This window comes from Lepidochelys kempii, chromosome 21 (genome assembly GCF_965140265.1).
Source record: "Lepidochelys kempii isolate rLepKem1 chromosome 21, rLepKem1.hap2, whole genome shotgun sequence".
Classification (NCBI taxonomy): Eukaryota; Metazoa; Chordata; order Testudines; family Cheloniidae; genus Lepidochelys; species Lepidochelys kempii.
Window position 1 is genome coordinate 16,238,123 of NC_133276.1, and position 69,604 is coordinate 16,307,726.

The 69,604-nt window shown below is 48.2% G+C and overlaps 1 protein-coding gene across 1 annotated transcript; it reads right to left on the minus strand.

The window, feature by feature from the left end:
* Positions 1-4,629: 4,629 nt before the first annotated feature.
* Positions 4,630-59,583, minus strand: IGFN1 (immunoglobulin like and fibronectin type III domain containing 1). Its single transcript, XM_073320422.1, has 26 exons — positions 59,556-59,583; positions 58,795-58,990; positions 56,707-56,943; positions 56,358-56,514; positions 55,182-55,221; positions 52,185-52,307; positions 47,033-47,172; positions 46,385-46,484; positions 44,601-44,648; positions 43,604-43,649; positions 42,889-43,063; positions 42,191-42,304; positions 38,987-39,158; positions 37,680-37,952; positions 30,507-30,631; positions 27,537-27,678; positions 25,852-26,148; positions 23,401-23,700; positions 21,520-21,693; positions 20,458-20,586; positions 19,671-19,973; positions 16,064-16,152; positions 14,784-14,979; positions 13,769-14,068; positions 12,489-12,815; positions 4,630-4,705 (listed from the first exon to the last, which is right to left on the minus strand). The coding sequence occupies exons 1-26, from the start codon at positions 59,581-59,583 to the stop codon at positions 4,692-4,694; spliced, it is 4,245 nt and encodes a 1,414-aa protein (XP_073176523.1). The 3' UTR covers positions 4,630-4,691.
* Positions 59,584-69,604: the final 10,021 nt, after the last annotated feature.

A 69,604-nucleotide genomic window follows, 5' to 3' on the forward strand; every position in this document is an offset into this window, starting at 1 on the left:
GGCTTGGGCCCAGGGTTCCAGGACCCCGTGGGAGGTAGAGGGGCTGAACTCAAGCTAGACCCCAAGGTTCAAGGCTTATTTATTGCTTTGCTGTGTAGATGCAAACCTACTGGACTTGTGCCGTGGCAGTTAACCAAAAGTATCCCATAATCCTATGGGCCAAGGATCTGTGTCCTCTGGACAGTCTAGTTTGGTGAACAGTCAAGTTTTCCCACACCGTGCCATGAACCAAGGGCTAGAGTGGGTGCATTTCAGGACGGCACTAGGAAGTCTGGGATATGGTTGGCTGGACTCGGATCTGCATACTGCAGCATGGATACTACTAGATGGTCGGAGTAGATGATCATAATGATCCCTTCTGACCTTAGTATCTATGAATCTTTTGTTTGTTTTATATTTTCCCAATTTGTTATTTTAGCTTAGAAATATTAGGCCTTGTGTGCATGGAGAAGTTTTACCATTTTAATTTAAATTAGTTTTGACTTTTCAGTTTAATTTAAATCTCTTCCCAAGCAACAAACTAAACCAAAATAAGCTGCTCTTAGACCAAAATAAGAGCAGCCGGTGAGGGATTTGAACCAGTTTAACTAATCCTTTTAAATCACACCTTAATTAAACTGGCAAAACTTTTTCATGTAGACAAGCCCTCAGGTAATTCAAATCTGGTTTTGATCTGAAGGATGCTCATTATGAGCTCTTAACACTTTAATTGAAGGGAGATAGAGATGATTTTATCAAAGGCTTCCTTTATCCAAAATGTTAATTGGTCATTGAATGCAAGTAGGAAGTTAAATAACACAAATAACCAAAAAGTTTTAAACAGTCTGATTAAAAATCCTCTCTTTTCTTAACAGCTCAACTTTCTCTCTTTTTTCTCATCTTATTACCAGGTATGCTTTTTTTTTTTTTTCCAGTCATAGAGCTTTCAAGCCTGGACAGCATGTGAATTTCTTATCTAAAAATGAACAGGAAATAAGAACCCACCCCTTTCAGGCCTTCTTTGTGCACCATAAAGCAACAGAAAATGGGCTCAAGGCCAATTTTTCCCCTTCACAGATCATCTTCAAAAGTTGCCTTAGTTAACCTGCAATATTACTTAGCCTTTTAATTAGACCTTTATAATGCAGCTCTCAGACTCTTTCATTAAGAAATCTCAGTCGTATCTTATCCCAGTTCTATAGACTCCGACTGGATAATGACAGAAATAGTGTGTTTATTATTATTATTTCTTCTGAGCATTACATTGTGGTTCCAAGAAACAGATTAAAGGGTCCCAAAGTCAAGATTCCTGGGTTCTTGTCCTATCTGTGCTACTGACTCCGTGTGTGAATTTGGGCCAGTCGTATCTCAGTTTCATCCTCTGTGAAATGGAGATGAGAATAATACCCACCTTTCCAAAATGTTCTGAAGTCCAAGTCAGATGAACAGTGCTATGTAAGTGCAGGGTATTAGCATTATGCAGTTCAGTATTCCTTCAGGAGCATGTTAAAGCTTGTCTCGTAACTAAGCCTGTTTTACAGTTCACTGGTCTGGAAAGGGTCGTGCTCAAGCTTTCCTCCCATCTGGTCTGTTCATGTAAGAAATGAAGAATTGAAGGTGCTGCTCATGCTGGACGAGGCACGGGCCAATGATTACTCTATAAAGAATGTGCATGTGGACCCTGCTGTATTTAATACATAGATCCAGGCCCTTGTACAAATGGACCAAACATATCCCCTAAAAGTTTGAGGTTTTCATAGGACAGAGGGTAATTTGGGAACCTCAGTCCCAAAGAGGAAGGATGGCCCAGTGATTAGGACACTAGCTGGAGACCTGGGTTCAAGTCCCTGTTCTGCCACAGACTTCCTGTGTGACGATGAGCAAGTCACTTAGCTTCTCTGTGCCTCAGTTGCCCATCTGTACAATGGGGATAATAGCACTGCCCTCCCTCACAGGGATGCTGTGTGGTTAATTACATTAAAGGTTGTGTGAGGGAGGAGAGACCTTTCTCTCTCTGGTCGCTAGGTAACAGCTGTGAGGATTATGCCTGAAGAGAGAAGGGGAACTTCATTGGTGTTTACATTAGGACATTTAAATGCATGTTCTGATTCAATGCTAATGGAGCTAAAAGACATTTCCAGTCTAATCTTTTTCATGCAGTCTAACAACTGCAATCTGTTTTTTTTTCTACTTTGTTTGAGGTCAGACCTGCTAGAATCTCACAGGTTCTGCTTATTAGGATATTAGGAAAAACTTTTTCACTAGGAGGTTGGTGAAGCATGGGAATGCGTTACCTAGGGAGATGGTGGAATCTCCGTCCTTAGAGGTCTTTAAGGCCCAGCTTGACAAAGCCCTGGCTGGGATGATGCAGTTGGGGATTGGTCCTGCTTTGAGCAGGGGGTTGGACTAGATAACCTTCTGAGGTCCCTTCCAATCCTAATATTCTATGATTCCTCTAAGCCACCCTTATTTTACCAGGATACCTCAACCATCAGTACTTTTACAAGTGCTGTTGCTTAAGCTCTGTGGCTGCTTAACTGAGGTCTTTGTTCTATGCCTGCACACATTGGTAGACAAGCACCAAGCTCAAGCAGACTGTCCTTCCCCCGGCAAAGAAGAAACCATGAAGGCAATTTGGAGACCATTCTATTGATCTCTCAGTTCTCTGTCTGTGAGAAGGACAAATACAGGAATTTAGGGATTGGCAGACTGGATCAAATATGAGGCCCTCCTAATCCAATATTTTGTCTCTGACAGTGGCTAGTACCAGCCACTTCAAAGAAAGATACAAGAATTCCCATAGTGGAGAAGTATGGAATAACATGCCTCTAGGGGACATTTCTTCCTGACTGCATCAGTTGGTGGCTGGTTTATGCTGAGAAGCATGAGGGTATGTATACCTTATATTTTCTCTGTATCTAATTTGTATAAGCATATGTAAATTAGACTTTCCAATCCATCATTCTCCCAATGCCTCATAGGTGCTCAGATACTACAGTTATAGGCAACCTTATAGAAACCTAGATGGATTTGTTGTTCCATCAAAGTTTGGCAGGAATCCCAGCAGGTATGAGAGAATTATTCATACACACAAAAGTGGTTGCAGAGTATGTGAAATCAACGTTCAGGAGCCAGCTGCTATTTTTATTTTGAAGAGAGAATCCCGCTTATGCAATGTGGTTTTTATTATTTAATTTCACTTTGACCCACCGTTGCCATTTCTGTACACCGTTAGCACAAGGAAAGCCCTAACAGGAGGGGAAACACTTCAATAACATGAGCCCCATGCAAGCATTTGGCTGGCTGAGGATCCAATGGCCACCAGTTTCCGATTCTTGGCTCGGCCCTGTTTCCTATGAATCTGTCACCGAGCAACAGCTTTAGCAGAGTCTATGATGCTCTCTCTGGGCTTTTATCAGAAACTGTTGCTCTCAGTCCTTCAGCCTCCATTCAATGATCAAACCATTCAACCAGTGCAGACTCAATGGACTCAAGTGGATTCTTATGCAAGGTTTTAACCATCTAACTGCACTGTATCAAAGGTAGTGTAGAGATGGTGGGAGCCAGGGAGCAATTATATTTTCAACATTAATTTGTTGGATTAAATATACTACATCCTGGTTAGTAGCACTGAGGACAGGAGCATAGTGCTGAGAAGTGCAGCATGGCTCTACCCATGTACCCTGATCGTTGCTACTCGTGTCTTGGTCTCTCACTTACCTCTGCCAGTGCACCTTAATGCTGACGTACAGCACCCCCTGCTATTATTTGCCTGTAGAAACTGCCAACTTTGTGGCTGTTTTGTTTTTATGTAGACAGATACTGTTTTCAGCCTGGAGGGTAAAGAGCATAATACACTTAACTTCCATAGACAATAAGATAAATGCAGAATTGCTGTTAGCTGAATGGGGACTTTTGGAAGCCTGGTGTAGCTTGTTACACACCAGGCTAAAAAAAATATATCTATCTACATCTTAGATGTTTGCCAGGAGACAAAGGATTACATTAAAATCTCAGGTTTCAGAGCAGCAGCCGTGTTAGTCTGTATACGCAAAAAGGAAAGGAGTAATCGTGGCACCTTAGAGATGAACAAATTTATTTGAGCAAAAGCTTTCGTGAGCTATAGCTTACTTCATCGGATGCATCCCCAGTTCTTCAGAGGTTTTAAAACAAAGGGAACAGAACAATGCCAAACCATGTGAGACAAGAGATCAGAAATCCAGATCCAAGCAGGTCGGCTTCAAAGAGCTTCCCAGCAAAGTTTCTGCTTCCAAGAGATTTCTCAGCCCTGGTTCATCAGTAAGTGGAAGTGGCCTCTTGGCATTGCAGGATGATGTCTCATGCCTGTGGTGTCCATGAAAATTTCACTCTTGGCCAACTCTGCCTACCTACAGTTCTCCCTCCACATTCACCTTCTGCGTCCTTTATGTTTCTCCTTGCTTTGGAAGGCCATCTTTCTCCCCTTTGGAGGGCTGTTGTACAGAATCATACATCCATTCTGAAAAGATTTTGCTGTTCTAAAAGCTTTTGTTTTCTCCCACACACATGCAGCACAATGCTCAAGATACATCCAACGGATCAGAAAACAAGAGACAACCTGAGACTGTCAGCTAGTTATCAAACTAGATTTGTAGCTTTTTGGTACTGTGTCAGTTCTACATAAAAGCTTTGTAATTCGGATGGCTGTGCAGAGCCTCCTCAGGCAGGTCACATTAGAAGGAGGGATCTAGGAGAGAGAGAGAGATAACATGAGGGTCTTCAATATTAGAATGGAGGCAGTTTGGAAGGCATACAGAGAAGAGCAACTGAAAGCGTTAAGGGGCTGGAAGGAGTGATTTATGAGGAAAGATTACATTATCAAATGAGCCCAATTCTTCCCTGGTGTAATCTCGCTGAGATGTTTTGAATTGCACCAGGCATTAATTTAACCCAATACATATAGATTGGCTAAACTATGACTAAGGGGAAACATGATGATTAGAAGGTACAAGCTCCTCAGTGTATGTCTACACTGCAAGCAGGAGGTGTGACTGCATCACACGTAGGCATACCCGAGATGGCTTTGATCTTCTCCAGCCTTCTTTCTGGTACCTCTCAACTGTGATCAAGCTAGCTTGCTGAAAATAGCAGGGTAGTTGCAACAGCCTGACTGCTGGTACAGGCTAGCTGCTCACGTACAGACCCAGGCTCTGGGACAGGTCTGTATTTGGGCAGCCAGCCTGTGCTTCTCCGAGTGCCACCCTGACTTCACTGCTATTTTTAGTGAGCTAGCTCCCTCAAAGCTAGCACAGTGTAGACATACCCAAAGAGGAAGAGGCATTACTTAGGGTGTCACAAAGGCATGTAAGTAGAAGTAACGGGATGAAATCAACAAAGGGAACATTTAGGCTGAATATGAGTGAGCTGTGTTAGGCTGTGGCATGGTCTCCTAATGGAAGTGGTGGGAGAGCTACTTGGGGCAATTATAATTAACTGGAGAATATGCTGTAGAGAACACCCATGCACTAGCCCCTAGGGGCATTGCCTAGTTGTCACCTAATTGATCTTCTCATCTCCAGTTCTTCAGTTCTATAATTTTCCTGTGAGAACCAAACTATGTTCTGGGAATACAGGTAGGGTATGCTCAAGGGCTCCCTTGACGTTTGATCTTGTTCATTCAACTTTACTACTTTAAACCTGTGTCTGAGTGAAAAGTAACAGCAGGCCAACTTAATCTCTGCTGTAAATCAGTGGAGTTGCACCAGAGAGGAATTGGTCAGTCTGTCCATACAGACAAGATTGGAACTTAGAAGGCTTTCCCAGCCCAGGATTTCTCTGTGACTGATGCAAGTAACCTAAAGACTGTATAAGTGTTAGAAGCAGGTAGAAAATCCAATGATTTCCCCAGGATCACTCTAGACTCAAAAGTTTCTTATTTTATTTTGTGGAGTACAAATATTGTGGCTGAAATGCTGAATATGCTTTGCAGAAGTAAAACAAAAGTGTCTCTCTAGGGATTTCTGGAGGTGAAGAGTCTCTTGAGAGACTAATCTGTCTGTGACCAGGGCACTTGGCCTAAATTTATGCATGGCTCTTCCAATCTGCAAGAATGACTAGTGTTAATTTCATGCCTGTTGTGAGTTGTTGAATCATGTCATGGTACCATGAGTAATTATTCCCAGTGGGCCAGATCCAGAGGTCCATTCATTCATTCTTTAGTCACTGATTTCAGTAAGAGCTCTGCCAGAGTGCACACTGAGTTAGAAACTGAGTAATGTGTGCTGAATGCTGGTGCCTTCCTTTTCTTGCCCATACAGAATCCCTGCTCCATCACACTCATTCTCAAACAACTCCACGGGCTTTCTTTCATTTCTGATCTGGATCCTGAATTATCCCCGTGAGGAACTCACTCCAGCCTAGCTCATGTCCTTCCCCCTCTGTACTCACCTTCTCATTTTCTTTGTCCATCTAGACCCAGCTTTCTCCCTATTGCTTCAGCCGCTATGGCTGTGCAAGAGTCTTCTCTCCTGCAGCTTCTGCCAGCTGTATTGGTATTTATAGAGGCTGGGAGGGGCAGTGTGCTGGGACAGAAGCTGAGCCCGGATTAGGGGGCGGGGCTTCTCTGACTAGGGGTCCTATAAAGGCAGCCAGCCAGTCAGGCAGCGGCACAGACAGCTGCAGCAGCCCAGGAGCCAGCAAACAGAGCTGGAAATGGGGGAGTTTGGGGGGAAGACTAAGAGCCAGGCAAAGGAACAGGTAGGCTGGTGTGGTGTGGTGTGGTGTTTTGGTGCTCACTGGGGGTTTCTGTTGCTGTGGGTGGTGGTGTTTTGGTTTGGTTTGTGTTTCCCGGACTAACAGGACTTAGGTGGGAAGGCTATGACAGATACAGAGGCAGCGGTGGTAGTGACCAAAGCAGTGGAAGACACAATGCAGATGACTGGATGTAGAAGCTGCGGCATGTACATGATCCTGAAAAGAGTTTCATCTGCATGAAGTGCCGCCTGATAGAGCTGATGGAAGAAAAATTCTGAGGACTGGAGATGCAGGTGGGGAGACTGGTTGGTTCGAGTGGATGATGGAGCAAAGACATGAGGCTGAAGGGAAAAGCTCAGATTTGCAGATGGAAGCAGGACCAAAGAACTCTGAGGGGATACTGCTGGGTGAGGAAAGTGGACCGTGGAAGCATGTGACTAAGAGAACCAGGCAGAGGAAAAGACAGGGCAGTGAAGGAGAAAGAGCTCAGGAACAGGTTTACAGAGTTGGAAAATGAAGAAGGGGCACAGCAGGTGGTCACTAAAGGTGAGAGGCCAAGCAAGAAGAGAAGAGCAGATAGTCCTATTGGAAGAGGGCAAGAGTCATTGGAGATAACACCAAATATGAGCCCCAGGAGGATACGGGATGGGTTGCAGAGGACTGCAAGGGACAATAGAAACCGAGAGGACTTGCGGCCAGATGGAACAGGGGATAGACTGAAGAATTGCACCATTGCCAGGAAAAGGCAGGTCTACGTGACTGGGGACTCATTACTGAGAAGAATAGACAGGACTGTAACAAGTGCTGATCCAGAGAACAGAAGGGTGTGCTGTCTGCCGGGTGCTAAGATACAGGATATGGACTTGAGGCTGAAGAGGATCCTAATGGGAGCGGGAAAGAATCTATTGATTATCCTTCATGTGGGAACATATGATACCGCTAGATTCTTACTGCAACGTATCAAGGGAGATTGTGCCAGGCTGGGGAAGACGCTAAAGGAAATCGAGGCTCAGGTGATCGTCAGTGGGATTTTGCCTGTTCCTAGAGAAGGGCAACAAAGGTGTGACAAGATTATGATGCTCAACAGATGACTCAGGCAGTGGTGCTATAAGGAGGGCTTTGGGATGTATGGCCACTGGGAAGCATTCATGGACAGAGGACTGTTCTCTCGGGATGACTTCACCTGAGTAATGAGGGAAACAGACTTCTAGGATGGAGGATGGCACAACTGATCAAGAGAGCTTTAAACTAGGAATTCAGGGGAGAAGGTTGGGAGATGTCCAGGTAATCTCCACGCCAGTTTTTCTCTTTGAGAGGGAAGAAAACAAAGTAAGAAAGGATACAGCCATGGGTAGGAGAATGGACATAAGGTGGAAGGGCAGTGTACATACCAATCTAATAGGTAATATTGGTGGTAGAATGCCTGTGCCCAATCGGGTACAGAACGTGAGCGAGGCCAAACAGCAGGAATGAAGATGTTTGTTCACCAGTGCGAGGAGCCGAGGTAACAAAATGGAGGAACTAGAGCTACTGGTGCAGGAAGGGAAACCGGATATTCTAGGGAGACCAGAAACGCGGTGGAATAGTCGTCACGACTGGAGTACGGGTATCGAGGGGGAGGTGCTGTTTAGGAAAGACAGAAATAAAGGCAAAGGCGGTGGAGTAGCATTGTAGATCAATGATGAGGTAGACTGTAAAGAAATAAGAAGCGATGGAATGGATAAAAATCACACTGGGGAAGAAAGCTACTAGAGCCTCCCCTGGGATAGTGCTTGGGGTGGGCTATAGGCCGCCGGGATCCGATGTGGATATGGATAGAGCCCTCTTTAATGTTTTTAAAGAAGTAAATACTAATGGGAATTGTATGATCATGGGAGACTTTAACTTCCCAAAAAGAAAAGGAGGAGGACTTGTGGCACCTTAGAGACTAACCAATTTATTTGAGCATGAGCTTTCATGGTCACGAAAGCTCATGCTCAAATAAATTGGTTAGTCTCTAAGGTGCCACAAGTCCTCCTTTTCTTTTTGCGAATACAGACTGACACGGCTGCTACTCTGAAACCTTTAACTTCCCAGATATAGACTGGAGGACAAGTGCTAGTAACAATAATAGGGCTCAGATTTTCCTGGATATGATAGCTGATGGATTCCTTCACCAAATAGTTGCTGAACTGAGAAGAGGGGATGCCATTTTAGATTTGGTTTTGGTGAGCAGTGAGGACCTCATAGAAGAAATGATTATAGGGGACAACCTTGGTTGAAGCGATCATGAGCTAATTCAGTTCAAACTAAATGGAAGGATAAACAAAAATAGATGTGACTGGGGTTTTTGATTTCAAAAAGGCTAACCTTAAAAAATTAAGGAAATTAGTTAGGGAAGTGGATTGGACTGAAAAACTTGTGGATCTAAAGGTGGAGGAGGCCTGGAATTACTTCAAGTCAAAGTTGCAGAAACTATCAGAAGCCTGCATCCCAAGAAAAGGGGGAAAAAATCATAGGCAGGAGTTGTAGACCAAGCTGGATGAGCAAGCATCTCAGAGAGGTGATTAAGAAAAAGCAGAAAGCATACAAGAAGTGGAAGATGGGAGGGATTAGCTACCTTACGGAGGTCAGAACATGTAGGGATAAAGTGAGAAAGGCCAAAAGCCATGTAGAGTTGGACCTTGCAAAGGGAATTAAAAGCAATAGTAAAAGATTCTATAGCCATATAAATAAGAAGAAAAGAAAGAAGTGGGACCGCTTAACACTGAGGATGGAGTGGAGGTTAAAGATAATGTAGGCACAGCCCAATATCTAAACAAATACTTTGCCTCAGTCTTTAACGCGGCTAATGAGGAGCTTAGGGATAATGGTAGGACGACAAATGGGAATGAGGATATGGAGGTAGATATTACCACATCTGAGGTAGAAGCCAAACTCCAACAGTTTAATGGGACTAAATCGGGGGGCCCAGATAATCTTCATCCAAGAATATTAAAGGAACTGGCACATGAAATTGCAAGCCCATTAGCAAGAATTTTTAATGAATCTGTAAACTCAGGGGTTGTACCGTATGACTGGAGAATTGCTCACATAGTTCCTATTTTTAAGAAAGGTAACAAAAGCGATCTGGGTAACTACAGGCCTGTTAGTTTGACATCTGTAGTATGCAAGGTCTTGGAAAAATTTTTGAAGGAGAAAAATTCAAAAGACATTGACGTCAATGGTAATTGGGACAAAATACAACATGGCTTTACAAAAGGTAGATCATGTCAAACCAACCTGATCTCCTTCTTTGAGAAGGTAACAGATTTTTTAGACAAAGGGAACACAGTGGATCTAATTTACCTCGATTTCAGTAAGGCATTTGATACAGTTCCACATGGAAAATTATTAGATAAATTGGAAAAGATGGGGGTCAATATGAAAATTGAAAGGTGGATAAGGAACTGGTTAAAGGGGAGACTACAGCGGGTCACAATGAAAGGTGAACTGTCACGCTGGAAGGAGGTTACCAGTGGAGTTCCTCAGGGATCGGTTTTGGGACCAATCTTATTTAATCTTTTTATTACTGACCTTGGCACAAAAAGCGGGAATGTGCTAATAAAGTTTGCAGATGACACAAAGCTGGGAGGTATTGCCAATGCAGAGAAGGACCGGGATATCATACAGGAAGATCTGGATGACCATGTAAACTGGAGTAATAGTAATAGGATGAAATTTAACAATGAAAAGTGCAAGGTCATGCATTTAGGGATTAATAACAAGAATTTCTGTTATAAACTGGGGACGCATTACTTGGAAGTAACAGAGGAGGAGAAGGACCTCGGAGTATTGGTTGATCACAGGATGACTATGAGCCGCCAATGTGATATGGCCGTGAAAAAGCTAATGCGGGCTTGGGATGCATCAGGCGAGGTATTTCCAGTAGAGACAAGGAGGTGTTAGTACCATTATGCAAGGCACTCGTGAGACCTCATCTGGAATATTGTGTGCAGTTTTGGTCTCCCATGTTAAGAAGGATGAATTCAAACTGGAACAGGTACAGAGAAGGGCGACTAGGATGATCCGAGGAATGGAAAACCTGTCTTATGAAAGGAGACTCAATGAGCTTGGCTCGTTTAGCCTAACTAAAAGAAGGCCGAGAGGAGATATGATTGCTCTCTAGAAATATCAGAGGGATAAATACCGAGGAGGGAAAAGAATTATTTAAGCTCAGTACCAGTGTGGACACAAGAACAAATGGATATAAACTGGCCATCAGGAAATTTAGACTTGAAATTAGATGAAGGTTTCTAACCATCAGAGGAGTGAAGTTCTGGAACAGCCTTCCAAGGGAAGCAGTGGGGGCAAAAGACATATCTGGCTTCAAGACAAAGCTTGATAAGTTTATGGAGGAGATGATATGATGGGATAGCCTCATTTTGGCAATTAATTTATCTTCAACTACTAGCAGTAGATATGCCCAATGGCCTGTGATGGGATGTTAGATGGGGTGGGATCTGAGTTACTACAGAGAATTCTTTCCTGGGTGTCTGGCTGGTGAGTCTTGCCCACATGCTCAGTGTTTAGCTGATCGCCATATTTGGGGTCGGGAAGGAATTTTCCCCCAGGGCTGATTGGCAGAGGCCCTGGGGGTTTTTCGCCTTCCTCTGCAGTGTGGGGAACGGGTCACTTGCTGGAGGATTCTCTGTACCTTTAAGTCTTTAAACCATGATTTGAGGACTTCATAGCTCAGACATAAGTTAGAGGTTTGTTACAGGAGTTGGTGGGTGAGATTCCGTGCCTGTGTTGTGCAGGAAGTCAGACTAGATGATCATAATGGTCCCTTCTGACCTTAAAGTCTATGATTCTGTGATCTGGCAGAGCTTCTCTGTGATTCTACCTCATTAGATCAACACTGTATGTCTCTTTCTAAAAAGATATGCTCTAGCCCAGGCAGAAGTTATGGGCTCGATACAAGCATCAGTGACTGTGTGATGACCTGTGTTATGCAAGAGATCAGATTAGATAATCGTGATGGCCATTTCTAGCCTTGAAATCTATGACTCTCCATCTATTTTCCAGTCTCAGCTGAAAGCCTCTCTCCTCTGCCTCTGTTTCTTAATTTCTATTTCCCTCTGTCACTCTTGGTCTTTGTAGATTTATAATTGAACTCTGTAAAGCATTCTGGGTAAACACTACCCAATATAAAGTTGTACTGAACTGGCAAATAGCGCCCCATGGTAGCCATTTGCAAGATGCCCTGGTGGCAATGAAATGCTGTCTTACATCACACACATGGGTGGTACACAGAAGATGATGTGCCAGGAGCCATCCATAGGGTCAGAAGGGACCACCAGATCATCTAGTCTGACCTCCGGCATATCACAGCCTGCTACCATCACCCACGCACTAGACCCAATAAGTGCTCTGGGATCTCTAATAACCATGAGCAGTCAGGACCTTGGTTTTCTCTCTCATCTGATGGCTGCATCTCCAGCATCACAGGCCCTCTAGCACTGCACTGGGGCATTGGGATCAGCACAGAGTGAGTGTGCACCCTGCTGAGCCCACCACTCTGCTCCTTGTGGCACCTTGTTTTTTCTTGGAGTCTCTCATCTGAATACAGACCATCCTTCAGTAGATTCCAAATTTGCCTTTCTATAGCACTTATTTGGCCCCATCGCCACAGTATCTGAGTTCTTCCCAATCTGTAACGTGTTTATCCTCACAACCACTCTGTGAGGCATTATCTCCAATTTGACAGATGCAGACTGAGGCAGGGAGACTAAGAGACTTGACCAAGATCACTTTACCTTTTATGATCAGCATGGCTTTGCTGACCACATGGCCCAATTCATTGGTGGCTTCCACCTTGTACTCTCCTTCATCTCTCTTCGTGACACCTGGGATCACCAGGCAGCAGACACCAAAGTCATTTGTACTGAAGAAGGTGTGGTCTTCTGAGAGATCCCTGCCATCCTTGTACCAGGTGATCTTAGGTTTTGGGTAGCCACTCACTGCACAGCTCATGTGACAATCAAATGCTGTGGTCACTACATGGGGCTTCAATTGGAGGAGGAATCTTGGAGGCATATTTTGATTCACCCTCCTGTATTTGGGTAGTCTGACTTTAAACTCATCTATAAGAGACATAAATACACACTAAGCGACTACTCCAGGGGACTTAAAGGCTGGGTGCAGAAGCATCCTCCACCCATAACACTTAATAATTGCATTTGGCATCCACCCTGCAAAATTGCTCCCCAGGTCAGGAGAGCGTTCATGGCTCCTTCTGTGAGTTGCCATGCAGTGGCCATATGTGTAAGGCCCTGGCTCTCTCTGCGAATTATGACCCCAGTTACTGTTACTGGGAGTTCCTTTAATCCAAGCATTGAGACTCAATAAAAGGGGACAGAACTAAAAGCTTTGTTGATCCAGTCTGTGCTGCATGCAGTACCCAAAAGTCCTCGTCTAGAATGCAATAGGCACAGTATAAAGCCTGAGCTGTATTCTCTACAGGTAGTTTCCTCTTAAGTTTTCCGAAGTCCCAGTCAGGAATCTGGAGGGGATCACTAGGTCTTTGGCATATGGACAAGGCCATGGCTCCTTCTACAGGTCATGAGGATTACACTGTACCAGTCTAGCTCCTGCAGGTCACCTGGTCCTTCCCAAATGGGGTTGGGACCTCAACTCCTGCAGATTGGATTCTGTGGCTCCTTCTTAAAATTACCAAGTCCTCACCATTCAGGTCATAGCCCTTGGCTTCTGTAGAACTCACCTAATTTCAGAGTTTGCTAGGAATTAATTCTCTTGGAAGCTCTTACCCATATAAGTAATATGAGCCGGTATATTGGTGGGAATGGAGAAGCCCAGCTTCACTGTTCCCACTGATCTGTAAACATTCATGTCCAGCAGGGGACATCTTTCCTTGCCCAACAGTATTTCTTGGGGATATGTCAATGGGCTCTCATCTGGGCAGACAGCATACATATGGGGACTGGGACACACTGACCAAGATTTATAAATGGGATAGTTTGACTGAGACCCAACAACACAGGTGCACTGATAGATATTTTTTAAAAAGCCTTTTTACCCTTTTCCTTTTGCATGATCCAGGGCTGCACAGTTTCAGATGGATCACTGGTTCCCATATAATTTTTGGCCACAACCCTAAAATAATACCCGCGGCCAGGGATAAGTTTGGTGATGGTAAACTTGTTGTTGTAGATCAGGTCAGCCACCACTTGCCATGAGCCTTTGTTGGAGTCACGTTTCATGACCACATAGTACAGGTTACTTTCCCACTTCTCTGTCGGCGAGGGCTCCCAGATCACTGTCACTGTATTAAGGACTTTCTCTTGCAGAAGAATAGGGCCAGGGGACTGTGGGATAGCTGCAAAGTGAAGACAAATAGTATGGAGGGAATAGAGAAAGTGGTAAGTTTAAGATGTTATAACAACTCTGCAACCCCATAAACTTCATGGAGATCAGATATTTTGAGCATTGTGGCCAGCTAAACTTGATGGTCATTAGTGGGAAATGAACTCTGATCCCTTTGCTCCAGATATACAGGTCCTCCCATCTGGATTAGGGAAATTCAGCATTACTGGACTGGTATTAGAGACACCTCTCTTTCCCTTCTATTAGATAGCTGATACAGCTGTGTTTTTATAAACTGGAAGTGAAGGAGTTGACAAGGCTATAGAGTTCTTATGGTTGGACACAGGTACTTTGTTCTATTTGCTAACTGATATTCACAGAGCCCTGTCACGGACTGAGACACCTGGCTGTATTATGGACTGTAAAAGTTGGCCCTCTGATAGCTTGTACTATCCTAGTCCTCTCACAGAATATGGCTGTGTCTCTGTTGGTGGTACCTGGCTGGGTCTTGGATTGTAATTTAATCAATGGATGCCAGTATTCTGTAGCCCTGCCCTAGACTAAACCACCTGGTTTTTGGACTGTCATCTCATGAAAGACCGTATTATCTCGCCCTTTCCTTGTCCACAGTGCTTAACCCCATCAAAACTCACAGTCCTCTACTCAGTCATGGGCTGGAACCTCTCCCTTAGGATTTTATTCTCCACCAAACCTGCCATGCATGTTACCTGCGACTTGGACTTGGAAGCTGAAGGATTCTTTTTTTCCCCACTCGTTTTGGAGTATGATGGTGTAGAGCCCACTGTCAGAAAACTCAGCTGATGGAATCAAGAGTTGGCTGAGGCCATCTCTGGTGCTCACTATGGCCCTGCTGGGTAGAGGAAGCCCATCCTTTAGCCAAATCACCTCTGGAGTTGGGGATGCCTATTAAAGATAAACACCAGTTATAAGTCAATCTGCTTTTCTTTTGTATTTATATCCTGTGTACCTATAGCTTCCTTGCTTTGTCCTCAAGTGTTTCCTTAGCTCTAACATCCGATGAAGTGAGCTGTAACAGCTCACGAAAGCTCATGCTCAAATAAATTGGTTAGTCTCTAAGGTGCCACAAGTACTCCTTTTCTTTTAGCTCTAACTTGTTTCTTTGCCCCAGAACCATGGCCAACAAAGGATGTGTTGCCCTAAGCTGTTTCAGTATAACTAAGTCAGAAAATATTTATTAGCTCAGAAGTTGTAGTTGACAGATAGGCAAGAGTAGCCCTATTAAAAGCATCTGCTGCTTTTTGGAGGGAAGAAGACTTCTGTCTGGATGATTGTTCCATTTTTCCTTCCGGTCCCCCTCCCTCCTGATGTCACATTGCAGTGACTTTCTTTCAGCCTAGGGGAGCTGGACGTGGCTCCCTGTATTGCTTATCAGTGCCACCTTGAGATCAGCCAGAAGGTTTTCTCCCCTTCTCTTCAGTCGGGACCAAACACCAGATCTCACCCATAATGCTCCCAGCCTTTGCCAACCTGCAAGAGTAAGAAGCTAGATCTTTGAATCAGACCTGTGCCTTTCACATGATACAATCAAGGTGCACCACTGCTCTTGCTGTTTAGTTTGATGAACATGCTCAGCAGGACATTGTCAATTCTCCTACCTTCAGTCCTCACAAGGAAAGCAAGGGATGGATGTGGGGAGTGATTAGTTGACACATCAAAATCTGAGAAGTTGGTGCTAATATTTTACACTTCTTTGGTGCCTTCCATCATCAAGAGTTTAAAGTGCTTTACTTTACACACCTTAATGAATTATCTGAACTTCACAACTCCCCTCCCCCATGAAGGGAACCATTACTATCCTGATTGTACACATGGGAAATGTATACGAGGTGCAAACCAATTAGATGACTTGGCCAAGGTCATGTGAAAATTCTGCAGCAGAATGAAGAACAGAACCTCAGTTATTGTAGTTATTTTTACGACATGGAATCATATGGAGGACTCCTTACAAACATGCTTCAATGCTTACTTCAAAGGGTGTGTGCACTCGGATGCAACTTCCCGCTTTTATAATCATAAAGTTTTTCATAGTGTCATCTCTTAGGAACTTGGGACTAACTGGAATGCAAAAAACAGTGAACACAATTAAAAGCTGCATCTTGTTACAAGGTCGCTGACAGATTTTAACTCTCATACACTCAAAATAGCATGTCCAGTGTGCTAAAGTTCTCTCCTCCAGCCGGCTGCCTGACATATCTCTGGCAGTATTAAGTCAATGGAGCTTTTTCACTGAGTGAGAAGTGCCAGAGCACTCGCTGAGCATCATCTTTCTGTATTTACAGAGTGTTGATGACTTAAGATTAGGATATTGTCAGCAAGTTAAAGAAGTATGGGCTGGATGAATGCACTGTAAGGTGGGTAGAAAGTTGGCTAGATTGTTGGGCTCAACAGGTAACGATCAATGGCTCCATGTCCAGTTGGCAGCCGGGATCAAGTGAAGTGCCCCAAGCGTCGGTCCTCGGGCCGGTTTTGTTCAATATCTTCATGAATGATCTGGAGGATGGTGTGGATTGCACCCTCAGCAAGTTTGCAGACAACACTAAACTGGGAGAAGAGGTAGATACGCTGGAGGGTAGGGATAGGATACAGAGGGCCCTAGACAAATTGGAGGATTGGGCCAAAAGAAATCTGATGAGGTTCAACAAGGACAAGTGCAGAGTCCTGCACTTAGGACGGAAGAATCTCATACACTGCTACACACTAGGGACCGAATGGCTCGGCAGCAGTTCTGCAGAAGAGGACCTAGGGGTTACAGTGGACGAGAAGCTGAATATGAGTCAACAGTGTGCCCTTGTTGCCAAGAAGACCAATGGCATTTTGGGCTGTATAAGTAGGGGCATTGCCAGCAGATTGAGAGACGTGATCGTTCCCCTCTATTCAACATTGGTGAGGCCTCATCTGGAGTACTGTGTCCAGTTTTGGGCCCCACACTACAAGAAGGATGTGGAAAAATTGGAAAATGTCCAGCAGAGGGCAACAAAAATGATTAGGGGACTGGAACACATGACTTATTAGGAGAGGCTGAGGGAACGGGGATTGTTTAGTCTGCGAAAGAGAAGAGTGAGGGGGGATTTGATAGCCTAGCTTTCAACTACCTGAAAGGGGGTTCCAAAGAGGATGGATCTAGACTGTTCTCAGTGGTAGCTGATGACAGAACGAGGAGTAATGGTCTCAAGTTGCAGTGGGGGTGGTTTAGGTTGGATATTAGGAAAAAAATTTTCACTAGGAGGGTGGTGAAACACTGGAATGTGTTACCTAGGGAGGTGGTGGAATCTCCTTCCTTAGAAGTTTTTAAGGTCAGGCTTGACAAAGCCCTGGCTGGGATGATTTAGTTGGGGATTAGTCCTGCTTTGAGCAGGGGGTTGGACTAGATAACCTCCTGAGGTCCCTTCGAATCCTGATATTCTATGATATTCTAAGAGGGAAATACTGCAAAAAAGGTATTCACAAATGTTTGAATAGAAACCATGAAATCTCCTCAACGGCATCTGTGACCCCTCTGACTCGCTTTTCACAATCATGCAAATGAACTTTTCTTCACAGTAATGCTTGTTAAAAGGAAAGTGGTGTGAACACTCGTTCCTATGTCTGTTCACAAGAGCATTGACTTCAGGAGTATTCATCTGGACAGCTCTTTGCGGGCTTGGGAGTCATCCAGTCAGCTAAAACGATATCATGCAACCTGGATATCCTAGAACACAGTGCAAATAGTGCATTAGAAACAGTGAATAGTCAAAGCGACAGCCACAGCAACCAAGTTCTGAGTGACCCGTGGGCTGAAGCATGTTCACAGAAACCATTGTTGAATAATTTCAAACAGCAAACAAGTTCATACAAAATCAAAGCCAGTTTGCCGATAATTTATGAACAGAAAAAGAGTGAAATTCACTGTTTATATTGTTTGCTACCCTCCTGAGCGTGAAACCCCATTGCTGTCTCTGCAGCAGGAGGGAGAGAAATAGCTACTCAAGTATAGACCCACTTTTCCCCTATCTCCTAGTGTGTGGCACAGGGGCCACACCCTAACCAACAACAATGCATTAGGATATTAGGCTGAGTCACAGAATCATTCTGAAGAGCTTTAGTCCATTATGTCAAGAGTGAAACCCCTCACCTCCCTTTTTATCTGGGCCATTATTTTATACTGTACGGGTACAACTGAGACCGAGGCTTCATTGTGCTAGGTGCTGCACAAACACATAGACCCTGCCCCTAAGAGCTTGCTGTAGAGACAAGTCAGACAAAGGATGGGAGGGGAAAGAGACACAAAGAACTGAAATGATTTACAGCAGGTCAATGGCACAGATGGAAAAAGAGCCCATGTCTTCTGGCTCCCAGCTCAGTGTCCTGGATCGGATCACGCTCCCTCATTAAAAAATATATAAAAACTTCTCCATTTGTTTGGGTTTTTTTCTTTTAAAGGCTCTGAGTGTATGGCAGATCCAGCCTCTTAATAACAGACAACTGAAAGTGCAACCTATATCTGGCTGACTGGCAAGGATGTTACAAAAAATGTGACCCTTTTATTGAAAGTTTCCCAGCATCAGGCTAAAAACTGGAATGAACATGGGATCTGGCATATGAGATCAAGTCACTGGTCCATCTGATTTGATATCCCTGCTTTGGCAGTGGCCAATGGTTGATGCCTCAGATAAAGGTGAAAAACCTCCGTAATACGTTTGACCAATGCTGAACACAAGGTGAAAAATGTCACGCCCTGTGCAATGTAATTAAGCCAACCTAAGCTCCGGTGTAGACACTGCTAGGTCAATGGGACAATTCTTTTGTCCACCTCTCGGAGAGATTGGTTTACTACAGCAATGGAAGAACCCCTTCCCTCACTGTAGTCTCCACCAGTGGTTCTCAAACTAGGGCCCCGCTTGTTCAGGGAAAGTCCCTGGTGGGCTGGGCCGGTTTGTTTACCTGCTGCGTCCGCAGGTTCGGCCGATCACGGCTCGCAGTGGCTGCGGTTCGCCACTCCAGGCCAATGGGGGCTGCGGGAAGCGGCGCGGGCCAAGGGATGTGCTAGCCGCCCTTCCTGCAGCCCCCATTGGCCTGCAGCGGCGAACTGCGGCCAGTGGGAGCCGCGATCAGCCGAACCTGCGGAAGCAGCAGGTAAAAAAACCGGCACGGCCCGCAAGGGGCTTTTCCTGAACAAGCGGGGCCCTAGTTTGAGAACCACTGGTCTACACTACGGTGGTGCAGCAGTAGTTCTGCATCTGTGCTGCTGTAGAATTTCTCCTGTAGACATATCCTACGTATCTGAAAAGAGAGAACATTTGAGATGCTGGAATCACAGTGAGCCTCCAATGTGAGCTGTGGTCATCTCAAACTGAACCCTCAATTTTCCTGATTCAATAAGGAATATAGGAGCTAAATTATCTGTGTCCTCCATCTACAGCCTGAGATAATCATCTATAACAGGCTCCTGTGCCCCACAATCCACAGATTGAGTTGTTCCAGCTCAAGGTTCAATTTGAATCTCCAACAAAGTGAAAGCTACCTTTGGATGAAGAGCCCATGATTTGTACCTGTATGACTATGATATCTTTTCAGGGGCAGCACATTTGACTCACCAATGGGAGGCATGGCTTGGATGCAAGTGTCCAGTGCTATGGCTTCCCCTAGGCCTCCCTCATTGACGGCCCTCACGCGGAGGAAGTACATCTCTCTGGCTTGCAGACCTTTAACTGTACAGGTTGTCAACCCTATGGGGACAGTGTTACAATGGGTCCACTTGAGGCTGTCAGAGGATTTCTTCTCCACCTTGTAGCCCTTGGCAGGCCCCCCTTCCATTGAATCGGGTTTCATCCATGCCAGAGTGATGCTGGTGTAGTCAGTATTGGTCACCTTAAGGTCCCTCACTCTACCAGGAGGCTCTGCGAAGGGAAAGTTTATTTAGACTTCGTTGTCCTAGGATTCCTGCCCCCACCCTTCATTCAGTGCACTGGATAATCCATCCCCAACACGCTTGCACTGGGTATCCATTCAGTCAGGCTCCCTGTAGCATACTGGGAGTTTGTCCCCATCCCTCTGAATTGTACTGGGAATCCTGCTCCCAGCCCCTCTGCAACATGCTGGGAAGCCCACTCTATGTTCCATGCAGCACAGGGGAAACTCACCCACAACCCCTGCAGCACGTTGTGGGGCCAGCACCACATCACCCTCCCCAGCATATTGAGAATACCACCCCACTCCCTGCAGTGAATTCCTGATTTTTTAATATTATTCAAGTATTTTATTCTCCCACACAGACATTTTAAAATACTTAATACACTTTGCTTCCTGGATTCACATACTTCCCCAGATTCATCCCTCTCTCTGCATCCCACACCCAATGGGACAAGTGGACAACCCACTTACTCATGAGATCTCGAGCAAAGACAGGATCGGACGGTGCACTGGCCTCGCCTGTCCCTGCGGCATTGATAGCAGCCACGCGGAATTCATACTGCAGTCCCTCCTTCAGATCTGTCACCATCCACTTCCTGTCTGTGGAAGGAAAAGATAAGGTTCCTCAGTGAGCTCAGGCTCATATCTGCAGTCCCCTCAGTAGGATATATTGGGACAATAGTTCTGTACATTAATTATACCACATGGAATTGCACAGTATACCACTCTCCTGCCTAGAGGAACACATATGGAGTACCGAAATGCTGTCCCTTTTTCTCCTGTCCTTCCCCACCATTAGCACAAGTCTCTCCCATTGTACTCCCTCCTCCCTTTCAAATTAAATGCCATTTGAGATACTGAGGAAGTAAGCGAAAGAGTAAATAATGCTTTCCTTGCAATGGCAGCCCTTCTAATACAGGAGATATTAAGAACTTGTGTGGATCTGAAAACATCATTGCCATCTATAGGTGAACATGATTTTGAAGCCTTCAGAGATATCAGTTCCATCTCCTTTCCTTCCTTGTCCCTGGAATGTCCCCCCGTTTGCCCAGGTCCCAACTCCATAAGCTAAGAAAGCACTTCCACAACTGAAGTGCAAGGTGCCAGATTGCTGGCCCTCAGTTTATGCACAGAATGGCATAGCCAGGCAGCAACAATGCAAATTTCTCCATTCTTCTGCAGCAGATTTTTATTCACAGCCTGGAAAGGAACCACCTCTGGAGGTAAGAAGAGAGTCCCACCTCAGTGGTTTATTCAATATTTGGGCATTCTGCTGAGATACCCAACAATGGTGCCAACTGTGATTTTTGTACTATCAACTCGGACCTGGACTGAGATCACTGATTTGTGTCACCACACAGAAGTCACCCAACATCCATCAGACAGTAAAAACTTTTGGTCACTACCAATCTAAATCATATTTGAAGCAGTGACCTAGAAACGAAAGAGTCAGCATCTCATTAAGTCTTGAGCCATCTAGTCTTCTTGCCTTTTTAGAGTCTTTCAGCCTGTTCCAAGCTTTCAGCTGCTTACCTGTTATTGGCAGGTCAGAGATAGGTGTCCAGATGTTGCTGCCTTTCTTGCATTTCTCAACGATATACCCCAGGATTCTGGAATTGCCTGTTTTGGGAGGTGCTGCCCAGGAGAGTGTTATGGACTCTTTGTTGGCACTGACAATCTGAGGAGGAGCAGGGGGCCCAGGGAAAGCTAGGAAAAGATTAGCCCTTTGTTATTAGCAGGTATTTCTTTTCCATCACATGACAATAATGGGTTCTCAAGGGTTGTTTCTTCCAGGACTCCCCAAATGTGTGTTCAGATGAGACACCTTTTGAAGGTAGAAGGGAGATCTATGACTCAGTCTTCTACTCTCCAGGACAGCTACATGCTGGGAGCCTGGAGGGGGAGCATGTCCAGACTCCTAAGGGTCAAGATATTATGTGTCTTTCATGAATGAGCCCCTCTTGCCAGTGCTTAGAATGACATTGACAGTCTCCAAAGGGAGGCATGTGCCCAATCTTACGGGCAGGGAAGGCCACTGTGATATTATTGTTCCTGAGGGTGGAAACAGGAGTCTTGATTGGCTTCTACTTCCCTCCGCTCCACCCATTACTGGAGGGCGTAACAAGGTGTGTGCTGAGTCAGGAGCTGACTCAACACCCTGTCACTCCAATCCCCATCAGTACATTAATTGGGACCTGACTGAAAGACAGGCCGGTGCCAATTTCTTGAGTAGAGATACAACTGAAGGGCTAATTGGGTGGAAGTAACCCCAGCAGCTGGCCCTGTATAAGCAGACAGGAAGGAAGTGCTAAGGAGAAGAGTAGAGAGCCTGAAGAAAAGCAGGGCTGAGTGCTACTAATACCCTGTCTTTTCCCCAGAAGCAAGCGGGGGAAGCTGACTACTGACTGTACACTGTATAAATAACATTGCAGGCTGTGCCCACAGTGGTGGTTAAGAATGTTGGGAGATATGGGGATCAGCTGCTATGGCTAGAAAAGACTCTCAGGGGACCACCCCATGACAGACGGCAAAACAACCAGCCATTAATACAACAAAATTGTTTTAAAAGTATCTTGGCACAAACTGTGATTAAAGGGGTGAATAAAAAGGAAGGACAGAGAGAGGGCAGCACGGGTGGATGTGAGGAAGGCAGGCAAAATGAATTAAATGTTTTCCCTACTTGTACTTCCATGTTTGTGCTAAAAGCTCTCTCTAGTATTTGGGTCCACCAGCAACGTTATAGAGTAGAATGACTGTTCTGTACTTAAGGAAATGGCGGGGGAGGGATAGCTCAGTGGTTTGAGCATTGGCCTGCTAAACCCAGGGTTGTGAGTTCAATCCTTGAGGGAGCCATTTAGGGATCTGGGGCAAAAATTGGGGATTGGTCCTGCTTCGAGCAGGGGGTTGGACTAGATGACCTCCTGAGGTCCCTTCCAACCCTGATATGATTCTAAGTGATACTACTGAATAAAGACACAACTAATGAATGTCCCTTTGGGAGACTCATTTACCTATGGAGTAAATTAAGATAAAGGCTTAGCAGGTTCTCTTTGCAGTGACATGTGGGAACCCTTTCTTTGGATTCAGTCCATGCATGGTTTCCACTATGGATGTCGCTTCAAGGTTTAGGTTGGATTGTACCCAAAAACCTCAAAGCAGATCTCACTCAGAATCACCAAAATTTGCAAGAAACTTATGGTCTCCATCTGAAACCTTAAATTGGCCCCAGATTCATATGACATCATGTTCACAGTCACTTGACAGTTGAGCCAGGCTTGCAAACCTTCTGTTCAAACTGGACAAAAGTACAGATTTGTAACAAAACCCAAAATGTGAGTTTCACTTGATTTCGGCTTTCATAATAGAAGTCTCACATGGCTATAAGATGTGTTTACACAAAGCTCTTCCTCTTACCTTTGGTTGCAGCCATCACCTCATCTGATTCCAGTGCCTTGCTCTTTCCCTCAGCGTTCACTGCTCGCACCCTGAAGCGATAGCTTTTGTCTTGCCCCACTTTGTTGGTGGTGAAAGTGCTGTTGTCCCTGCTGGTTTCTCCCAACGTTACCCAGGTTTTTCTGCCCACCTGCTGCCTCTCTATGATGTAGTTCTGCACTGGTCTGCCCCCATCATCCTTTGGGGGCTTCCATCGAATGGTTATTCCAGTTGTGGAACTATCCACCACCTCTATGGGTCCGATGGGTTTCTGTGGCTTGTCTGAAAGGAGGAGAAAAACAGGGAGTAAAAGGTCCCACATCTGTTCTTGATATCAGAGGGGTCACTATCTTTCGCTACTCAAACTAGGCAACTCAGTCTCAGTATGTATAGTACTTACAGGGTAGAGCAGCAGAATTAACACCAGCAAGGTTACTTGAGTAAACATCCATTCATCTACTGATCTAGGAGAGTGTGGCAAGAGGAAAACACTTGCCTCATCCAATTTATAGTTCCAGGATGGTCAAACTTACTGACCCTCCAAGCTGCATATGATAATCTTCAGAAATTCTAGAGCCACAAGACACACACAACCTGCCCCGGAGAGTGGCGCCTGCTGGGGCATGCACAGGACTTTTGCCTCAATGCATCCCCATAGGCCTAAAGCCCCGAGACCCCCCTTCCCTCAGGGCAGAAGCCGCTAGTCCCACCACCCCAAGCTCTCCCCCTGCACTCAGTCTGGTAGGCCGAGAAAGGGAGGATATGGGGGGCACCACGAGGCACACGTTAACTTTTAAAGAGCCACATGTGGCTCATGAGCTGTGGTTTGGCCACGCCTCCTATAGTTGATCATTCCCATGAATACTGCATCAAAGTCAGACCTGGGTGAAACTCTCATTGACTTCCCATCTCCTTTAGGAGTACAGATGGTTCCAAACTGGAACGATTTACCAACCTCACCCCAAACCTGGGGTGCTCAGGTAAGATGAGACCTGGAGCCGATTTATTTCCACTTTTGGTTTGCAAAAAAACAAAATCCAACGGAGACTCTTCCAAACCAAAGCCAAACACCCCCTTGTTGAGTCCCATTTTTTAATCAAATACAAATGGATGAAACCCAGAACCAGGTAGTCAACAATCCTCTCCTCCACCCTAAATGTAGGTGGTATAGATTAAATGGGATCCAAATCTAAACGAACCCGATTCTGAATTTTGGGTTTCTCCATCTTTGTTTGGGAATCTATTCTACTTTCTGTGCACCTCCATCTTACACAGATATGCCATATAGCACCATATTACAGCTGGGAAGTTAACTTGGGCCTATTATTATTGTGAATAGAATGGCAAGATTCCCCTGACAACTTTAACATTAAATTGCTTTTGTGATCAATAGAGCAGGTTGTACAAGTCAGATATTGAGCTCCATCAGCTCAGAAGGAAATGGCTTTTGCAGAATAATTTACTCTATAATGAGCCAAGTGATCACTACAAACCAGGATCACAAAACCAGAGGAGAAGGACAGAGGAAGGAATATGAGAGAAACTGATCATTTATCTTAGTGATTTATTACCCTTGTGTAATTATTTGGACTTTAATAGGTGCATTTGGGCTAGTTTGCATCTTTAATTAGTACTTTTCTTCTTGGAGAAATGTTTGTTCTTCATTTGACTTTTATATTTAAATTTCTGCAGCTCTCAAGGGGCTGTGTTTCAGTGCAAAAAGATGGATGCATAAGTAAACTGTTTAATTTAGAAAATGAGGGAGATTATCTTTATTTGGCTACTCCATCTGGAAGTCTTTAATCTTCTGTTAATTACTAGGAATGACAAAGCTAAGTCAAGTGATGTAGCATCGTCCTTCCCCAGCAGACCACACTTCTGGTCTCATCAACCTGTTGCTCGGTTGGGAACAAATCCTGCCCCTTTTTCACCGCTGCAGAGAATTCCAGTTGAAGCTAACCCAGTGCAAATCTGCAATGCATGGTTTTCAGGTTTCAGACCCCACATAGGTAAATCAGGATACAGGCTGGGGTGAGCCAATAAAGGAGCAAGGATAGGTCTGGTAGATTTACAACCATGTGGATCCTTTTGCATTTGAGCCTGGAAGTCACTGAGCAGCTCCTGAAGGTGCCAAGTGGCTCAAGTCTCATTAAAATCCATGGGAGCTGCAGGCATTCAACACTTCTGGGAGTTGCTCAGCACCTTGTCTCCTTTTGGTTTATTGTGGATGAGAAGGAAAAGAGTGAGCCCAGCCAGCACTCAGATATTCTTACAATCAGTGTTCTGTAAAAGCACCAATGAAGAGCTCCTTCTGTGTGTGCCATGACTCTAAACTAGTTATCTCTGGAGAATCAGGAAGAGAGATACCAAAAACAACTTACAAGGACTTCCCTCTGTGCCCAAGGTGGTGGACTGATATCATGAGACTCTCACCTATCACCTCCAGCTTTAGGCTGGCCTCCAGGGTTCCACTCTCATTCTTCAGCTTCACTTTGTAATCCCCACAGTCCTTCCTGTTGGTGCTGGAGATGGAAAGCCGTGTGAAGCTGTCTGTCTTGTCAATATGGATCCTGGCATCATTCAGGAGCTCATCCCCGTCCCTTAACCACGTTGCTCTGACTGGCTTCCGGCCCTCGAATGGGATTTTAACCATGGCATTCTGCCCTGCCTTGACTATCACAGGCTCCTTCATCAGCTTTTCCAGAAGAGCCTTGTCAACATTTGGAGGATCTAAACATAAAAACTCAGCCATTCATAAATAGAATTGAAAGAGAAAAAGCTTATTTTGAGGGCAGAGCTGCTCTGAATTAACTGCTGCTAAATATTTTCAGCATTATTTAACCTGGTACTATTGGGCCCAATCCCAACAAAAATCACTGGAATTTATCATATGGCAGGTGGGGCTCAGGATCTCACAGGATTTAGATCTTCGGTTTTAGTTGCATACTTACCATATGCTCTGTATCCATACATGCACTGCAGGGTAATTCACCCTGTACAGAACAACAGCACCAGGCCCCACTTATGCCCTCAAAATATAATGTAAGTGAGGCCTAGACTTTGTTCTTGCCCCTGCACTGAGGTGAATTTCATCCAACATGCATAAATTAATTTGGAATTCAGTAAGTATGCATGTGAACTAAGAGACAGTTTTTGATTAAATCAGCTGGTCAAACCTTTGAGATAATGATACAGCACACTTAGAGATGCATATATTATAGAGATGTATTTGCTTGTTTAAGAGTGACATTTTCTTTAATTCTTATGAAGTCTTTTAGGTATAAAATTGTTCACTTTGCAGTGGCTAAATCTACCCCTAGCCACTGTCTGTCAGCTGTTTTTTTCTTTTAATTTCCCTGTTTTTCTTTATATTTTCTGCTTTTTTCACCCACCTCCTCATTTCTTTACAAACTAAAATCTGGGATATTAAATGCAATAAACTTTGTTCTTGCAAGATTAAGGCTCCACTATAAATTTGCAATTAGTTAGGAAATGCGCAATCTCCTTCACAAAAATTGGCTTTAGAGCTAAGAATCAAACCCACATCTCTTACATTCCACTTCATTTCTTTAACCACAAGGCCAGCCTTCTAACCAAAATACTGCTTTGTAAGATAATGAATGCATTACATCAGCGGTTCTCAGACTTTAGCAACCTGATGACCCCCATTTTGATTTAAAATTTTTCATTGACCCCCCTACTCCTCCACTCAGTCCCAGGCTCTGCCCACACTCCATCCCTTCCCCCAAGGACCCACCCCACTCCACCCCTACCCCTTCTCTTCCCCGCCTCTTTCCATCCCCTCCCCCGAGCTTGCCCCATCCCTGCTCCTCCCCTTCCCTCCCATCGCCTCCTGCACGCTGCTGAATACCAGTTCCATGGCATGAAGGAGGCACTGTGAGGGAGGGAGAGGAGTTGATCAGCAGGGCTGGCAGCCCTGGACATGACTTGCGGACCCCCTGGAGTACCCTTGTGGACCCCCAGGGGTCCATGGACCCCAATTTGAGAAATTCTGCATTACATTTAAGCACATGCAGGCTAATACATTGCATTAGGAACATGAGCATTCCAGCTGCCTTTTTAACATCGAGGCAATGAAGCAATTTGAACAGACTTGCCTTCAACAAAAATAGATGCTTCAGTTTTGACACCTTCAGCTTCAAATTTATACTTCCCAGCATGACTCTCTTCTACTGTGTCTATCAGTTTGTGGACCAGCCCATATTTTTCAGAAGAGAGTTCATCCAGGCCTGTTAGCTGCTGTGTAAAGGACAGGGAGACATTTTTTCTTTACAGGAACTATCCAATATTTTGGCAGGACAAATGTCAGATGGGACTTTCCGGTTTATTAATATATCCAATATTTTGGCAGGACAAATGTCAGATTGGACTTTCCGGTTTATTAATATGGCTATTCAAAAGAAAGACTGGCCAGCCAAGAAGATAACACACTAGAGCCGACTGGAAAATTACTCTTGAACTTCAATTTTCACACACATCCCTTTTCATCAACATTTTTTGGGGGGGCGGGGGGGGGGTAGGAAAAGAAAATTTGGTCAACATTTTTAATAAAAAAATAATTTTCCATTAAAAATGTTGAACACTTTCTTTTCCTCAGAAAACTGAAAATGCAAACATTTTTGATGAAAATTTATTTATTTATTTATTTATTTTGGTGAAAATTTCCCTTCAGTTGAACTGTCATTTTCCCTCAAAAAAAAAAAATAGAATGGAAAAATGTTGACCATCTCTATAAAACACCCCCACCGATATCACAAACCTGACAATTTTTCTGCCTGGCCAAAGCAAATATTGTGGTCTTCTTGGCTTGCTTGCAATCTTTTCTGGAAACTGGGTAGCACACCAAACGTATCAGCCAAATACAATGGAAGTGCAAAATTTCAAACTATTTGGATGATCAAATGCAGTTCAAAATATTAACAAAAGATACAGGGAAACACTTGCTTTTTTTTTTATTGGGAGACAAAGGGAATTGGACTTGGGAAATAAGAATGCTCGATGTGCCAAATGAAACTGAATACAAAATCCAGGTGTGACAAAGTGGGAATTTCCTGTAGTATTTTTATGAAGCCTCAGTTTTCCCCATATATAGCTTTTCTACTCAGTGGGAGAAAAATGATTAAGTTTGCTCTTGGGGCAAAGAGACATGTGGGAGGGGGTATGCCACTTAGCTGTCTGAGTGGACTGAATGGGTCATTAGAAGGACTGGCTAAGGTCAACCCTTATCAGTGGAAAATCTGAGAAGAACATAGAAAACCCTAAAGGCCATATCATTGACACCTAGCAATCAACACCCAGAGGAAGGAGCTTTCCCCCACCTCTCACCCCTGGGTTTGAACTCAGCATAGACCTACCTGGAAAACAAAGGACTGGGAGGTGACCAAAAGGCAGTAAAGAATTGATTTCTGGAAGTGGCTGGGAGCTAGCTACGGGGACTGACTAAGGAAGTCAACAGAGCCTGAAAAGGGAGTTAACTACAGCTTGGCTAGCGAATTACTCTGGCTTGACTAAAATGGACTATGCTTTAACTTTCGTTTCTCCATGCTAACCTAAGGACTTCCAGTGCTGTGTTCCTGTTGACTAATATATCCTGCTTTGTTTTGAAAACTCTGCTTGGGTGTCACTACAAATACTTGCTGGGGTGCATTAGTTCCTGAAGGGTGTACAAGACTCTAACCAGGAGTCCACTTCAGTGGGACTCGCTGAGGAGAGCTCATGGTATGAAACAGGAGTTCTGAAACCCAGAGGCTCCAATCTAGGAGGCGGTGAGGCAGCAGGGCAAGTGGGACTCCTTGGAGGTCTGCCACACTGACTGGGTTACTCCAAAAGATGATCTAAAACAGTGGTTCTCAAACTTTTGTACTGGTGACCCCTTTCACATAGCAAGCCTCTGAGTCTGACCCCTCTTATAAATTAAAAACACTTTTTTATATATTTAACACCACTATAAATGCTGGAGGCAAAGCGGGGTTTGGGGTGGAGGCTGACAGCTCACGACTCCCTGAGCGGTCCTGACCCCCAGTTTGAGAACCTCTAGTCTAAAAGCTGGGGTGTAGCACAGATCCTCTGTAGCAACAAGCAGCTCAAAACAGGGTATTTCATAGGAATCAGTGACTGTCTAGGGTTCCTCAGCTGTGTCCACCATAGCTCATCATTAATCCCCAGGTAAGATCCTATGTTTTGGTCACCATTGCTTAATTACTATGATATTCTTTGATTATTTAACTGGTAACCCTTCATGTAACCACTGATGGACCAATATATTCCCTACTAAGGGCCTGATCCAAAGTCCATTAAAGTCAATGTGAGTCTTTCCATTGACCTCAGTGGGCTTTGGAGCAGGTCCTAATATATCTAAGCTGTCTCCATTCCTCTCCATCCCTACTTCTAAAACCTGGTTCCATGCCTGGATCATTTCTCATCTGGACTACTGCAATCTCATCCTCAGTGACCTTGTAACCCAAACCATTCTCCTGCATTGTAATGAGACATTGCATCTAATTTGTCTTATCTTAAGTGGTGCTGAGCATTGATTTCAATGAGCACTGTGGATGGTCCACACCTCTCACAATCATATCTTCAACCTGAAGTTCCTTGGAGAAGGCACCTTGTTTTTCTTTGCATTTCTGAATGCACCTAGTATGTATATGTACTCTAAATAATCAGTAGTGGGGAGAAGAAAGGAGGCTTGTCCCTTCCCTGCCCATGTCAAGGAAAATGAGATGGGAAAAAAACCTCACAATACCCTCCTAGTGTAGATGTGAGAATGCAAATGGCCCTGTGGTGGGACTGGGGAGGAACCCTGCCCAATTCTCCTTGGGAGGCTTGAGCCAAACAGGCTCGGGTGCAATCCCACACAGGTCAGACTCAGTGGCCAGGGAGACTAGTCTGCTGCCTTCCCTTACAGTGGAAACTGGGGCACCACTGCACAGGACCCTGTCTCTCAGCCACATGAAAGTGGGGCAGAGTAAGGAAACACCTTGCCATAATATCGCATGAAAGTTGTAGCCAGCAAGTGAAATAAGTCCTTGGTGTCCCAAGAAAACAGTGAGTTATTGCACCCTTACCTCGAATTCATCTTTAAACCAGATTCCCTCCACCTGATCGTTATTGAGGCTGCAAGACAGCACAGTGGGTTTCCCTTTCTGGGCACTGACATCAGACAACCCTTTGTTGAAATGGCAATGTGATTCTGAACATACAGAGAGGAAAAGAGCCCACATTGGAAATGCACTGACCATTTGTTACACAAGAGAACATACTGGGGGAGTAACATCTGAGCACAAAAATGCCCGTGCAGATGGGAAGAACAGGCAGCACTCTTATAAAAAGAAGTCCTACAATAATAATCCCAAAATACTATTGAGCCAGATCCTCAGATGGTGTAAACTGACACTGATTTAATTGAGGTTGTGCTGATATACGTCAACTGAGGATCTGCCAACGTTCTGCATGCAAGTCAAGTCAATATAATGGACAAGTAGATACACTACAAGCTTGATTTTAAGTGTGTTGTATTTAAGTGGGCACACGTATCCCAATCCCTTATTCCCATAAGAAACTCAGCACAAAACCAGAAATATTTGGCATTATAGACCTTATCCACACTGAGTTAAGTAGTCTTTATTTTCATGAGCAGCCTCATTGACTTCAGTGGTGTTAGTCAGATAAGGCCAACGAATATGAGTAAGAGTTTTCTGGGTTGGATTTTATGTGCATTTTCATATAACAGAAAATTTGGCACTGAATGGGTCTCAGGGCTGTGGAAAAATGGAGATCTTTGCACTGGACATCATTAGAAACAATAAAGTAAAAGGATCTGTTTTGAACTACTGGGAGATGGCGAAGAAATATGGACACTTTACTTGAAAAGATATGGAAACTAATTTTTTGTGAACTGGATAATGCCTATTCCTTGTGTGCTTTGAGTCTGTTTATTTCATAGGAAGGAGTTAGAAGGGCTTAGAGGGGGGTTCCAGAGAGATCTCACAATATTTCTAAAGGCTATCATTAATATATACCGGTTCTATCACAAGGATCTCAAGGCACTTTAACAGACAGTTATAAATCTCTGCCCAACCTCCTGGAAGTGGTGAAGTTACTATCTCCATTTAAAGATGTGGAAGCTCAGACAAACATTTTCAAGTGTCCCCTTCCAGATGTGTTGAACGCATGGAGCTCCCATTGACTTCAGCTACAAGTTGGGAGCGTCAGCACTTCTGTAAATCAGATCCAAGTTAGGCACCCAAAACAGGAGATACCCAAAATCAGTGACCACTTTTAAAAATCTGGGCCTGTGATTTACTTAAGATCACAAAGGAAATTTATGGCACAGTCACAGGTAGAACAGAAAGCCTCCAAGTTCTCAGGCCTAGATCTCAACCACAAGATTATCCTTCTTCTCTAAAATACTAGAGCAATAGCACCATAAAAGCCATCAATGAAAAGTGAATACCCCTTGCTTCATCTTGGAGAAAACCTCCTCTTCTTTTCCAGTCTGTGTTTTTCAAGGTTTCTTCTGCACTTAGTCCCCTGGCATTAAGGCCTGATATCTGTCCTCTTCTGGCATCAGCCTGGACTCCACTATGATGGCCTGACATCTGATCATAACCCAGTGACCCTTCACCATGAACACCTGGCATTCTCCCATCAATGGAGCCATCCTGTAATTTACCTCCTGCACCAACAGCTGCTCCACCAAGGGCAGGATCCCTGCCACAAAGGGAACCCAAGTGTCCTAAACCACCATTACCACCACTGGCAACTGCTCCATCTAAGATGGAATCTCTGCTGTCAAGTGAATCCGTGCCCCAAGCTCCTATGAATGCACCACCAGTACCAGGCCCTGCCCCACCTAGTACTAAACCTTCGCTATGTATGGAATCCAACACACCTGCCCCACCTACTCCAGCACCAGCCCTGGTGCCACCAGACATACCATCCTTGTCAAAGAAAGACTCCATGCCCTCTGGACCACTTATACCAGCACCAGGCCCTGCTCCACTTACCTTACCATCCTTGCCAGAGAGAGACCCTATGTCTCCTGCACCTGCTGATCCAGCACCGACTCTGCTTAGCATGGCATCCTTGCCAGAGAGAGACCCTATGTCTCCTGCACCTGCTGATCCAGCACCGACTCCGCTTAGCACGGCATCCTTGCCAGAGAGAGACCCTATGTCTCCTGCACCTGCTGATCCAGCACCGACTCTGCTTAGCATGGCATCCTTGCCAGAGAGAGACCCTATGTCTCCTGCACCTGCTGATCCAGCACCGACTCCGCTTAGCACGGCATCCTTACCATAGAGAGACCCTATGTCTCCTGCACCTGCTGATCCAGCACCGACTCCGCTTAGCACGGCATCCTTGCCAGAGAGAGAACCCATGGTTCCTGCACCTACTGATCCAGCCCCGACTCCGCTTAGCACGGCATCCTTGCCAGAGAGAGACCCTATGTCTCCTGCACCTGCTGATCCAGCACCAACTCCGCTTAGCACGGCATCCTTACCATAGAGAGAACCCATGGTTCCTGTACCTGCTGATCCAGCACCGACTCTGCTTAGCACGGCATCCTTGCCAGAGAGAGACCCTATGACTCCTGCACCTGCTGATCCAGCACCGACTCCGCTTAGCATGGCATCCTTGCCAGAGAGAGAACCCATGGTTCCTGCACCTGCTGATCCAGCCCCAACTCCGCTTAGCATGGCATCCTTGCCAGAGAGAGACCCTATGTCTCCTGCACCTGCTGATCCAGCACCGACTCCGCTTAGCATGGCATCCTTGCCAGAGAGAGACCCTATGACTCCTGCACCTGCTGATCCAGCACCGACTCCGCTTAGCACGGCATCCTTACCATAGAGAGAACCCATGGTTCCTGTACCTGCTGATCCAGCAGCAGCTCCACCAACACCATGTCCACCTAAAATAGGATCCTTACCATAGAGAGAGTCTATCCTTCCTGCACTATCTAAACCAGTACCAGCTCCACCTAGTGTAGGATCCTTACCACAGAGATAGCCCTCACCCCTTGAGTCACCTAAACCAGCACTGTGCATACCATTCTTGCCACAGAGAGCACCTGTCAGACCCCCTGCTCTTCCTAATCCAGCATCAGCTCCACCAGATATAGCATCCTTTCCTGAAAGAGTTTCCATCCTCCCTGGGCTACTTACACCAGCACCAAAACCATCCGCCCCGGAGCCAGCTCCACCTATCATTCCATTCTTACCGTAGAGAGACACCCCGCCCCCCGCACCACCAAAACCACTCCCAGCCCCAGCCCCAGCAGCACCAGCTCCGCCTAGCATACCGTCATTACCATAGAGAGACCCGATGGCCCCTGGACTACCTAAATCATCACCACCAACACCAGTACCAGCCCCATCTCCACCTAGCCCACGATCCTTACCACCGGGAGACCTCATTCCTCCTGCACCACCTAAACCAGCACTGGTACCACCAATCTCAGCCTCATCTCCACCAGCCACAGCCCCAACTGCACCTAGCATACCGTCCTTACCACGGAGAGACTTCCTACCACACGCATCGCCTAGACCAGCGTCATGAGCGCCAGCCCCAGCAAGCATATCATCCTCATCATAAAAAGACTGTATGCCTCCTGCACCTGTTAATCCAGCACTGGTTCCACCTTTCATACCATCCTTACCACAGAGGGAGCCCTTGCCCCCTGCACCACCTGAGCCAGCACCTCCACCATCAAATGCACCCAGGATAGCAGATCTGCCACCAAGTGCACCCATGCCTCCAGCACCGTCTAGTCCAGCACCAACACTGGCTCCACCTAGCATAACATCCTTGCCATAGAGGGAGCCTGCACCACCTAGACCAGTGAGATCAGCGAGACCAGCACCCGCTCCCCCTAGCATGCCATCCTCACCACAGAGAGAACCCGTGCCCCTTGCACTACCTAGTCCAGCACCAGAACCACCCGCTCCCCCTAGCATGCCATCCTCACCAAAGAGGGAACTTGTGCCCCCTGCATCACCTGAGCCAGCACCACCAACATCAGAGGCACCTAGTATGGCATCTCTGTCACCAAGAGCACCCATGTCTCCAGCACCATCTAGATGGTCTCCAGCACCAACACTGGCTCCAAGTAGCATACCATCCTTGCCATAGAGGGATCCTACACTCCCTGCTCCTCCTAACCCAGCACCACCAATGTTCGCACCGCCTTCCATGCCATGGAGAGATCCCAATTCTCCTGAGCCTCCTAACCTAGCACCAGCACCACCAAGCATGGAATCTCTACCGTCTAAAGAACCCAACCCTCCTGCTCCCCCTAATCCGCCACCAGAACCAGCTCCACCCAGCATAGACTCCTCGCCATAAAAAGAATGCAGATCCCCTTCTACTATTGCACTACCAAGACCAGCTCCACCTAACTTCAAGTCTTGCCCATGAATCTTTCCTAAACGTCCACATTCACTACTAGCCAAACCAAATTTATTCCCATTTGCCACTGAAACTCCATCTGTGCCTGCTCCAGAAAACTGGCCTTTCCCCATCCTTCCATCCTTCCCCACCCTTCCAGTTAGCCTATCTTGTCCCAAAGATCCATGTTGCCAATCAACATCCATTGAGGAGCCATAGAGGTCTCGACTACCATCTTGGTTACTTCCATACTGGCCATCTTTGCCCATTCTGGTGCTTTTAAGGTGGTTTTGATTCCCAAGGCCTTCTCCCTGTAGAAGTTCCTTAGCACCTTCTTCATCTAGTAACATGGACTTATCTGTCTGCCATCCAGTTTTATCTGTTCCATCTCCTTCAGTTTGTCTGCTCTTTCCTCTGGCAGCTGCATTGTAGACACATTGTTCGTTGATTGGAGAAGAAGCCATTCACAGGAAAGAAAAGACAAAAGCAATAGGAACAGTGAATAAAAATCTCACATAACACTGCAGCCACCAAATGAAATATCATGCCACTGTAATGAGAAATGTATGAAAGGGATGAAAATGAGAGTATTCAATTTTGCACTACGATTTTTATGATTTAATTCCAGGACATTTCACAATACAGAAATTTAATTTTTTGCACAGAGGACATTTTCACACCCAGAATATATAAAACTCAAAATCTTGCATGTTTCCAATGGAAGTTTCAGTCAGAATTTTATGTTTCTCAGACAAAAACCAACATTTTAAGTAGAAATGGGTCTGTTCTCACTCCAAAAAGAGACTTAAAGCTGACATGAAAGATAGTGCAACTTTTGCAGCTCCATTTTGTAAATTTCAGAATGAAATGGTAGTTTACAGAGTTTTGTTTCAATTATTTTACCCACCAAGTTTTTCTTATTTACTCATTTAGTTAAATGCATATAAAGGATGCCTAACTTGTATGTGATAGGCATCCCTGACAAAACTTAAAACATATATCCTCCCCTTCAAACAATGCCATACCCTCACAATCACAGTTCCCTCCCATTTTCATATGTGCCCTGATGCTCATCAGATTCAGGTTAGTTTGCATCATGGGAAGAGTGGAAGGGCCCTGAGAGAGATAGTCTCTCAACATTTTATTTTGGGGGTGAAGCAGTGTTTAGCCTGAGGATGGGCAGAGCCAAAGCCACATCTAGCTTTTCATCCACTGGGGGATGCTGTGGTTTTCAGAAGTACAGAGATAGCTGTTGCTGAGAGGGAAAGGGGCCCATTGAAAGTAAACAAGAAAGTCCGTTATGGCAGTTGGAGACAAACATTCCATGCCCCTCCCGACTCTCCTCTGCTGAGGAGCAGAGACCTCCTCAGGAAACTTACACAGGGGAGTCTAAACACACCAGTGGGACAGCCAGTAAATGGAGACAATCAGAGTCCTCTTACAGGAGTTTGCATGGAGCCAGCAGTGACTGGCAGCAGCCAGCAGCCACGGGTAGTGGGCCAGCACAGACTCACAGAGATCAGTGTTGGCCAAGAGACACCCAGAGGATACCAGCAATAGCTAGCAGCCATCTTAGGCCACCTGGGGGTTGGTAGCAAACCTGATTGATCCTAAAGCCATTTTAGGGAGGCCCTGTCTCAGTAGCTCCAGCCTAGAGGTGTAGTGGGGCTGGAGCGAAAGGCCACTTCTGGCTGAATGTGTATCTATGGCAAGTTTAACAGGAAGCCTTCCCTGCAGACTAACCCCTGGCTCTCTGCTGGAGGGGTTTGTCCATCATCACTCAACAAGAGGAGCTGCTTTGAGGGAGGTCTAAGTAAAATAGCTGAAAACACTATCCAGGTATCCTGAGGTAGCCTTAAACCTTGAAGAGGCCTGGCTCTAACTAGGTAATGGAGCCTATCAGATTAGGAAGGATCAGTCATCAGTCAACCCCACAGTTCCTGTCATGAGAGGCTGAGGGGATACCATGGACACAAAGGCAACTTCTCCCTTGTACCCATCCCTCTCGTACCCATCCCTCTCCTGAATTCAACAAAAAGATCACATACCCAGTGGCTAACAATCCCCACCATACTCCAAAGTACAGGGCCTACTAGTTGAACTGCAGGTTTGGGGCCCTGACCCTCTAAATTTCCCACCCAAGGAGTAAAGACTCCAGCCCTATATATAGGTTAATATTTACTTAAAGTGTAGTTGTTCCTTAGGTAAGTTAAATAAGGATGTACACTACCAATTGTAAATATGGTTAACAGGCCAGAGGTCTGGGGGTTCAACTTTCCTCATCTGGTCCCAGTTGGGTTGAAGGTCAGCAACTTAATGAGGACAACAGATAGTTGATTTGGATAGCCTAATTAAGAGGACCCTACTTTAGAAATAGCAGCACTTGAATAGGAATAGTAGAGTTTCAGGTCAGAAAGGATATTTGTGATCATCTTGTCTGATCTATTGTGTAACACAGGCCAAAAATTTTCACCCTGTAATTTCTTCATCAAGTTCCTATATTGTGGTGGAGTTGGAGTGTATTTTTAAGAGAGATCCAGTCTTGATTTAAAATCTCCAACTGATGGAGAATCTATCTTATGGCAATAGGGGAAATGAGAGCTTGCAGGTTTTGTCAGTGTTCATAAGGAGGGGAGTTATTGTCTGATTGTCATAGTCCTACTGAAGAGGAAGGCTGAAGTTACTTTCTAACCTGCTTCCTACTTTCCCAGATAGCACTCCAGAGCCACCAGCTTAACAATCAACTCCCAACAGCAATCCATGTCTAACGGCAGGCCACCTGGTGACAAAGTTAGGTCCACCATAAGAAAGCAAAACTGAAGCTAAGGGAAGAATAGAGTGTTACTCACGTTCCACCTCCAGCCATGCACTAGAGGAGCAGATTCTTATATCGAGGGTGTAAGTCCCTTTGTCAGTGAGCTGTGTGTTTTTAATCACCAGCTGGTGGGTCAGGCCATCAGGAGAGATGGAGATTTTGTACTTGTCACTCTTCTCAATGGGATGTTTTCTATGCAGCCACATGGCATCATAGCAGGGGCTATATAGGCTGCATTCAAAGATGGCATTTCCTTGCTCATGGCAGTGCACTTCACTAAGCAAGCGTCGGAATCCCACAGGAATGACTGCAATGGCAAATCAAGGGCTATTAGTCATGTAACAGATTCTCCGTGACAGGCAGCTCAGGTCTTTCAGGGAGAAAAGCTATGCTGGAGCCTAGGAAAGTCTCCTACACTCTGGGAGGCTGTGAGAAGAGTGTGTTACATGCCCCCTAAAATGACCCTCCCTTCTATTATATTTTATACAAGAAATATACAAAAACATATCTTGAAGCAAAGTAATGTTGTTTCCCTCCTATTGGAGGCCACTATGGAAAGTTACAGTGGGACAGCTGCCACTTCCAGTCCCTCTGCAAATCTTGGATGGGATGGCTCATTTCCCTACAAGGACCAAAAAAGGAACAGCCTACTTCTATATCCAATGACCAGGGTGGGGTAGCGCCCATTCCCTTATAATGGAACGTGGTCTCTCCAAGTTAGGATTGAGGGCCATTGTTAGGAAAATGTGGGTGAGTTGCTTGACTCACTAGGACTAAATGTGGATGGATGGATGGATGGATGAAAGAAAATTTGAAGTCAGCAAGCTTTTGCGCTGGCAGAAAGAACAGTTACCCGGAGATGTACGCCTTAGTCTACTTGTGAGTGGTACAGGAATATTTTTTTTTTTTTACTTAACTAGGTACCTATACCTTATCACTGTGGTGTCTGAGCAGTTCACAATCATTCATGGACTTTTAGCCTCACAACATCCCTTTGACAAAGAGGATTATTATCCCCATTTTACAGAAGGGGAACTGAGGCACAGGATAAATTAAGAGTCAAGCCCAAAGTCATATAAGAAGTCTGTGCTGAACTGAGAATTGAACCCATTGATCCTAAAACCTAATCCAGTGTCCTGTCCACATGACCACCTTTCCTACCCTTTCTCTCTTTGACACAAGTGTATTATTAGAGAGTAAGAGCCTTTGCCTGCATAGACTTCAGTGGCTATTGCTTTCCACTGCTGAGTTTGAAATTTAGTCCCAGATTAGATTTCCCATCTGCAATGGGTTCTTATCACATCCTGGCAAAGTGCATGTTTATAAAGCTCAGGTCCCTACAGTCAGCTTCTAGCTCAGTTGAGAAGACATCCACATCTTCCACTTTGATCTGGTACACGCCAGCATCTTCCAGCTGCAGGTGGTTGATGGTGAAGTTGTACTTTTTCCCTGCCTGCCTCAGACAGTGCTTTACTTTGTCATCGTTGAATCCATAATTGATCAGCTGGCCATCCTGAAGGGAGAAAAGAGGCAATTTGCTGAGTTAGAGCAATGCACTTGTTTAAATGGAAAGACATTAAATGGGTTTAAAGCACCAACCCAAGACTACCTGAATTCCTAAGTGCAATATGTTAAATGTGCAACACTCGGTTTCTAGCATACGGGACCCCAGAGGTCCAAATCCCTTCAAACACATTATGCCAAATTCATCCCTGGTACAACTCCATTTATGTCAATGAGTTATACCAGGGATGGCTGAGAACATAAGAATGGCCATATTGGGCCAGAGCAATGGTTCATCTAGCACAGTATCCTGTCTTCCAAAAGTGGCTAATGTTTCAAAGGGAATGAACAGAAGAGGGCAATTGTCAAGTGATCCATCCTCTGTTGTCCACTTCCAGCATCTGGCAGTCAGAGGCTTACGGACATCCAGAGCATGGTGTTGCATCCCTGACCATCTTGGCTAATAGCCACTGATGGACCTATCTTCCAGGAACTTATCTAATTCTTTTTTTAATCCAGTTATATTTCTGGCTTTCACACATCCCTTGGCAACGAGTTCCACCGGTTGGCTGTGCCTTGTGTGAAGAAATACTTCCTTTTGTTTATTTTAAACTGGCTGCCTATTAATTTCATGGGGTGACCCCTGGTTCTTGTGTTATGTGAAGGGGCAAATAACACTTCCCTGGTCACTTTCTCCGCACCAGTCATGATTTTATAGACCTCAATCGTATCCCCCGTCGTTGTCTCTTTTCCAAGCTGAAAAGTCCCAGTCTTTTTAATCTCGTCTCATACGGAAGCTGGTCCACATCCTTAATCATTTTTGTTGTCCTTCTCTCTACCTTTTCCATTTCTAATAAATCTTCTTTGAGATGGGGTAAGCAGAACCGCTCACAGTACTCAAAGTGTGGGTGTACCATGGATTTATACAGTGGCATTATGATGTTTACTGTTTTATTATCTAGCCTTTTCCTAACAGTTCCTAACATTCTGTTAGCTTTTTGACTGCCGCTGCACATTGAATGGATATTTTCAGAGAATTATCCAAAATGACTCCAAGATCTCTCTCTTGACTGGTAATTGCTAATTTAGACCCCCATCATTTTATATGTATACTTCAGATTATGTTTTACAATATGTATTACTTTAAGTTTGCATTTATCAACACTGAATTTCATCTGCCATTTTGTTGCCCAGTCATCCAGTTTAGTGAGATCCCTTTGTAACTCTTTACAGTCAGCTTTGGACTTAAGATCTTGACTAATTTTGTATCATCTGCAAATTTTGCCATCTCACTGTTTATCCCTTTTCCCGATCATTTATGAATATGTTGAACAGCACTGGTCCCAGTACATATCCCTAGGGGACTCAGCTATTTACCTCTCTTCATTCTGAAAACTGACCATTTATTCCTACCCTTCCCTCCCCACCAACTTTTAACCAGTTACTGATCTATGAGAGGACCTTCTGTCTTATCCCAGGACTGCTTGGTTTGCTTAAGAGCATTTGGTGAAGCACCTTGTCAAAGTTTTTTTGGAAAGTCCAAGTACGCTATATCCACTGGATCACCTTTGTCCAACAACATATTTGTTGGCCCTATAGCCTATTATTGCTGATAATGGGCAGTTGCTGCTCATTGCTTATGAAAACTGACTTCACAATGAGCCCTGTACAGAACTCTCTTAAACGTAGGGTGACCCGACAGCAAATGTGAAAAATTGGGACTGGGGTGGGGGGAGGTGGGGGTAATAGGAGCCCATATAAGAAAAACACCCAAAAACCAGGACTGTCCCTATAAAATCAGGACATCTGGTCACCCTACTTAAATGAGGAAAAAACATTTATTTGCCTAATTCACATGGCGTTTTGAGGTTTAATTAGTCTCTTTTTACATCAGCTTTGAAGATGTAAATGCTCAGGGTGCTTAGATGCTCTCCTAATGTGGATGGAATAGCTTGCGATCAAACTGCCTTCCAATCTGTGATTTTACTCACCATCTCCGCTACCACTTGTGGCTGCACGGACCACTTCCCCACCCATTTGTTTCATAGCTTCACAGAGTTTAAGGGCAGAAGGGACCATTAGTTCATCTAGTCTGACTTCGTCTATAACATAGGCCAGAGAATTTCCCCCAGTTATCGCTGTGTTGAGTCCAGTAACTTGTGTTTGGCTAAAGCATATCTTCCAAAAAGACACACAGTCTTGATCTGAAGACTTCAAGAAATGAAGAATCCACCACTTCCTTTGGTAGTTTGTTGCAATTGTTAATCACACTCGCTGTTAAAAATGTGCGCAGTATACAGAGGTAAACCCACCTCGCTACTACTGTTCACCACTCCTTGCTCATACAGCCAAAGATCCCATTAGCTGTTTTTAATGCACTGAGAGTTCATTTGGCACTGCATAAATGTCTCTAAAACAGCTATAAAAACTGCTTACATAAGAAAGGCATATTAGGAAAATACTTAATGTAGTTTTAGCTGTTTCTGAATGCAATGTAGCAGCAGGAAATGAGGAAGAGGACTCAGCACCATGCGATCATCCTGCTGTTCATAAATCACCTGCACCACCAATGATCTATTGACCATGGCTGTGAAATTCTGTAACTAGGTGTATTTTTTAATTTCCTTCAGAGTCCTCTTTGATAGAAGACAAATTAGACAGGGACACAATGCCCATCAAAATGAATGAGACTAGTCTGAATTTGCTGATTTGAGACTGCAGGGATCAATTTATTGCCTGTGGGGTTCTTGAATTTCCATGGAGGACCCTGATGGACTTGAATATTCCATCTTTATTGTAACCCCTTCATCTTCTGCACTTCAGGTCTCATGCCACATCTACCAGCAGAGGACAACTGGATGGGACTCCCACTTCAATTATGGTCCTTAATCAATCAAAGGAGTTGCTATTGAGAGACACATTATAAAGCAATTCGTACACACTCAGTTGCTGCACAGTGAATCAGGCATGTTCTGAGTCAGATCTAAGTGACCGTTGTAATCTCAGCATGGCTTGATCTCGCCACTCCTTCTCCCACCTTACCTTGTACAGGTAAATTCTGCTCTCAGGATTTTTCAGGTCCATCTCTAGATGGAATGTAGCATTCCCCTCCTTATTGACCTTGATGTGCTTGAGGTTTGTGACATTGTAGATATACTGTGAAGGACAGACACAAGCACATGGTATATGATAGGGCTGGCTTTGGTAGATTTTCCATTAGATTGTCAAAATGGTGTGGAACCTACTTTACCCACCACTGTATCAGCGTAGCAAAAGGAACAGCACTAGCCCTCCACTTTTTGCTGCTTTAGGCAAGCTGGATAGTACCCAGCAGCCCCCTGGTCACTCATACACAAAGCAGACACTATTGGTCCAATTTTCAAATATGGTTGTCTGTATCGGTTGACCTAATTCTACATTTGAGTGTGTAAATCAGCACAAGCTGCACAGGCACCCAAATACAAAATTCAGCACCCAGGTTTTAAAAAATGGGCTCCCTAGTACCAATTCCACCAATACCTTGCAAAGTGAAGTCTACTGAAATTACAGGAGTTACACACAGGTCAGGCTGGAATTGAGCCTTCTTTGTTGTATTGCTGCTAATGTTTTGCTGTCCTTGGGTAAAATGTTCAAAAGCATGTAAGTGACTTAGGAGCTTAAATCCCATTTTCTAAAGTGATTTAGGCCCAGAAGAGCTTAAGTCTAACTGAAATCCAATGGTTTTTCAAGCTTTGTCTTACCTGTTGTTGCTTGTCCTCTCTGTCCTTCCTCATCTGCTGAAGCTTCCTCAGCATCCCCCGGAAGTCAACAATCCCATACTTTAAACAGATTTTCTCATAATCCTTCCTATCGGCATTCAGCAGCAGCTGCCAGACCTGTTCCATGTCAACTTCCTTCTGTGCAGGTAGTGGAGTTCTAAGGAACAGTCAAAGGAGGAGAATCTGGGAGTTTAGATAGGCAACGGGGAGCACCTCTTTCCTCTTAATTTACCCCTCTTTCATTCTTCATCTCCACCCTTTCTGGAGGTCATATCCACCAGCAGATGAAGACTAGACAGGATGGGAATCTTTCTGAGACACACTGATGCTGCTCCTTAATTGGCCAGAGGTGTTACTGTTGGGATACAGGCAACATGTCTCTGTACCTTTTTCAGCCATTTCCCCAATAAGTTCAGAGTGAGCTAAAATGCAGGAGCAGAAGAGACAGAAGATTCCACAAGGCAAACTTTGTGAGACAAGATAGCATCAGCAGCACAGCCCTGTAGGTGCCTCCTACTGGAGAGCGCTGGGACCTCCACCCCAGAGCCAGTAGCAGAGCACCTTCTACGTGGTGACTCCAGACAAACAGAAGCAGGTAGTGTTGCCCGGATGATCTGTGAAGGGTGGATAGTCACCCCTGCCACAAAGGTGAAACAAGTATCTTTTACGACACTGGTCTTGCCCCGGGGCCACTCACCGCTTCCTTAATATTTTCCTGAAGTCCTGCAACTCTTTCTTCAGGTCTGTAAGAAAAAGAAATGGCAGGATGTGAAAATGGAGTCACCCAACAGGATGTAACACAGAACCAAAAAGAGCTTTAGAAAAACTAAGGCCACCATGGTGCAAAGTGGCCACTAATAGGTGTCCAAATTGAGACATCTTAGGCTACTTCTGAAAATTTAGCTGAAAACGCACTATTGCAGCTAAATGGTGAGCTGTCTTTTAGATACCCTTTAGTCCCTCTAGCGCACCCTTTAGGTGAAGGCCTGTCTTCCTCTCACTTTTCCCACGGTCCAACCACTCTGGGACTGGATCTCTGGGTGGCAACCCATTAACACAACAGGTCTAACTGGGCTTGGCACCTATAAACCATTTTTCTCTTGGGGCTTGTGACCTGCACCTGATTAAAGTGACTCAAAAACAGCTTCTTCAGAAACAAAGCGTTATTTATTCACCCGTAACAAGCAGAGAAAAGGGATAAAACAACAAAAGGCCTATACAACTGTGTCTTACCTAAACTTTATTCTTTTCTTGTAAGTTTTGGGTAAGTTCCACTCAGCTCAGACACCCCTTTTCCTGAGAAAGACAGACAGCTCCTGAAGTATTCTCTGTCTCTCTCTGTCAAAGATCCATCTCCAGCCTCTACTGCCTGCTCAATCCCCCTTCCTTTCTACGCCAGGGACTTTAATAGTTTAATATCCCCTTTGATCCCAGATGTGGGCCTGAGAAAAATAAACCTTGCTAGCGGAGTTGGAGTCAGACAAGTGGACATTCTCTTATTATTAGCTTCCCCACTGTTTCTCTCTGATGGTACCTTTTCTTTGCCATTGTTCTATTTCTTGTTTGTTTCCCCTAATAGTCTCCTTTGATTCTCCTTTTTGCAGCCAGGCTGGATAATATCAAACAGGTTAACTGAAGTGCGTATGATATTCATAAAACATAATACAGATAGCTCTCTTGTTCTTCACACTTACCCTCCTGAGGCTCAGTGGGGAATGGTTTTGTTGTTTTCTTGAAACTAACTGATGAGTTGGGAGAGGAGACAGAGCAAAGAAAGAAAAGAAATAAAAATCATTAGGTAACTGTGATAATAATACTAACAAGCTTTAATACTTATACAAGTGTCTTCCATCCCCGGATTTCTAATCAGTGAAAGTCACAGGGAAATCCTAGCCTGGATTTGTGTGTCCACGTGTCATGAATTCCCAATAACTCCCAGTTATTATTAAATATTTGTATTATAGCAGCACCTAGAAGCTCCAACCAAGATCAGAACCCCTTTGAGCTAGCTGTACATACACATAGGAAGAGGCTGTCCCTGCCCCAAAGAGCTTATAATCGAAATTGATAAAGGAAATATTACCACCCCCATTTTACAGATGGGGAACTGAGGCCCAAGAAGACTAAAAGTCTTGCCCAGGGTCACACAGCAAGACTGCAGCAGAGCCAGACACTGAACTTGGAGCTTTTGAGTCACAGGCCAATACAAAAACCACACGACCAACCTTTGTCTGTCTTAGAGTAACAGCCGTGTTAGTCTGTATTCGCAAAAAGAACAGGAGGACTTGTGGCACCTTAGAGACTAACCAATTTATTTGAGCATGAGCTTTCGTGAGCTACAGCTCACTTCATCGGATGCATACCGTGGAAACTGCAGCAGACTTTATATACACACAGAGCTGCCGAGCAGCCTCTTGTTCATATTCCGACCTATTCATGATGACAACAGCACCTCCTTTGTCAGCCTTTTTGATTATGATGTCAGAGTTGTTTCTGAGGCTGTGGGTGGCATTGCGTTCCGCATGGCTGAGGTTATGGGGCAAGTGATGCTGCTTTTCCACAATTTCAGCCCGTGCACATCGGCGGAAGCACTCTATGTAGAAGTCCAGTCTGCTGTTTTGACCTTCAGGAGGAGTCCACCTAGAATCCTTCTTTCTGTAGTGTTGGTAGGGAGGCCTCTGTGGATTAGTATGTTGTTCAGAGGTATTTTGGAAATATTCCTAGAGTGGTCACTTTGGATGAGCTATTACCAGCAGGAGAGTGAGTTTGTGTGTGTATGGGGGTGGGGGGGGGGGAGAAAACCTGGATTTGTGCTGGAAATGGCCCACCTTGATTATCATGCACATTGTAGGGAGAGTGGTCACTTTGGATGAGCTATTACCAGCAGGATAGTGAGTTTGTGTGTGTGTTTTTTGGAGGGGGGTGAGGGGGTGAGAGAACCTGGATTTGTGCAGGAAATGGCCCAACTTGATTATCATGCACATTGTGTAGAGAGTTGTCACTTTGGATGGGCTATTACCAGCAGGAGAGTGAATTTGTGTGTGGGGGGGTGGAGGGTGAGAAAACCTGGATTTGTGCTGGAAATGGCCCAACTTGATGATCACTTTAGATAAGCTATTACCAGCAGGACAGTGGGGTGGGAGGAGGTATTGTTTCATGTTCTCTGTGTGTATATAAAGTCTGCTGCAGTTTCCACGATATGCATCTGAGGAAGTGAGCTGTAGCTCACGAAAGCTCATGCTCAAATAAATTGGTTAGTCTCTAAGGTGCCACAAGTACTCCTTTTCTTTGTCTGTCTGTTATTCTATCCGTCACCAAAGTAGGAGGAGTGACTGAAGAAGTCCAATCTCCTGTGTGTACAACACTCCCTCTCCTAGAGAAAGGAAACCTGGACAATGCTCTGAGCAACCACCAGCATAGACTGTTCTCTGTGAAAGTCAAATCAGATGGTTTTCACACAGGACCCAGCCAGTCCTACCTTGTATAACCTTGAGGCCAGCAATGCATGCAGCTTCCCCATACTCATTCACAGCAGAGCAATGGTACAAATCAGTATCTTCTGCAGAGAGTTTGTTTATCTTAAAAAGAAGAAGATAGTATGAGCTGGCAGCAGCCTGCAATGGTGAATGAGGAATCTGCCCCTCTTCCCAGTTGCTCATCTCCTTATGAAGTAGCTGCAAAGTATCGTCCTCGATCCTCTTTCTGTTCCCAGGACATTCCTAAAAGCTTTGTTTGCTTTAGTGCTGGGTGTTATTGCAGATTCAATGCCACCCATACTCACTTCCATCCATGATCCATCTAGACAACTGTGCTCCTCTGGGACAATTCAGTTTACAAAGCCCAGGGTGAAGTTCCTGCAACTTGACTCTACATAGCTCCTCCAATACACCCCAGTCTTGACCTCTAACACCCCCTCCTGTTCCAGTCCTGAGTTCCTTGTACAGAGATCTGCTGATGCCCTTCAATCCTGAGCTGCAGCACTTTCTGCTATTCTGGTCCTGGGTTCCGTACACAGCTCTGTTGATGTCCAGACCCACAGCCCCCCTGCTATCCCAGGCTGGGTTTCTCTCTTCCTATCTCTTTCTCTCTGCTATGCTGGGCCCAATATGCCATAGCTGACCCTTACCTTCAGGATGAACTCGTTTGTAATGCCACTGAAAGACATTTGGTATTTGTCAGGATTGTTCATTTCTTCTTTGCTCCGACTCCATATCACCTTGGGTGGTGGTTCACCCTTAACCACAGCCCTGAAGATGGCATTTTTACCTTTCAAAAGAGGCAAAAAATTAGTCACTTAGGGGAGGAGGAAGGAGCCTGGATAAAATAGGACTAAGCAACAGTTGAGCTGACTGCTTTTCAGAAAGCTGACTTGAAAAGTGTCTTTCAAACTCATCCACTGACCAATAGGATTTCTTCCCTGAATTTTTATTTCTAGGCAGAAAATGCATTTTTCGTAGGACTGAGTTTAAGCCTAAAACTTCAGATCCAGATCTGGATTTCAACCACACCAACATTTGTGGGGGTGTGGGATGGATTTGGGGGTCCACTTCAGGCCCAACTTGATTTTTTCCCACATGTTAATGTTACAAGAACCTTAACGTTCTGTTAGAAAAGTGTGTTGGGGGGTTGGGTACATAATCTATTAAGGTTGTTGCATATGAATTTTAAGGATCTCAGTTCGAAACCTTGTAACATGCTGGGTACGCCCACACTGAGACAGCTACTGATGAGAGCTCTGCTATTTAGCCATGTCTGGCCACCAGTCTGGCAGACGCACCACCATCAGCAAATAGCACCAGTGATTCCAATCATCAGTGGATATAAAGGGAAAGGACAGTTTTAAACAAGAGAGAGATCCCTAATCCAGCATAAAAACTCTATTCAGTATTTGGAATTTATGTCCTCTTAACAGAGAAATTTTCATGAACCCTTTATGAGCAATCAGGCTCTACCCTCAGTGCAAAACAGTTATGCCATATTCCCTGCATTGTCTCAGCATCTTGTCCATTTGGCTTATGCTGACTCCACACAGCTCCCTCCTCTTCTTTTCACCTTGAGAGACACATTGGTTACTTTTGCAATCTTCCCAACACATATGCAGTAAATTGTCCCAAGCACAGACAGTAAATCTGTGACCACTAAATGCTACTTTCTGAGGGTCCCTTTTGCACAGCAGATGTGAGGACAGTAGAGGTGGTCAGAAAATGGTCTTTGTTTCCAGAGAAAAGTTAGAATTTTTATTGAAAAACAATTTTTTTCCAGTTTTCAGCCCCAAACGGCCAAAAACTAAAAATTATTTTCCAACAAAAAATTGAAACTTTTCACAGAAAGGTTTCAGAGTAACAGCCGTGTTAGTCTGTATTCGCAAAAAGAAAAGGAGTACTTGCTCACGAAAGCTCATGTTCAAATAAATTGGTTAGTCTCTAAGGTGCCACAAGTACTCCTTTTCTTTTTTCACAGAAAGCAGACCCTTCCCGATGACAGTTTTCATTTTGTTCAAACTCCAATTTTCTGTTGGAAAAAAGTTTCAATAGAAAATTTTTGACTAGCCTTAGGCAGGGACCATCCATACAGCGCCTAGCACAACAGGATCCTATAGTCCATGCCTGGGGCCTCTGGCATTATGCAAATACAACTAAACATAATAATAAAGGACCACATTTATTGCGCGGTTTCAGAGTAGCAGCCATGTTCGTCTGTATTCGCAAAAAGAAAAGGAGGACTTGTGGCACCTTAGAGACTAACCAATTTATTTGAGCATAAGCTTTCCGATGAAGTGAGCTGTAGCTCACGAAAGCTTATGCTCAAATAAATTGGTTAGTCTCTAAGGTGGCACAAGTACTCCATTTATTGCGAGGTGGCCCTGGTAAAAATCTGGGGTACCACTAGGGGGCATTGCATCCCTCTACAAAAGGCACAACAGTCCATGGACAAGTGACATTGTATGGAGAGATTTCAGAGTAACAGCCATGTTAGTCTGTATTCGCAAAAAGAAAAGGAGGACTTGTGGCACCTTAGAATCTAACCAATTTATTTGAGCATAAGCTTTCATGAGCTACAGCTCACTTCATCGGATGCATACTGTGGAAAGTGTAGAAGATCTTTTTATACACACAAAGCATGAAAAAATGGGTGTTTACCACTACAAAAGGTTTTCTCTCCCCCCACCCCACTCATTAACCAATTTATTTGAGAAGAATATCAGGGTTGGAAGGGACCTCAGGAGGTCATCTAGTCAACCCGCTGCTCAAAGGGTTTTGTGTGTGTGTGGGGCGGGGGTTGGGGGGAACCTGGATTTATGCTGGAAATGGCCCAACTTGATTATCATACACATTGTAAGGAGCGTGAACACTTTAGATAAGCTAATACCAGCAGGAGAGTGGGGTGAGGGGAGAGAAAACCTTTTGTAGTGGTAAATACCCATTTTTTCATGCTTTGTGTGTATAAAAAGATCTTCTGTACTTTCCACAGTATGCATCCGATGAAGTGAGCTGTAGCTCACGAAAGCTTATGATCAAATAAATTGGTTAGTCTCTAAGGTGCCACAAGTACTCCTTTTCTTTGTATGGAGAGAGAGGAGAAAACTGAAACCTGCAGGTGCTGGAAATCTATTCATTCTGCAGAGTTAGGGACTTTACACAGGCATTGCCACATTCTGCAGAGTCCATAAATACAATCTGAAACACTGCTCTAGGGCCCGATCCAAAGTCTATTGAAATCAATGGGAGTCTTTCCACTGATTTCAGTGGGCTTTGGATCAGGCCTTTGGTGATGATGAACTGGCCTTCCTGTAAATACCACACACTGCAACCCAGGGACGGACTTACACCTGACGCGCCCCTAAGCACAACATGTTTAGCATTCCCCTGCCTACAGCTGACGTTCATGTTTTCCGTAAAAAATTAAACACAAGCAAATATAAACACAGCCTCCCTGGGAAGGCACAAGACCATGTACATAGGGTTGCTAACTTTCTAATCGCACAAAACCAAACACCCTGCCCCACCCCTTCTCCGAGGCCCCACCCCCACTTGCTCCATCCCCCCTCCCTCTGTTGCTCACTTTCTCCCACCCTCACTCAATTTCACTGGGGCAAGGGGTTCAGGTGCAGGAGGGGTGTGAGGGCTCAAGCTAGGGGTATGGGCTCTGGGATGGGGCCAGAAATCAGAATATCAGGGTTGGAAGAGACCTCAGGAGGTCATCTAGTCCAATCCCCTGCTCAAAGCAGGGCCAACACCAACTAAATCATCCCAGCCAGGGCTTTGTGAAGCCAGGTCTTTAAAACCCCCAAATCAGGGGTTCAGGGCACAGGAGAGGGCTCTGGGCTGGGGCAGGGGGTGGGGGGAAAGGGCTCCAGCTGCGGGTGTGGGCTCTGGGTTGGGCTGAGGGATTTGGGGTGCAGGAGGGGGCTCTCGGCTGGGGCTGAGTGGTTAGGAGTGCGGGAAGGGGTGAGGCCTCTGGGCTGGGGCCAGGGATGAGGGGTTTAGGGTGCAAGAGGGGGCTCCGGTCTGGGGCAAGAAGTTGGGGTGCAGGGGGGGTGAGGGCTCCGGCTAGGGGTTTGGACTGTGGGATGGGGATGAGGGGTTTGCAGTGCAGGAGCGGGCTCCGGGCTGAGGCCAAGGGGTTCAGAGTGTGGGAAGGGGTGAGGGCTCTGGCTGGGGGTGTGGGCTCTAGAGTGGGGCTGGAGATGAGAGGTTTGGGGTGCAGGAGGGGGATTAGGGCTGGAGCAGGGATTTGGAGTGTGAGGGGGGTTGCTCCGGGAGGGAGTTTGGTGCAAGAGGGGACTCCAGGCTGGGGCAGGGGGTTGGGATGAGGTGGGGATTAGGGCTCCGGCTGGGGTGGGTGGGCTCTGGGGGGGGCCCGGGGATCAGGGGTTTGGGGTACAGGGAGAGCTCAGGGCTGGGGCAGGGTGTTGGGGGGGGTGCAGGGTGCCGGCTCCAGGAGGGAGTTTGGATGCAGAAGGGGACTCCAGGCTGGGGCAGAGGGTTGGGGTGCAGGAAGCGGGGTTCCAGCGGTGTTTACCGCCGCTCCCAGGAACTGGCCACCAGGTCCTTACGGCCCTAGGCGCATGGGTGACCCCCACAGCTCCCACTGATCTCGGTTCCTGGCCAATGGGAGCTGTTTAGCCAACAGTTTGGGCAGGGGCAGCACGCAGAGCCTCCCTGGCTGCCCATACGCCTAGGGCCGCAGGGTCCTGGCAGCCACTTCCCTCAGGCCTGGGCCCTCGCTGCACCACCAACCGGACTTTTAATGGCCCAGTCGGCAGTGCCAACTGGAGCCACCAGGGTCCCTTTTCAACTGGGCATTCCGGTCAAAAAACAGACATCTGGCAACCCTACATGCACAGCGCTCCCAGCCCGAGCCGTGGTGCAGCCCACCCACCCCAGGTGAGGTGTAAGGGAGGACTGCACCTTTCCCCATGGTGAGCGGTCCCCGGGTGTCTTCCATCCCTCCTGCAGCCCAGCGCCGGCCACGCCCCTCCCACTCTCTCCTTGGCATGGGGCAGAGGCAGCATGGCGGTCAAGACTGGGAAGGGGCTGGGATGCTCCCAGCACCTTCAGCAGCTGCCCCACCCAGCTGTGGCTCACAGCATTCCCCAGGCAGGCTGACTCGGATGCTGACCCGACTCCAGCCCTACACGCTGGGTGGCCACCAACCCACGCCAGGAGCCCAGCTGCCAGCAAGAGAGCTGTATGGATTAACTTTAACTTTTAAACCATTTTTAACTTTTAGGAACCCCTAGAGCATCGGCGACCCTAGGCATGTGCCTACTGTGCCTAACTGGAAATCCGGCCCTGCTGCAACCTCAATCACACTACTTGATGTAGTGGGGCCAGCATCACACAAATGGAGGTATCCGTCCCTCCTGCCACCCCTCACTTTAATGGGGGCTTAATCTCAACACTGAGCTTTTTAAATGCTTCAGCGGAAAGTGAAAATAAATCAGCTCAAGTTGCTGAAGTTTCTACTGTAAAACATTTTACTCTGATCACGTGGAAGTAGATCAACGTGCTGTAGAGTCCAAATGACTCTGTTTATACCTTATGAGCCAAATTCTGATCTCACTTACATGGTGTAAAGCAATAATAACTCCACTGCCATCAAGGGAGTTACTCCAGACTTATACCAATGTGACTGAGGCTTTAGCTACACAAGAAAATTGTACTGAATTAACTGTTTCAAAACTGACAATTAAATCGATAGTTTTCTCATGCAGGTAAGGGCTGAGATCAAGAATCTGGCTCTGTGAGATTAACTGTTTCTTAAGAGAGTCTCACCTTCCTGTAATGTTAGGGTGATGGGTTTTCGCTCAAAGTCAGGCGTGCTACATCCTTTTGGAATAACTTCAACAAACTGCTTGATGGTCACCCCTGGGATGGCAGATTTCTTGCAGGGTTTCACTGGAGAAAAAAAAAATTAACATGAATTCAAGTTACACTGTGAACACTTCAGGGCAGGAAGTGTCTCTTAATATGTCTATATATGATGCCCCGTACAATGGGGCACAGCTCGCAGTTGGGACCTCTAAGCACTGCTGTAATACAAATTCGTAAAAAGAAATAGAGATCTGAACAGCAACAGTCAGGTGTGGATCTAGACATTCCTCAAGTTCTGGGTGTTCAGATCAGAGATTTTAATTTGACCTGACAAGATATAGTTCCCTGACAGAGGACACATCACATATTAAACACAAACTACACGAAGGCAAGAATGGCTCATTTCTGATGAAGATCATAGGTCGAATTCACAGTTTCTTGGTTTGTTGTTCTTTCTCACCTGTCCTACAGCTTTCCATTGTCATTCTGGAGGCCAGCGCTACAGCTTAGTGGATTCTCCTGCAAAATAGAAGACAGTTTCATTGCCTGGGGAGGTTCATAACTCCTGGGGTGTGTGGAAAGACCTAATACCCAGAAGCTATTTAAAATCTTTTCCTTATTTTGCCTGCATCAGTTTGCCCCATCCTCAGCTGCTAGACCCCAGCACTCGGGAGGAGAAAGCCTTGTTAATTAGCATACCTCCACCACTTATTCCTCAAAGAATTGCCTCCAGGCATCAAATTCCACCTCCACTACCCTTGATCTTTTCATTATTGCTTATAAACTATCAGTATGTTATCATTGAAGTAACCAAGCTGTTAGAGGACTAAACCGGATTATTTATTCAAGCCAATTTACACATATAATAATAACATTCCACCATTGCATCTCCGTATTCCCTTGATTCCTTCCCCCAGATGCTGCCTAGTGTTCTCAGGTTGAAAGAACTGGGCACACTTAGTCTAAAGGAGAGAAGGTTGACAGGGAAACTTAAAACAGTCTTCAAATATATAAAAGACTGTTACAAAGAGGACAGTGTTCAATTGTTTTCCATATCCACCAAGTGTAGGGCAAGAAGTAATTGGCTTGGTTTGCAGCAAGGAAGATTCAAGTTAGATATTAGGAAAACCGTTCTAACTCTAGGATACTTGAGCACTGGAACAGATTATGAAGGAAGGTTATGAAATCCCCGTTATTAGAGGTTTTAAAGAACAAGTTAGACAAACACCTGTCGCCAGGGATGGTCTGGGTTTACTTGGTCCTATCTCAGTGCAAGGGAATGGACGATGACCTTTGAAAGTCCCTTCCAGCCCTACATTTCTATGATCCCCATGTGCATCTCACAACTTAATTGGGAAGAATAGCTTAATTTGGCTAGTAAAAATAATGGGGACACTTGCATTTTACTGTGAAACAACAAAATTTAAGATCCAGGTTGGGCTTGGACCTTCACAAAAGCATCCTTCACCACTCTGTGTTATTCTGAAGCTGTAAAAATAAACTGAGGGCAAGAGGTAAAGGGAATTCAGGAACAGTCACTGTCCTTTATGGGGCACCATCACCTCTACAACCAAAAATACATTCTTCACTCTGGGCTTTTAGCTTCCAGCAAACTGAGTTAGGGTCTGGTCTGGCTCCCACTGGAGTCAATGCCAAAAAGCCCATTGATTTCAGTGGGACCAGGCATGAGGCCTAAAGCACCAGTTATGGTTTAAGTTGTAAAGGCTGAGATTTATTTTGAAGGGGGAAGGCCAGTCCATTTTCTCTCCCAATCTTTTACTCCCCACTCCTTTTGTGCCTGGTTAGCAACGCTTTCTCCAGCCAAAGAGCTCACATTGAGTAGGCCAGTTCTGCTCCAACTGCTGGCTAGGAAGACATCACTCAGGAGCAACAGAACCTCTGCAAGGCTCCCAGCCCAAGTAAACCTGGGCAGTGCAGGACTCAAAGCCACCTCCTCATGGCAGCACAATGCACAGAGAACCAAATAGTCAAGCCAGCCTAGCCGGGGTTCCATCATTCATTCAACTCTGGATGGCAGCAATATTAATTTTTTTTCTTTTGTGCTGCTTCCTTTAAAATAAAGTCCCCAGGGGGAGTGGTTCACTCAGGGAGTTGGTAATAGGTAAGGAGCCATTTATCTCTAGGTGGTTGGGTCAAATTAAGTCCCAGTTGATAGGAACTGAATGTTGTTCCCCTTTGGTGGCCTGTGTTAGAAGAGCTTGGTCAATCTCAGTTGCGTTTCAAGTGGGTGGGTGTACCTACTGGGTTTCGGGAAGTGGGTGGGCGGGAGCCCGCCCACTGCGTAAGGACTGCCCCCACACACACACATACAGCCTAAGGGGAGGATCTACAGGACCTGGAAACCAAATGATTCCATGGGACAACTAGTGAAACAGGGACAGGAGTTCAGTCAAAGGGTCAAAAGAAGGGAACCTGACAGGGACACCGAGCAGAGAACCCCAGACAGCGCTCACTGCTCCTCAAAGGCATCAAGGGAGCCAGTGGATGCTGCCCAGAGGAACTCTGCCCAGATACATGAACGGATAGAGGATCGGAAACAGGCCCCACAGTCACAGGAGTCTCCATCAGCCAACCTCCTCTCCCTGGTTTTATAGATGGCCGTTTTAGCCAGGGCCAGGAGGAGGTTGACCAGGAGGTCCTGTGACTTTGTGGGGCCATGGATAGGGAGTGCATAGAGAAGGTGATGAGGGGGAAAGTGCAGCCAGAAACGTAACAGGATATTTGTGAGGGGCCGGAATAGGGGCTGCAACTTGGCACACTCCAAGTAAACATGCGCCAGTCTCCCCCACGCCGCAGAAGGGGCAGGTGTCAGGGATAGGGGTAAACTGTGCCAAATACACACCCGTGCTAATGGCCCCATGAAGGAGCCACCAGCCGATATCCCCAGGGGCCTCAGGACCAGGGTGGGGTATAAGCTGGCCTACCAGGGCTCCTCACCCTCTAGAGGTGGCAGGAGGTCCCCCACTTTGTGTCGGAGCTGGACGCAAGGGTGAGGAAGTAAAGGGTGTGGAGCACGAGCGTGTATACATGTTTCCTTGGCGTGGTCTGGAAATGAACTGGCTGCAAGTCATGCAGCCGGCTCACGGAGAAGGGGCGGGAGGACCGGTTAGGTCCATGGGGCTGGGGCCCGAAGAATAGGTCCAGAGGGCCTGGAGTGGAGGGTGGGCGGGGCGTGCCCTCGTGCAGGACCCGGTCAAGGTAAGCCCAAGCAGCAGGCGGCAAAGCGGCCCTCACCTCCTGAAGTACGCACTGGGGAGTACAAGGCCTGGAGAGCCCCATACGCTGAGTGAGCGTCAGGGGATCCAGCCAGTCTCCCCGGTCATAATCCAGGAGGTCTCCGACTCTGGTGACTTCTGCCAGGACCAACCTCTGGTGCACTGAGGTGGACTCCGCCACCTGCACATGGAGCTGGGGGTTGTGTAGCAGGGGCTCCGTGAGGAGATCTGCCCCCTCAGTGACCGCCATGGACCTGGTTGCCGATAACAGTTTCCAGGTCTGGAGGAGGTCCTGGTAGAAGACCGGCAGCCTGGAGAGGTCTTGTGGAAGACCTCTCAGATCGAGATAAAGGAGCCGCCGGTTGTATTGGAGCCCTCAGAAGCGGTGCAGGAAGGCGTGCGCCAGTACTTTCCACGCCGGACTACCTGCACCATAAAGGAGCCTCTGCAGGGCCTGGAGGTGGAAGACATGGACTTGAGTGTGCAGACACTTCAGGCCCTGCCTTCCCTCCCTCCAGGGTTAGATGGAGAACCCCTGCAGGGACCCAGTGCAGTCCTGACCAAAAGAACTCCAGAATCGATGTCCGGAGGTTGGCCAGGAAACCCGGGGCCGGGACCAGGGTGTTGAGCTGGTACCAGAGCATGGACAGGACTAGTTGATTGAGTACCAGTGCCCTCCCTCGAAGGGAGAGGCCCCGGAGTAGTCCTGTCCATTTCCAGAGCCGCTCCGTCACCTTGCCCTGTAAACTGTCCCAGTTCTCTGGTGGAGATGGATGTGTGGCAGAAAGGTAAATGCTGAGATAGAGCAGTGGACCCGCGTCCACCGGATGGCCTGAAGTGTGGGTGGGAGGGAGCTCGCCTGCCACCCGTCCCCGACCACCAGGCCAGAGCTCTTGACCCAGTTGACCCAGGAGGAGGAGGCCGTCGAGTACACGGTCTGGCAAGCCTCCAGCCATGCCAAGTCGGAGTCCTGGACCACGAGGAGCACATCGTTGGCGTATGCCGAGAGGACCAGCCGCAGCTTTGGCTCTCGAAGCACCAACCCCGTCAACCTCCTGCGGAGGAGACAGAGGAAGGGCTCGATCACCAGAGCGTACAGCTGGCCCAAGAGGGGACACCCCTGCCGTACTCCCTGCCCGAACCTGACTGGCTCAGTCAGGGTCCAGTTGAGCCTGACAAGACACTCTGCGGAAGCGTACAGCACCTGGAGAAAACCCACAAACTGGGATCCGAAGCCTAATGCTCACAGAGTGCCCAGGAGATACACATGGTCCACCCTGTCTAATGCCTTCTCCTGATCCAGAGACAGGAGGGAGAACGACAGACCATCCCTACTCCCAGGCTCCAAGAGATCCCAGACCAGATACAGGTTATCAAAGATGGTACGGCCCAGGATGGTGTAGCTCTGGTCTGGGTGGATCAAGTCCTCCAGCATGGACCCCAGCCACAGCGAGATGGCCTTTGCTACGATTTTGTAGTCCATGCTGAGGAGCAAGACGGGACGCCAATTTCGTAAGTCGCGGAGGTCCCCCTTCTTCGGCAATAAGGCAAGCACGGCTCACCTTCATGAGAGAGGGAGGACCCCGCTTTGCAAAGACTCGGGCCAGACAGTGACTAGGTCTGGGCCAGGACGCCCCAGAACATGTGGTAGAAATCCACAGTCAGCCCGTCCATGCCCGGAGATTTATTGGTGGGCATGCGGCGGAGGGCTTCCAAGAATTCGGCCAGAGAGAGAGGCAGCTCTAGCCAGTCCCAGTCGCCCGCGCTGACCGTCGGGAGTCCATCCCAGAGCACTCTGTGAACAGTAGGATCAGTCAGATCCGGGGAGAAAAGGTGTGCGTAGAAGGGCCCTCTCGCACATCTCCACTGGATCCGTGAGGAGGGTGCCGTCCTCCGCCAGAAGGCAGGTGATGTGCTTCTTGGTCCCCCTCTTTTTCTCCAGGGTGTAGAAGAAGCAGGAGCCGCGATCCATCTCCCAAAGGAGGCGGATGCGGGATCAAACAAAAGCACCCTGGGCCCAACGGTCGTCGAGGGCCCGGAGCTCCTCCAGCTTCTCCCAGCATGCTCTGCAAAGGGATGGATCCTTAGGGCTGGTGGCCAGATGCCTCTCCAGCTCTAAGACCTCCCATTCCAACTGCACTATCGCTGCATCCCTCCGTTGGCTGGTGCCCTGGGTGTAGTCATGGCAGAAGAGCCGGGCACGCACCTTCCCCAGATCCCACCACCGCCACGCCGAGGGAAAGGCACGCTGCTGCCCCCGCTGGGCCAGCCAGAACTCCCGGAAGGACGCCACAAAGCCCACATCCTCCAGCAAGCTGCTGTTAAAATGCAAATAGGCCAGCCCTGGCCTCTCCGCACAGAGAGAGGCCATCACAGTGGCCAGACAGTGATCTGAAAAAGGGGCCAGCTGGATGTTGGAGGAGTGGGCCCGTGAAAAGTGGAAGTGTGACAAATAGATGCAGTCCAACTGGGAGTGGCACAACCAATGGGCCTCCGCCCGGACATAGGTAAACGTCGAAACATTGTCCGGGTGGTGGACCACGGGTATCTCCTAGGCACCCTGTGGGCTTTCAGCTTTGGGCCCCAGTTCATGGGCTTTCTCCAGGTGCTCAACTGGACCCTGACTGAGCCGGTCAGCTTCGGGTGGGGAGTACGGCAGGGGTGCCTCCTCTCGGGCCAGCTGTATGTTCTGGTGATCAAGCCCTTCCTCCATCTCCTCTGCCGGAGGTTGATGAGGTTGATGCTTCGGGAGCTGGAGCTGCGGCTGGTCCTGTTGGCATATGCCGACGATGTGCTCCTCGTGGTCCAGGACCCGGATGACCTGGTGAGGGTGGAGGCCTGCCAGACCGTTTACTCAGTGGCCTCCTCCGCCCAGGTCAGCTGGGTCAAGAGCTCTGGCCTGGTGGTTGGGGATGGGTGGCAGGTGAGCTCCCTCCCACCCGTGCTTCAAACCATTAGGTGGAGTGCAGGTCCGCTGCTCTATCTTGGTGTTTATCTATCCACCACGCATCCTTCTCCACTGGAGAACTGGCAGGATCTGGAGGCCAGGGTGGGTGAGCGGCTGCGGAGAGGGACAGGACTGTTCCAGTGTCTCTCCTTGTAAGGGAGGGCACTGGTGCTGAACCAGCTAGTCCTGTCCATGCTCTGGCACCGGCTCAACACCCTGAGCCCAGCCCCGAGGATCCTGGCCAGGCTCCAGAGGATGGCTCTGAAGTTTTTCTGGCTGGGGCTGCACTGGGTCTCTGCAGCGGTCCTGAGTCTTCCCCTGGAGAAAGGAGGACAGGGCCTGGTTTGCTTGCGCAGCCTGGTCCATGTCTTCTGCCTCCAGGCCCTACAGAGGCTCCTTTACGGTGCAGGTAGTCTGGCGTGGAGCACGTTGGCGCACGCCTTCCTCCGCCACCTCTGAGGGCTCTGATATGACCGGCAGCTCTTTTTTCTCCATCCGAAAGGTCTTCTGCAAGACCTCTCTGAGCTGCCAGTCTTCTACCAGGACCTTCTCCAGACCTGGAAGCTTTTTTCGGTGACCAGGTCCTTTGTGGCCACGGAGGGGGTGGACCTCCTCTCAGAGCCCCTGCTACACAACCTCGATCTCCGTTTGCAGGTGGCGGAGTCTCCCTTGGTGTGTCGGAGGTTGGTCCTGGCAGAAACCACCAGAGTCGGAGACCTTCTGGACTATGAGGGAGGGACTGGGTGACACCCCGCATGCTCGGTCGACGCATGGGGCTTTCCACCCTTCCAACCCCTAGGCGCATACTCCAGGAGGTGAAAGCTGCATTGTCACCTGATTTTCTCATTTTCCTGTGGTAAGCTCTGTGAGAGGGTGCTCCGCGCCCACCCCTTACCCCTGGCCCTCCAGATATTTTTCTTCGGCCCCTGTTCCACAAGCCCCCCCGGCCTCCCCACTCCCACACTCCAAGCCAGCTGCATACCCGGCAGCCGATCCGGTTTCAAACTGCGCCTAGAAACCATCTGTACATGCTTGTGCTCCACACCCTCGTGTCCTGCCCCGACACCAAATGGCGGGAATATCTTCCACCTAAAGAGGTGAGGAGCCCCGGTGGGCCAGCCTTTATTCCACCTTGGTCCCACGGCCCACCAGGGACATCAGTTGGTGGCTCCTTCATGGCGCCGTGAGCACGGGCATGCACCTGGCGCGGTTCACCCCTATACCTGAGGCCTGCCCCTTTTGTGGCATGAGGGAGAACCTGGCGCACGCCTATCTTGAATGTGTCAGGTTGCAGCCCCTATTCCGGCTCCTCCAGAACCTCTTGTTGAGGTTCTGGCTGCACTTTTCCCCACACTTATTCCTTTTCACACACCCTATCCGTGGCCCCAAGAAGTTGCGAGACCTCCTCATCAACCTCCTCCTGGCTCTGGCCAAAGTCTCCATCTATAACACCAGGAGGAGGATGCTGGATGAGGGGGTGCTCTGCGACTGCGGGGCCTATTTTCGTTCCTCCCTCGTCTCATGCATCTGGGCAGAGTTCCACTGGGCAGCGTCCGCTGGCTCCCTTGACAGCTTTGAAGAGCAGTGGGCGCTGTCCGGGGCTCTCTGCTCGGTATCCTCATCTGGTACCCTTGTTTTGAACCTCTGACCTTCACTCCGATCCCTGTTTTTCATTAGTTGTCCCCCGCAATCAGTTGGTCCCTGGGTCCAGTGGTCCCTCCTGCTAGGCTGGGGGAGGGGCCTTTAGAAGTGGGTGGGCTTGTGCCCACCCGCCTCCTGGGTTTGCAATAAGATCCCGCTGCAGGAGGGAGAGGTCAGTCAGCTTGGGCTGCCCAGCTGGCTGGAGCTCTCTCCTTTCCTGGATTGCTGCTGCCACTGCTGTTGAGTGAGGGGGGGCCTTGCTGGCCTGCTCCCCACCCACCACCCACCTCTGGAGGGAGAAGCCAGGACCCCACTCCTGCCACCTGTGCGGGATCCTTCCTGCCTGGCCGCCAGGGCTGCTGGAGCTGCTGCTGCTGCGTTTGTCCTGGGAGCTGCTGGAGCCTGGAGCAGGAAGAGGACGGAGAGGCCCATCGGCTGCCGGGGGAGCGCACAGAGACTCTGGAGACCACTGTGGAGGGGGCCACTGAGGACTGAGCGATTTTCAAACTGCGCTTTTGTGGTGGGGGTCCTGACTGTGTGTGGGGGGACATAGGGGAGTGTGGTGTGGAGCCTGCCCCCGGTCCATCTGTGTCCCTCCCCCCGCCCCGGCCACTCACCATCTGCCTCGAGCTCCTGCCTCTGGGACTCAGCTGCCTGCCTCGCCGGCTGCGCCCGTTTCCACCATTTGGGCCCGCAGCAGCAGCCAACCACACAGTGACTTTTTCGCAAGTGCACCTGGGTGCACGTGCCCCCCCTTATTTTGGACTGCCCCCCCTCCGATTACAGCCCTTTGCCCCCCCAGCTTCTTTGCCTAAGCCCCTTGCGAGCCCAGTTTGTGTGCCTGCCCCGCCCTTTCCCCTCTGCGGTTTGGTTTGTTTGTCCCGCCCCAGCCCTACACCTAGCCCCTTGGTTCCCCTGCCCCATCCCCAGCCTGTTTGCTCCCCTTCCTTTGCGGCCCCCTTGCCCTGATTGGCCCTCTCCCCCCCCACCCCCCATTTTGGTTGATCACTGCACCCCCTTGATGTTATTGTAACCTTCCCTCCCCTAGTGCAGCTAGAGGAGCTGGACTTCCATCTTCTGTCGGTGACTGACCCCCCACAAGTCCTTGATAGCCACCCTATCTGCCCCCCCCGCCATTTCAGCACCCTCCTCCCCTGCCCGCAGCCTAGCGGGGAGGAGTGGTTGACCTGCTTCCCCTTTCCCCCACTTTCTCCGGTGTTTTTCCCCTCCTTCCCCTCCCTCACAGCTCATCATGGCGGGAGACATGGCGGGTGGGATCCCTGGGGCAGACCCTGCCCCCCTCCCCTGCCTGCCCTCCCGATGCCCGCCCCTGCCTCTACTTCAACCGTCATTGCTGAACCACCTGCTATCGCCCCCTCTGGGGAGCCGGCAGCAGCAGGCAATGGGGTGATCTCCGCGGCTGCCACATCCCTCGCCCCCTCTGATTCTGGAGGACCCACCCCAGCCGGCGGGAAGGGCCGGGGCAAAAAGAAGGGAAAGAGCCCCGCTAAAAAGACTAGGGCCTCCATGGCAGGGGCTGCCCCCACTGCCGCAGCCCCACCACCGGCCGCAGCGTCCCTCCCTGCTGTTCCCTCCACCAGCGCCGCGGGCGCCCCCCCTCCAGCCCCCAGAGCATACACCCAGCTGGCAGCGGCCTCCCCCGCCAACTACTACGTCATCTCTCCCAGCCACCACCGCTGTTACCATCCCTAGCGGCCGGGGCCCCTTCCCCACCTTGACCAGGAAGCACGCCGTCCGTTGCCTCCTGGTGCCCGCCTCGCCCCACGTGGAGACCTACGTGAGGGCGTTGGCGAGGGTGGTGGGGCCCACGGCCATCGGGGCAGCCTCCAAAATGTATGGCAAGGTCATCTTCTTCCTTGCCTCGGAGGCTGCCGCCCAGGAGGCGGTGGAGAAGGGCCTGGCGGTGGGGGGCGTGTTCGTCCCCCTGGAGCCTCTGGAGGACCTCGATGCCCGTGTAGTTCTGACCTCCGTTCCTCCTTTCCTCCCTAATGCTGTCCTGCTGCCTGCCCTCTCTACCCTGGGGAAACCAATCTCCATTATCAGCCCTCTCCCGCTGGGCTGCGAAGACCCCACCCCCCTCCCCCCATCACATCCTCTCGTTCCGCCAGCAGGTGCATAGAATCATAGAATATCAGGGTTGAAAGGGACCTCAGGAGGTCATCTAGTCCAACCCCCTGCTCAAAGCAGGACCAATCCCCAACTGCATCATCCCAGCCAGGGCTTTGTCAAGCCTGACCTTAAAAATATCTAAGGAAAGAGATTCCACCACCTCCTCCAGTGTTTCACCACCCTCCTAGTGAAAAAGTTTTTCCTAATATCCAACCTAAACCTCCCCCACTGCAACTTGAGACCATTACTCCTTGTTCTGTCATCAGCTACCACTGAGAACAGTCCAGATCCATCCTCCTTGGAACCCCTTTTCAGGTAGTTGAAAGCAGCTATCAAATCCCCCCTCATTCTTCTCTTCTGCAGACTAAACAATTCCAGTTCCCTCAGCCTCTCCTCATAAGTCATGTGTTCCAGTCCCCTAATAATTTTTGTTGCCCTCTGCTGGACTCTTTCCAATTTTTCCACATCCTTCTTGTAGTGTGGGGGCCCAAAACTGGACACAGTACTCCAGATGAGGCCTCACCAATGTCGAATAGAGGGGAATGATCACGTCCCTCGATCTGCTGGCAATGCCCCTACTTATACATCCCAAAATACCATTGGCCTTCTTGGCAACAAGGGCACACTGCTGACTCATATCCAGCTTCACGTCCACTGTAACCCCTAGGTCCTTTTCTGCAGAACTGCTGCCGAGCCATTTGGTCCCTAGTCTGTAGCGGTGCATGGGATTCTTCCGTCCTAAGTGCAGGACTCTGTACTTGTCCTTGTTGAACTTCATCAGATACAAGATACAAGTGACGCCGGCGATGCATGACGGAGAGGCGCTTGAGGGATCTTTCCTGGTCCCCTACCAGGTGGCCCATTACCAGGTGCATTATTCCATGGGGGAGGCCCGGTGCTACCTCTGCTGGGCGATGGAGCACATCCGGAGGGACTGCCCCTTGGTCCGGCACGGAGGAGCACCCGGGACCCCCGAGCCCCGGCAGGGCACCAGCCCCATCATCGTCAGCACCCCTGGCTGCCCAGTGCCCAGAGCCACCCTCCTTCTCAGTCCACCACTGCTCCCGCTCAGGCCCAAGGGGTACTCCCCACAGTGTGCCCAGAGAGGCGGGAGAGCCCTGCCTCTGCTGCATGCACTCTGGCGGGGCCCATATCGGAGGGTGCGGTGGGAGTATCGCTGGGCGTGGGAGAGGGCCCGCCCCAGGGCGAATCTGCCCCCCGTCGTGCTGCCCCACCATTCCCTTCCCGGGTCCCCAAGTCATCATCCCTGCCCCCAGACCCAACCCCTGTTACTCAGCCCACAGACGATGCCACAGAGGGCTGGACCCTAGTACAGGGAAAGCGGGGAAAGCGGAAGGCTCGAGCTCTGCTCCTGCCATCCGATGCGGAGGGAAACCAGGAAGGGGGGGCACCGATGCCGAGCTTTCCACCCTGCCCACGGCCACGTTCCATCCACCTGTGCCAGCTGGGGAAGACGTGGCGGCACCGGAGGAGAACACCACCCCTCCGTCGGGGTCCCTCCCCACGGAGGCCTCTGCCCCCTTAACATCTGAAACCCCTGCGAGCTCCGAAGCGAGCATCACCCCGGGTGCTGGCGGGGAGGGCCCCGGGGTGGTGGAAGGCGATCTCCCCTCCATCTATGAGGAGATCGAGGCCCTGGGTCTGACCCTGGTCACCCAGGGGAAGGATGACCCTCTGCCAGCAGGCCTCAACCTGAGCAACCTCACCCCGGCCCCCCCTTCCCCATGCCCCCTCCCCATAACCACTGCTTCTGCTCCCGCCTCCAAGGGTCCCCTGGACTCTTCGATCTGCCTGGTCGCAGGTGGTGCTCCGCTGACGGCTGCTGAGCCTGTTGAGGCGATGGCCAGTGCCTTGCGGCCAGGACCCGAGTTACCAGGGGTATCTCCTGTTGGCATGGGGCAACCGACTTCCTTCCCGGGTGGGGGCCCCACTGAAACTTGCCCACCTCCTGATGCCATGGCTATTGTACCTGCTATTGAGCCTGGGCCCGGCATCACTGGGGACCCCCTCCCTGTCCCTCAGACCCCTGAGCCAGACCAAGGGGAGTCACCTCCCAGCGGCCCGGTTACTGGGGCTAGGATCCCGCCTCTGTCCCTCTCCCTGCCCCTACTCTTGACCCTGTCTCTATCCCCTCCACCTCCTGTGATGCCATTGCCGCCCCTGAGGCCATTTCCTTCCCTTTTCCGGAGGGTGACCCCCAGGGAGCGGCCTTTGTGTTTCCCTGTCCCAACCCACTAGGGGCTGCTATCTTCCCTCCGCCGCCCCCCATTGAGCTGGGGTCTGAGGCAGGCCACGTGGTGCCGGCCCATCAGATGCCATGTCAAGGGTCTGCCCCTTGCCTGTCCGTCTCGATGGGCCACGGGGCTGTGCCAGGGGCCCCACCAGAGGACAACCAGGGGCCAGTGACCCCACCCCCCCATCGGCTGCGAGAAGAGCTGTGGGAGTTTCTACAAGACATCTGTGGCTCCCGTAATAAGGTGCAGCTCGCTGTCCAGCGTTGGGGGGATTTTCTTCAAATCCTCTGGGCCATGAGGGCCCTCATGGGGGAGGGTAAAAGGACCAGGAAGCAGGCTCTGCGGCTTACCACCGGGCCCGTGGCTTCCGTGACTCCTTGCTCACCTTCGGGGTAAGTCACGATTTGCTGCGCGGCCCACTGGAGGCCGAGAGCATCCCTGATGGCGAGGATCCCCCCCAGCCCTCCTGGCACCTATCATCTTTGCAACACTGAACACCCAGGGCTGTAGGATGGCCAGGTGCCAGGTGCTCTCCTTCCTTTGGCGGGGGGTACTCTGTGGTTCTCCTGCAGGAGACCCATATGGATACGGCTGCCGAAGACAGCTGGTGGCTGGAGTGGGAGGACAGGGTCTACTTTAGCCATCTCACAGTTCGTACGGCTGGAGTGGCGACCCTGTTCTCTCCCGACTACAGCCCGAGGTGCTGGGGGTCACTGAGGCTGTGCCAGGCCACCTGCTGCACCTCCGGGTCCACATGGAGGGGCTCGTGGTCAACCTCATTAACGTCTATGCCCCAACATTGGGCCCGGAGCAGCTGCGTTTTTATCAGCAGGCATCCACCTTCCTCGGCTCCTTGGATCTTCGTGAGTGCCTGGTCCTGGGTGGGGACTTTAACGCCACCCTCAAGGAGCGGGACTGCTCGGGGACCGAGCAGAGCCCAGCTGCCGTGGACGTCCTCCGGGAGATTGTCCAACATCACTGCGAACGACAGACCATCCCTACACCCCAGCTCCAAGAGGTCCCGGACCAAATACAAGTTATCATATATAGTCTGGCCCAGGACGGTGTAGGTCTGTCAGGATGGACCACGTCCTCCAGCATGGACCCCAGCCACAGCGAGATGGCCTTCGCTACGACCTTGTAGTCCGTGCTGAGGAGCAAGACGGGACGCCAATTCCGTAGGTCGTGGAGGTCCCCCTTCTTCGGCAATAAGGCGAGCATGGCTCACCTGCACAAGAAAGGGAGGACCCTACTTTGCAAGGACTCGGCCCAGACGATAACAAGGTCCAGGCCGAGGACGTCCCAGAACACGCGGTAGAACTCCACGGTCAGCCCGTCCATGCCCGGAGATTTATTGGTGGGGATGCAGCGGAGGGCTTCCGAGAGTTCGGCGAGAGAGACAGGCAGCTCCAGACGGCCTTGGTCGCCCACACTGACCGTCGGGAGTTCAGTCCAGAGCACTCTGCAGGCTTCAGCGTCGGTCATAGAAGGCCCTGGCCCTTCCACGCATCTCCTCCGGATCCGTGAGGGGGGTACAGTCCTCTGCCAGGAGGCAGGTGACGTGCTTTTTGGCCCCTCTCCTTTTTTCCAGGGCATAGAAGAAGCGGGAGCCGCAATCCATCTCCCGAAGGAGACAGATGCGGGATCGAACAAAAGCACCCCGGGCTCGATGGTCCTCCAGGGCCCAGAGCTCTTCCCGGTACGCTGCACGGAGGGGTGGATCCTCGGGGCTGGAGGCCAGACACCTCTCTAGCTCTAAGACCTCCCGCTCCAACTGCCCTATCACCCCATCCCTCTGCCGCGTGGTGCCCCAGGTGTAGTGGCGGCAGAAGAGCCATGCGCACACCTTCCCCACATCCCTCCACTGCCTCACCGAGGGAAAGGCACGCCGCTGCCCCCGCCAGGCCAGCCAAAACTTCTGGAAGGACGCCACGAAGCCCACGTCCTCCAGCAAGCTGTTGTTAAAATGCCAATAGGCCGACCCTGGCCTCTCCGAACTGAGAGAGGCTGTCACGGTCACCAAGTGGTGATCTGAGAACGGGGCGGGCCGGACACCGGCAGCGTGGGCTCGTGCCAGATGGAAACGCGAAAAAGAAATGCGGTCCAACCGGGAGTGGCACGGCTGATCCTCCTCCACCCGGACATACGTAAAGGTTACCCGCTCCTGCCCTGTGGGGCTTAAAAGCCAGCCCTGGGAGGGAGCTAGGGCTGAGGGCAAGAAAAGCTAGGCTGATTGGGGAAAAGGCCGCAGCTGGGCCACACCCCAATCAGGCTGCAGCTGGGCCTATGAAGGGGCTGCTAGGCTGAAGTTTAGCCAGAGTCTCTCTGCGGTCAGAGAGGGAAGGGCCTGGCTGCAGGGACCTAAGGGAATACCTAGATTGGGGCAGGGCTGAGGGGGAAAGGCCTTGGGAGCAAGGGCGCTCTGGCCTGGAAACCCCCAGGTTGTGAGGCCTAGATTAGGGCCTATTAGGTATTGGGGTTGCAAGGGGGCAGCCCATGGGTAGACAGAGGCAGCAGGTCCCACCCCACTTGCCGGTGATGAGTGGTTGATACACTGCAGTCTGCCCTGGGGAGCAGGGCTAAGCGATGACTGGCAGTAGCCAAGGCTGAGGTGAGGTGGGGTGGGGGTAGGGGTTCCCCAGGGAGGGGAGACCTGCAGGGATTGTTGGGGTTTACTGCCAGGGGGCAGCACCCCAGTGGGCGGAGGCACCGGGTGCTGGGAGGGACCAGGCCCAGTGGTAAGGTGGATCACCAGATGGCAGAGGGCGCTCCAGAGGCTGACACGCTAATTCCCGCAGAGCCGCAGGAGGTGCCATGAGGTGAGTCCGGCTCTAGTACAGTGGGGAAGGGAGCACATGACAAAAATCCACCACTTTCAGCTGATACTCACACAGTAGAGACCAAAGACTGAAAGGGACGTGAACTGCAACCTTTCCTTCAGCTTCCAGATGGGGTTTTCTTCAAGGCAGGGGTGAGGCACCCTGGCAGAGACATTAGCCCTGCTGGGGCCTCAGCAGCACCTCTTCTGGGGTAAACAGAGGTGGTTCTCCCCCACCCCACCCCCAGGGCCAGAGATCAGCACTTTCCCCAAATTATTTTGAAAAGACATTTTAAAATGGAAAATGTGACCATGAAATCTTAGCATAATTCTTCCCTCATGCCCTCTATTTAGCCATGAGCATTAGCTGTGTCTGCTGACAGTATTTGTGTCTCCCTGGCTTCCAATATAGGAAAAAAATGGGGACAAAGAAGAAAATGAGGACATTATTTTCCCAGTTGGTGGAACTAAAGGCTGCCAGTTTTCAGACTTTATGGACCTGATTCTGCACGTACAATGGTATAAATTGGGAGTAACTCCATCCAGGACAGTGGAGTTACACCAGGATATGTGAGAAGAGGATCAGGCCCTGTATATGCTGCTGGAAAATCTATCCTGTTTATCCCTTGGGAATTAAGGCTGTGTTCCAGCAGCCACTTCCATGACCCCTTTCTATACCTTTTTATTGGCCAGTCATAGTCTCTTGGCTTTCAGTATCAGTGGATATTGGCAGCCTCGCTACTTTTCTATGTTCATCTGCTGCTTTTACCCTTAGCATGAAAGCCCTTTAATAACGTCTGATGCCACACAAGCCCCTTCCACAGACCATGATTGTTCATGTAAGCTGTGGAAGTTAGTTAGCTTTCCTTAACTCCGGCCCATATTTCCTCTCTAAAGGGCTTTTACCCATTGCTGGAATTCAGCTGCCTTACCCAGTGGAGGTAATCACTTCTATTTAGCACGGGTAGAGCCAGAGGAACGAAGAGGTTCCTAGCATCCAGACTAACAGGTTTTTACTTTGCCGGTAGATGCGCCTCCCATAAATAGTATAATTCCAGTTGAAAAGGGTCCTGCTGCTGTTATTTATTCCAAACTCCCATTATGAGTTATGGTAGGGATTCTGCTTGAACTACTAGGGGGCTCTTTCATTTAGTCAGACAGTTGATAGGAAGTGTCAATTTCCAGCCTTCCTTTTGGGGGAAGGAATGGAGACAACATCTTCTGCAGATGGGCTGATAATTTAAAACCATCTGTGATGCAGCAAAACCCTCCAAGAGACTGACCTTCTTCCATTTCACAGCTTGTTTTCCACCACCCGCCCCCGCCCAGTCTTGTTAACCCTTGCAGCTGAGCTGCTGGCATGCCACTGAAATGCCACAAAATGTCAGGGTGGTGTCTGGCGCATTCAGCAGCGGTCAGGGTTTAAATGAGGAGAGGATGCATTCTCCATAGGAGCAAGTGCCCCCACCACAGCGAGAAGTGAGTGAAAGAGGACAAGGGAAAACAACTGCCCCAAGAGAGCATCTCCTCCCCTGCATCATCTCAGGATTACATTTAATGAAACATTTTAATTAGAGGTGAGATTCTTCTGCATCCTCTATTTAGCCTTTAACTCTTTTCCCTTTCAAGAGCGCATCTTGAATCCACCAGCTGTGTCTGATGAAGGCCAGACCGGATTCCTTCCAGAACATTGCAAAAGCACACCTGGATTGCCCAGAGAGGGTTGCTAGAAGTGATGCATAGATGCTAGGAACTGACACTTTTTTGCCTGGCTCACAGCCCTGTCCATTGAACATGAGGCTAGGTGCATGACCTTCTCTCATGACCCCTGCCTTGGCTGAGTGGGACCAAGCATTTGGGCTGTGCTTCTCTGGTGACAGACAGGGCCATATTCATCTCTGGATTACTGTGCTAGAAGACAATGTTACACCAGGAAGGACTGAAAAAAACATTTAGGGTGGGATCTACAAAGCCACCTAAGACATTTGGACAAACAATGAATAGGAACTGGGTGTCCAAATCCCCTAGATCACTTTCAATATCCCACCCTCAAAATCTACCCAGACACTACAATGATTAGAACCCCACAAATACAGTAATCTGTGGAACTCCTTGCCTGAGGATGTTGTGAAGGCCAAGACTATAACAGCATTCAAAAAAAGCTAGATAAATTCATGGAAGATAGCCATTGATGGACCTATGTCATAAATATAAAGGGAAGGGTAAACACCTTTAAATCCCTCCTGGCTAGAGGAAAAACCCTTTCACCTGTGAAGGGTTAAGAAGCTAGGATAACCTCACTGGTACCTGACCAAAATGAGCAATGAGAAGACAAGATACTTTCAAAGCTGGAG

Coding starts and splice junctions, on each gene's coding strand:
- IGFN1 (XM_073320422.1), bottom strand. CDS start 59,583: ATGAAGGAGCCACCAACTGATGTCCCTG. Junction 20,587..21,519: donor CTCTGACCTGCCAATAACAG/GTAAGCAGCTGA, acceptor TTCCTTCCACAG/ACAGGAAGTGGATGGTGACA. Junction 12,816..13,768: donor GATCATGCAAAAGGAAAAGG/GTAAAAAGGCTT, acceptor TGTCTCTTATAG/ATGAGTTTAAAGTCAGACTA.